Source organism: Catharus ustulatus, chromosome 14 (genome assembly GCF_009819885.2).
Source record: "Catharus ustulatus isolate bCatUst1 chromosome 14, bCatUst1.pri.v2, whole genome shotgun sequence".
Lineage (NCBI taxonomy): Eukaryota > Metazoa > Chordata > Aves > Passeriformes > Turdidae > Catharus > Catharus ustulatus.
In genome coordinates, this window is record NC_046234.1 from 9,565,476 (window position 1) to 9,637,383 (window position 71,908).

Sequence of the window (71,908 nt, forward strand, 5' to 3'; positions counted from 1 at the left end):
ATAACAGAACTGCAGAGGGCATAATTCATCCTTCATTCCACTTAGCAATGCTGCTGTTGTAGGTAAAAACTGGGCAGTTTGCTGGGCATATGTAACACTGCCCTGGAAAGGAAAGGCTGTAGGTTACTCTTCTCCCAGCTGCAGACTTCTGTGGAGAAAATGCCTGGTAAAATCTTATTCACTCCAAAGAGAGATTAATCATAGTAATTGCACTTAAGGGTTTGAGATAAATGCAATCTCTGGCAAGGGAAAAGGATTTGACAGAGTCCAAATGAGGGTTTGAACTCCACAGGAGACAAGAAAGCCTCTAACACCCTCTCCTTCAGTGTGAGGCTGAATAATGGCTGATAGAAAACAACCAATTGCAGCAGCTAACTTGTGATGAAAGTAAATAAACAAGCCAGATGAGTCCTAAACTACTTGTTGGCCTTCTGACACAGAAAGTCAGACACACTCCAAGGTCTAAGGCACTAGGGGTTGGCTTGGGGCTGAAAATTAGGAAAGCATCTTATTAAACCAGCTATTCACATCCATCATATCAGGAAATGCTCTTCATCATTCAAGTTCTATCCCTTCATTCAAGAAGGGTTAACAAAGAAAATTTTAAACCTTGTGCAATTTAGGATCAAGACTTGCTGCATTTTTGGCTGTCTTTGTACGTCTAATTTAATCCTCTTCTATAAATTTTATGCTAAATGTGGGATTTTCAGGAACGCTTCAAAGGTCTCTTGCATAGGGAGAACTTGTCTGTTTGCAGAAAAGTAACAGATTTGTGGAACTACAAAAATAACACCAAGAAATCTCTAATAGGATTGCATGCACTGAACTGGTTAAGGTTGCTGCTGTGGGCTTCTTCCCTAACACACAAAGAAATTAGAGACCTCATATGTCACACTCATGAATTTGTTTATAAGCAAACATATATTTTTAAAGAGAAGATCTTCCAGATTAATTACAAATCTGCTAAATTAACTCATGGCATTCCATGTCCCACCTCCTGCTAGGGGAAGGTCTGGCAGCTTCCAGCTGCTCTGCTGTGGGCTCGGAGCTCCTGATGCTCCCGGGAGCCCTGGAGCCAAGGCAAGGCAAGGACCATCAGGTCAGACTGCCTGTCCACGGTGGTGCTGGGAGGGTGAGGAGTTTGGTGCTCAAGGAACACAGCCCTGAGCTGCTAGCATCTGCCATAACATCTTGGGAATAAAGCCAGAGGCCTCCCTCTGCAAGTAAGGAGCTTGCTGGGCTCATTCCTGGGACAAGGGTGCTTCTGCCTTAGCTCACGTGCGTGGAGAGAGGGCTGGGCTCTACTTCTCACCTAAGTGATCTGCAGTACCCCTCATTTACTGAATCAGCCCCTGGAGCTCGAACAAGAGCTCGTGGTGCCAAGGTACAGCAGGAGCAGAGGCAGCAGAGGAGGATGAAGAAATGACCCTACTCTTGAGCAGGTTCACAGAGATGTCAGGCAGCTGAAAGTCCAGGCAGGTACCTGGGGCTACTCACAAAGAGCTTCAGCACATTTTTGTATATGTAGTCTTTGGGAACCTGCCAGACTACCCCAAAAAAGACAATGGACTCAAATTTCCTGTTTTTTTTCCCCTCAAAGCTTGCTCTCTCTGACAGATTTTCCCGTCTGTGCGCGCCTTTGCAGAGTGAACTTTCAGCAGTCCCTGTGTCCTGTGATACCTCCAAGTACCTGCTCAGTTCACTGGAGTGTGAGGTGCCACTGTTCTACTGTGTGAATTTGATCTTGCCAAGAACAAAGCCACAAGACTTAGAACTCTCAAGGTGTCACGTTTTTATACTCTGGCATGCTCAGAAATTCTGTTGTAATTTCCTTCTAAGTAGTCGAGGGTTAATGAGACCAAGGAGAATAATAGGAAGAAAACAAATAACTACATAGCCTCCTTTTTTTTTTTTTTCCCAACATGTCCCAAATGTCACCTTTGACCTGGTTTTCTATTTCTGGCATGGACTAAACTCCTCTATTTATTTAGCAGCCCACACACCATTACAGTAACATAGCAACAGTACTTTCAGTTGTGAATTTGAAAAAAAAGCACAGCAAAAAAAAGAACATATGAACATATTAAAACTCTTAAAGCATTGCAGTCTAGTAACATTTCAATAAATGCTTCTCTCTTATCCCCCTTAAATAACAGAATTATTAAGCTTCCAGGAGAGGGATGCACAAGAGAACCAAAGCAGAGTTACCACCTCGAAGCCTGCTTTTCCTATGGCACTCTGATTGTCCCCTAATCTTTCTGTTTGTTGTCTTAATGATGTTTCAGCTTGACTATTTAGCAGGAGTTTGGGGAGGATTCTGAAATAATGATGGGGTTTAGCTGGTGGTTTTCCATCACTTTTCAAAAACAGTTCACCATTATTTTATAATCTATAGCTCAAGGCTGATGTGACACCCAGTTATCTGTTCAAAAGGAATATGTGAAAAGTATGAAGTGTAACTGTAACAGGAGTAATGGGAGAAACAGTCCCATTTTCAGTTGACAGTCTAAATCTCACTGTTTTACTGGGAAAAGTGAAGAAAACTGGCCAAGACCTGTAGAAGTAACTCTGGATTCAGGGAAGGACCTAGAGGGAACATGCTGCAAACCCTTTTTCAGTGGGAGCAAAGCACTTGAAAATCTCAAAAAACCCAATTCCCTCAGCTACTTGAGTGCTTCTTATTTTTAAACCTAAGGCCTCAGTGAGAATGCAATTATTTTCTTAGAATGGGTTCAGAATGTTGAACTTATCAAAAATAAAACTTCTTAAGTTTGCAAAGCTTCCACTGTAAATATCAGTAAACAGTGCAGATGCTGTAGCTGGAACAGCAGGAACACTCGGTGAAGGAGTGTATCACTTCTCCTGAAACTGCTTCCCCACAGTTACTGTAAACCCAGCTGGCATCTCTTCACATGTTCCTTCTCTTGCCACAGCGATGTGACCAGCTCAGTCACCTCTGAGTGCTGGGGCTCTCCTGGAGCCAGCCCCAGCCCCTGGAGGTGCAGCTTTCCAGCAGGACACAGAGCTGCCTTTCCCGGGGCTCACAAACCAGCGCTTTGGGAGGTTCGTAAAGCCTGCGAGTAAAACACAGCTCATGCTTCTTCTGAGCTATTGGCTTCTCCTTGGCACCACCAGTGGGTGTCAGCTTGAAAAAATGGCTTCACAACTGTAAAAACCTTGAACTTCTACAAACGGTTTGCAAGTCTGGTATGTAAGAATAGATTGTTCACTAACTACGTGCTCTGCTGACATTACAACAGTTCAAAGTCGGAAAGGGTCGCCTTATGCCCATTATTCTGTCCAACAGAAATAGGAATACATAACCCAGGACTTGGGGGGCACAGGATGGGTATTTATCACTAACAGGCCTTACAGAAAGTATGGTCTTTAAAAAAAGCATTGTCAAAAATGAGCCAAAACCTTTAAAGTGACATTCTAAGCTCGGTTTAAATCAACACTCTCATTTAAGTAATTTCAAGTTCATACTAATAACAACATTTTACTGCCTTTTTGTAAAATGTTCTGTGAAAAGGGATCCTGGATACCTGAAATGTGCTGTTCAGGGCTTTTGTGGAAAGCTACAATGCAGTTTTGACTGCAGGGGTCAGGTGGGGTTTTTGGCATCAGGAGGGAAGGGAATAACAAAATCTCTAAGAACAGTTGTCTCATTCTAACAATTACAAAGCTATGAATGAAGTAGCCTCAGAAAGGAAGCATTTTTCTGGCACAAAGACTAGGCAGCAGTTTTGGTTTATTTTGAACAAATGCTAAGCTGCAGCAGATTTTAAAACTGAGTTTTGCATGGCTGTGTGTTTGTTAGCTTGTTTATTTGTTTATTTTCCTGCTGCAACACAAACTGAAACAAGTCAAGGAACTTATTGTAAAGCAGAAAAAAAAACTAAAAGTGTTAAGTATTGCATTTTATTTAACAATTAAATGAGAGAGAAGAAAATGTATTTTATCTGGCTGGAAGTAATGTTTTGACATGCAAATTTTATTTGGCATTTTTTCCTTATCTGATCACATTACTAATTCATTTCCAAATCAAATAAAAAAGACAAAAAACCCAAATAAAATTACTGTTTTTCTAACAAGTAACATTTTAGGCATAAACTTTTCCCTTTCCCTGAAAACCTACCAAATTTCATAACAAATATTCATAGCACTTCGGTGCATCATTGGTAGATGTATTTATCCATATTTCCATAGATTTCATGCTACAACAAAGACTTCACCAAAGTATGACTTGTAATGCATTTTCCTCTGAACCATGTTTGACTTCATCACTTGTTTAATTACCACTTGAGTTAACATTTCCTTCTCTATTTCAAACTAAAATTTTTTTTAAGGCTCTATTTTTGAATGCAAAGACCTGATAACTTGAGGGTTTCTGTGTTGAATAGAAACCAATAGCTGGACATTCCTGTGCACTGAAAACATGCAGTCAAAGATTAAGCTGGGGCTTCAGGACTATTATGGCTCCACCCAAATAAATAGTTCAAGGGAAATTATTCTGATACACAGGTTGCCAAGAACAGCAGTGTTTTTTAGAAATTATTTCTTTCTTAGAAGTCAACCTATCTCTTTAAACATTGCATTTAAACTATCAAAACATTGTTAAAATGGAAGAAAACGCTCTAGAATAAACATCACATTTAACCTACCAAAACAAGGTCTTATTTGCACATAGCTAATAACAAATGCTTACTTCCAGTGATGGAAACTCCTGCCTTGAGTTCAATTGTATTAATTTGGACATGATTTCACAGAGAAGGGAACATGTAGACTGCCACACAGGAACTTCTGTTTAAAAGCCTTAATTTTCTCAAAATTCAGCTATTTTTTAATATAAAAACCAGATAGACAGGATATACACTGAATTTTAAAATGAAGAAACAACAGAAAAAAATATAGGGACAAAACTTACAACTGGAATGAGCTAAAAGGCTCTGACAACTTTCTGCACCCCACATGACTCCTACTTCCACCCAGCCTACAAACCACAGTTACAAAACCTGTGCAAATTGGTTAAATAAACTCAGGGGGCTCGGGATATTTATCCCAGGAAAGTATAAATGGTGGTCAGAATTCTCTGTTCAAAAGGGACAGGACTCAAGAGGTGAGGCTTTCTAAGAAGCATTTGGAAATAAAAAGACTTAAGGATAAAAATTAAATTTGGGTTTCTTCTGGATAATTTTTTCAGAAACTTCCCCCAAGCCCCAAACCAGCAGAAGTACTTGATCTCACAAAGCACTTGGGTGTTTCTTTCAGGGGAGGATGGCAGGGTGCTCTGGTGATAGCAGCCCAGCACGGGATCAGAGCAGATGCTATCCATCCCACATGCCCCTCGCAGTGCTCTGTGACTCCTGTTCCTATTACTTGAGCAAACTCTTCCATAATTCTACTTTACTTTTTCTTCTTAGTAACTTCCTGTTTGTTCTCCTGATAAATACCAGAACTTCAGCTAAAAATGGAGAAGTCGCCTAGATTCTCTTATCTTCTAAACCCCCAGCCTTGGTGTGCTGCGGTTGGGTCCTGGCAGATCCTCCAACGGTCAGAGATGCTGGGCTGGGCTTTGCTGTGCCCTTCTGGCAGCACTTACTGCCCCCCACACAGACACAGCAGCAAAGAGCACTGCTCCACCAGCTTTTGCCATGGGATACATTAATTTACACCTCTGTTTGTCTTCACAGACCAGACATTCCAGGAAGAAGTGCGGGAGGAAGCACAAAGCTTTATTTTCTAATATGGAGTCCATTTGGGACTCTTGTTCTAGATATGCTGACAAGGAATTTTGATTTTCAACAATGTCTGAAGAAATCAGTCACTCAAATGAAGTGGGAAACTTGCCCTTTTTTGAGCAAGTGGTCTTCCCTCATCAATTTGTATAGTACTGAAGATTAAAAATAGCTCTTCAGCTGGGGTACAGCTGCATAATGTTGATTTATGTGGAGCTGCAGTGACTCACTGCAAGCAAGCATCTGTACTGCAAACCACCTAACTTAACACTAACAGCAAGTAAACATTGGCAGGGCATTCAGAGGAGCTACTGCTGCTGTTCCACACTTGTGTGACAAACAATGGGACAGGGATTCGAGGAGATTGAGTTTGCAATTAGCTGTGTGCTAAAAATCCCATCTCCTCCTCCTTGTCAGCACATGAGCAATGTGTCTTCTCAACAGCACTGATCTCTTATTTAATTAGACATTCTCTGTGCCATCTTCTATATTGTTTTTCCTTGTGACTTTTTGCACTCTGTGTTAAGTCCTTTTTTTCAAGGCCATGAAACCATTCTTTCCCTCCACCTCCCCCAATAAATAAACAATAAATAATAACAGTCAGCAATCAGGTCTATTTCCACATGAAAACTATGCAGGAGCCAGCTATTCAATGCTGACATTACAGAACTGGGATGGATGTACTCAGCACCAATATGAGGAACCCTGAAACCAATCAAATTTGAAGTACATTCCCCCATTGCATCTCATTTCCAACTCAGCCCGGTATTCACTGATCCACTAACATCAACAGCAAAAATCTTCAGTGGTTTTTCCTCATGTGGGGCTGAATGTCAAGTTATGACTGATACTTTCATGTTTTTGGTCTAGAGCAGGATGGACTTCACCTCCATCACCACCACTTCTTGGTTTTTGTTAGCAGCTTCTTCCTCTCTGTCTCCTGCCCCACAGCCAGGTTCCCGCAGCTCTGGCTGTTCCCTGGCACCCCTCAGGCCCACGCAGACCTGGCTGGTGAGAAAAGCTGGAACCAAGTGGGGAAATGAAAGCAGCACAGCTTTCGGGTCACACTTAGAGGACAAAGAACTGCAACACACACCAAATAGTCTCCTGGGAGAGTCCTTGCACAACTGCCTCTATAGATTGGCTGACATGGTGGTTTCATGGTTCAAGTATCATATTGAGAGAAAAGCATTGTCCATGCCGTTAAATCACTAGTGAAGTATTTTCCTGCTGTAGCAAAGCTCCCTGTGCTTGCTAATGAATTCTTTGTGTTTAGTATTAAGCTCTCTGTTTTTACAGAAGGTTACACTTGGGTAATTAATCTCATGTTCGTTTCCTGCACATGCATGAGAGCAGCCTTTGTTAGGGAATGATAAGACACTTCTAAGAATAGTGCTACTAAGAGCATCGGCTTTGTAAGACATTACAGGAAAAAGATAGACTCTTAACACCTGCTTTTCACTTTCAAAGTTTTGAAAATGTTCTGCTTACCTACAGGCAAATTCTGACTTGTTTATGCATAGAAAACCTAACTGCTTTCATCAGAGAACAAATATAAATGAACGTATACTTTGTTCTTTAGGCTCTAGTCTTGGAAAGATTAAATTGTTTAATTTCATAAACACTGCAAATATTCCCAGTGGCTTCAGCGGGACTGTTGCAGTTCCCAATCTCACAACCTGAATTAATTTCTTTGTCTGATTGTTTAACCACATATTCCATTGAAATTAAATGATAAGATTTAATAGATGAAGGATTAAGAATCTATCTGTGCGTAAAACCCTGGACCCTCCAGTCAGATCTTACAGAAGTCGGATGCTGAACTCAGGCAAACGTAAACTGGGAGACAAGCCCATGAGAGCAGAGGAGGCTGGGCAGTGTCCCAGAGGTCCCCAGAGCAGCAGGCCAAGCTGGCACTTGAAGCTCGCTGGAAGCTCGGCTCAGACCATGGGCTTTCCCAGCTGCACACAAAGGGTGGTGCTGAACTCGGGGATTTATGTGTGTTGTCAGTTCAGAAGCAGAGCCAACGCCATTCTCCTGTAAGCGGTTGACACTTGACACCTACTGAAGTCAGTTTGAACAGTCATTGTTTTAAAACTCTGTTGTTTTTAAGCAATCACTGTGGTTCAGCCTGAGTTATCTGCAACCCCAGTGCAAGATGCATGAGCTGCCCTGCTGATGAAATTCTACGAAAAATAGGAGAAAAGTAGTTTACAACAGGTGAGAGAAAATTTCCATTTGGTTTGTAGCATCCACTGTGTAACCAGCCATATGAGAAAGGACATTAAGCTTTGCTGTACTTGCACCAGATCTCTTTCTGCTTTATTATGGACAAAGCACTACCTTATCCTCCTAACCAGAAAACAAAGCTTAATCTGCAGAGATCTTGCTAATCTAGCGGTTGATGTTTGGAGAATAATGTAGACTACATTTCCCCTGGTTTTGTAGTGCAAAATCTGAGCAGAGCACACTGCAAGTAGCCTTGTGAGCTCATCAGAGCCCCTCTTGTGACTACTATCTTGACTGTATAATGGGGGCTTTCAAATCCCAGCTTTATTACATTCTGTTTTCTCTACTTTGCTCTTTTTCGAATATTGAGTCATCAAAAATAGCTTCCCTGGCAGAGTTACTAATGATACCAGGTGAATCAGTGGCTCTTACACTGTGCCTGCCATACAGTGCTATTAGTACATTCATTACAAAATACAGCAAAAATGAGATGCCCATAATTTATTTGCAGCTTCTGTGAGACACATCACAGTGGTTATTTTAGAATTGGAAAATGCTAACTGAACTAGGCAAATATTCAGCCACTTCAATGCAGTATTGTGGTCTACAGGAAGAAACTCTGTCTCAGAATAAGTTAAAAATAATCCCAACATCAGAAAATTATAATTTCTGCTAGTTTTCAGCCAAACAAAAAAATATACTACCAAATTATATCCACCATATTCTTCCACAAGACAGTTATGCCTCATATTACTGGGAAAAGCTAACATCAGCACTCCAGAGAAAATGCTGATAAACAGAAGTGAATATGACAAATGATGTAAGCTGTGCATGCAGCTCAGGGTGCCACAGACACGGCCAGTGGCATCCTTCGAGTACGGTGCAGAGCTCTAGGGGAAGTCAGGTTAGAAGGGCATGACTCAACGGGTATTACCGATGCCAAAAGTGTCACAGCAGAACATAACAACATGCCTAATGAAGAACCATCACAAATGAGTATGCAAAATGGCCCATGAGGGGCCTACATTTTTAGTGCTGTCCCAAGCAAATTTTTAAGGGTAATTTATTCCTACTCAGAGTGCTTTCCTCGCTCCCCTGCAATGAGACAGTTTCATACTTTTATTTTTCTTTTTTTAAATTATTTTTTAGCTTAGACAAACAGGCAAGCCAAGCAGATAGAGAATGAAACGAGGGGGCCCCATAGTGCAGTTGCAGATCTCCATGCAGGGCTCACTTCTTCTCCCCAGCCCCCTTCACCTCTCAGCTATCAGGAACCTTACAGCACAGCATCCTCCAGCACCTCTTTATCACAGAGCAAAAAGCTTTCTGAAGCTTGCTCCTATCAACTGCATCTGGCATTGGTAAATAAAACTATTGCATATGTTGTCTTTAGCAAGTGTCACAGAAATTACAGAGCACCTTAACAAAGCCAAGCCTCAGAATTTAAATTATTAGAATTTTGGCTGTTTGGATTTGGGTTTTTTCCCCCTTTCGTTTTAGTGTGGTTTTGTCCGTCCCTGCAAAAGTGACATCTGCAATTCTATTACAACAATTCTGTTAGTTACGGCAACGTTAACTGAAACCGAAATGTGGTTTTTAACCTAAAATATATTGCATAACAGCTGAAGTACTACAATCTTACGAGCCGGGAAAGGTTAATTCCAGAGGTCACAAGAATGTCGGTGGAAACTAAAATACTCCATAAGCGCATAGACTTGGAAGTCTTTTTGTTTTGGTCCAAGGTTAAGCCGAAAGGGGCGAGAGATTTCAAAGGAAGAGCCAGACAGCGACCGCATGCCGAAATCCCTTTAGCGAGAAAAAAAATACCAGAAAAGCCTTTGCACTTACGTATCTCTTGAGTTTCTTCTCGGGGGGTGATTTGATGAGCCATCCAGTGCAAACCACGTCCCCCGAGCTCATCTTCCCCCCGGGCGCGGAGCGGCGGAGCGGGAGCCAGGGTGCGGGCTGCCAGTGCGTGTGTGCTTGGTGTGTGCGGGTGTGCTTGTTATGTGTGTGTGCTTGTTATGTGCGGGTGTGCTTGTTATGTGTGTGTGTGTGTGTGTGCTTGTTATGTGTGTGTGCTTGTTATGTGCGGGTGTGCTTGTTATGTGCGGGTGTGCTTGTTATGTGTGTGTGTGTGTGTGTGTGTGTGTGTGTGTGTGTGTGTGCTTGTTATGTGCGGGTGTGTGTGTGCGGGTGTGTGTCCGTCCGTGCGGATGTGTGCGGATGCGTGTGCTGAGATGTGAGTGTGTGTGTCTGGATGAGTGTGTGCGCGCCGGTCCGCGTGTGCCTGGCTGTGCCGTGTGCGTGCCGTGTCCGCCCGTGTGTGCGCCGGTGTGTGCGGGCGTGTGCCCGCCCGTGCGGGTGCGCGTCTTTGTGTATTGTTCCCAGGCAGTTCGCACCCGCGGCAATCAGCTTCCTTCAGCTGCGTTCTGCTGCGGCTCCAGCCCGCGGAAGAAGTCATGACATTGATCAGTGACATGGCCAGCCCTCCCTCCGCCGCCAGCACAATGCAACACACCGAGCACGTGATGGGCGGCCGGGCTCGCCGGCAGCGGCACCGCGGCTCCGCGCACCGCCCGCCCGGCCAGCCCGGGATACCGGCTGTGCCCGCAGCCCGGGATACCGGCTGTCCCTGCAGCCCGGGGATACCGACTGTCCCTGCAGCCCGGGATACCGACTGTGCCCGCAGCCCGGGGATACCGGCTGTGCCCGCAGCCCGGGATACCGACTGTCCCTGCAGCTCGGGGATACCGACTGTCCCTGCCCGCAGCCCGGGATACCGGCTGTGCCCGCAGCCCGGGATACCGACTGTCCCTGCAGCCCGGGATACCGACTGTCCCTGCAGCCCGGGGATACCGACTGTCCCTGCAGCCCGGGATACCGACTGTCCCTGCAGCCCGGGGATACCGACTGTCCCTGCTGTCCCTGCAGCCTGGGGGTGCCGGCTGTCCCTGCAGCCCGGGGGTGCCAGCTGTCCGTGCTGTCCCTGCCTGCAGCCCGGGGTGCCGGCTGTCCCTGCTGTCCCTGCAGCCCGGGGATACCGGCTGTCCCTGCAGCCCGGGATACCGGCTGTCCCTGCAGCCCGGGGGTGCCGGCTGTCCCTGCTGTCCCTGCAGCCCGGGGTGCCGGCTGTCCCTGCTGTCCCTGCAGCCCGGGGTGCCGGCTGTCCCAGCCGGGAGCGCCGGGGGCAGCGGGGAGCGCGGAGGTCCCTGTGAGTCACCGCGGGGACGAGAAGGGCTCTGGCCGGAGCAAAACCAGCGCCAGTGGGGTCAGTCCCCACTGAAAACTCCGCTACAGCTTCCGACATTTAACAAACTTCGTTATTGGTTTTCCAGTAGCATTTAACTGCCTGTATTAATTTAGTAGGAATTAACTTGATTTTTCTGCTCACATCATCGCAGATTTTTTAGAAACATACTTTTTCAGAAAGTGACTTCAAAGAGACTGCCACTCCACTGTCACAACTTAAAAATATGCCCAGAGAGTGCATAATATTGCTGATATCCTTGTAATTTATGCCTCTTTCCAGGGTGGGAAACTCCTGCCTTTTCAAGGACAGGGCAGTCTGTGCTCATTTTTCAGAAGACTTTTTAAACTGTGACTTATTTAAAGTGGACACAGTGGTTCTTCACTTATTTCGGGAGTCTGTTACTCCTCTGAAGTAACCCCACGTGTCCCTGGCGAGGCACAGCACTAACAGTGCAGCCTGACTCTGCAGGTGTGATCAGCACCGGCAGGCCCATGGGAGAGTTTAATATTTTCACAGAATTTTCCAGGTCTCTGCCAGCACTCTGTGGCAGGGTAGAGATACAGTTTGCAGTTTCACTTCTGGAATCTCACAAACTAGAAATGTGTTTTTCAAGTTTTTAACAAAAATGTGATTACAATATGCATTTATGATATTTAATAAAATATGTACTACAAGTGGCATAACTGTATAAATATAGGCCCTATGGAAACTCATATAAAATATAAATAAATCTGTACAACCTCATAGATTCCTGTTGCTAGTGCTTTACATTTTCACTGGTCTCAAAAGAATCCTATGATGAATAAAAACTGTCATTAATAAACTATAAACATATTTCAAATGTGCTCTGACTTTTCTAGATACATTTTTGTTTGAGAATGGCTTTCATGCAGTCTTGCAGTATTATTTAATTCCCAACCTTCTCTTCTACTACCACCTTCACTCAGCTCCATTTATCCACAGTGGTGCTTTAACAACTTCACATGTTTAATAGCAGGTTTGTGAACAAGGTTTTGCAACACTTCTTCTTGGAGAGATATATCCATCCATGGAACTTATTTAGGGAAGGAAAGTCACACTTTCCTTCCATATGTGACTTGCATGTGTCACCCAGACAGATACAGTAGCCTTAAACTAAAGGCTTTAAAAAGTCCAAATGTCAAAATAAAATGAGTTGGAATATACTTTATGTGTTATCCCTGCACTGTCCTAACAACATCCATTTTTTACTGCATCATGCTTCAGACAGATGGCTTCCCTTGTGCAGCTGCATTACCACTTGCAGCAAGGCAGCAGAGGGAATGGGGAAGGGACAGGACAGGGGAAAAAGGAGCCTGTGCTACCAAATGAATTGAAACATTGAATAGCAGACCACAGCCTTAAGGAGAGCTCTCTCTCTGCCTTTGCAATGGTCAGTGATAACACTGCTTAAATCACCAGCAGTCTCCATCCTTTTCCCTGCACTTCTGCCATCTCCTCCACTGTGCAGACATGGTGTGTGAGGAACTGAATCACAAACCCGACTGTTTGGAAAAGAATGAGTCAAAAAAGAGAGACATTATTTTCCAGCTGTATCAGGACTAGGTTCCTGATCTGATAAATGCTGTGGCTGCAATAGCATGTACCTTATCAAGGGAGGGGGTGATGCAGGGGCAATAAGAAGAAATCAGCAGTTGCTTGAACTGGCACTTGTGCCCAAAACATGCCTGCTGAGTGGTAGCCATGGTGACAGAGAGGGGTGTAGTGATTCTGTTCCCTGCTCGATGTGTCACTCCTCTGTCAGACGGCTCCTGTCCTCTGGAACTGCTGCAATGGCTCAGCTGCCTGTGAAGCACCTGCCCAGCCACTTGCACTCAGCACACTCAGAATAAATAAAATCTGTGCCAGCTTACTTATGGTGCCAGTAGCCTGAGGAGAAATACAGGGAGCCATAATTAAGCAGAGCATGTGGGGGTTAACGTGTTTGTTATGAAAGCTGCTGTGCCTTCTTGGTATTTGTGCTCCAAACATTAAAAGAGCAAACAAAGTTATTTTCTTATACTGACAACTTTCATTGTGCTGATAATGTATCACTAACACATGTTTGACAATAACAGGCTTAAAAATTAATGGTATCTCACTTTTCTCCTGATCCATCCACAAATTTTTCAGCTGCATTTACAAAATTAAATTATTTTCTTAAATCCATCATAATGATAGTGAATAACAGCATCTTTGTTTTAAAAATCTTATATTTTTTTCAACAAAATTAGTTGAAGACAAATGTAGAGGATGAATGAAAAGTTCTCAGTCCTCTCTTCTATTGCTGGACAGGTTTTCCCCTTCCTAAGTACATTATCCCAGAGGCACTACCACTGTCAGGGATCAGCCTGGCCTTGGCCAGTGGCATGTCCATCTTGGAGCCAGCTGGTCTTGGCTCTGTTGGACATGGAGGAAGCATCTGGCAGCGTCTCACAGATGCCACCCCTGCAGCCCCGCTGCTGTCAAAACCTTGCCACACAAACCAACGCCGCTGCCACCAGACTAACCTCCTATGTGCCACCAGCAAAGAGCAACCATGATCAGTTTGACCCTGGATGTATGTGCAATTCCTATCAGCCAAAACCCTAGGAGAATTCTCTGTCTGTCATAGAGGTACTGGTGTACTCCTTTCATTTCCTAACTTAGGCTACTTATGTTTCAGAGAAAAACAACACTTGACTACTAATAATAAAGCAGAAGAGAACAAATGGCTACTTGCACTGATGGGAAACTCCTTCATGACTTGACAGACCATTGATAGAAGTTAAATCTGCTATTTAAGCTTATCCTTTTCCATGTTGCACAGTAACTGGTGGTGTTGTTATTAATATTGAGAGTAGTGAAAGTTCTTATTTCCTTGTGCACAAATGGATAATCAGGATGGAGAGGATGGAAAAAATCAGAGGGATTTATTAAACTCACAAATTTATAGGTATAAAAGGAGAAAGAGATACCACAGTCATCTCAACTGACATTTCCACAAGCAGATAGTTTTCTGAGAATCTGGCCTCACATTTAATTTACAAAACCACACAGGCATTGTGAAGGTTGAGGTGTATGCAAGAGACAGCCATAGCCCTGGGAGAACAGCCTTTTTCTCTCATCTAGCAACTGATCCCTGTTTACATATGGAACTCGCACCACACTTACTCAGCAGAATGCTAACATGCCTCTGCAGCATTCCCTCAGCAAACAGAAAAGCCCAGCTCTACAAAAAGACATGACACAGTATATATGTTCCAGCTGTTCCTGACAGTTACCACCCTGCTCTCCCCTGCAGACAAGTATTTCACTCTCTCTCTCCATTCACAAGGACAAATTTAGCAAAGTCATGGGATAATTCAGCCCCTGCTCTTCCTTTCAACAGCCTGTCCTCACCATACAAATCAGATCTAATGGAGGAATGCACTCAGATCCTCAAAGAGACATGACTTGTTGCTGTTGTTTAAACAACTAACTGTGAGAATTGGAGCCTGATCACAGACCACGGGTGATGCTGACCCATCTGCACTGTGCTGTTTGATTGATGATTATATTCTGCCTGGTTCGTGCTCTGTCACCCCAGGACCTTGGTGGCAGTGACACCCCATGGGCAGACACCTGATTTCAGAGCAGGAGCCATTGTGAAAATAAAAAAAGAAAACAGATGAACGTTGCTGTGGTTTTGCTCCAGGAAGCGTTGAACTATGTAAGCTGCATGTGAGTACGGCCTTTATTGTTGTGGACAGGGCAGAATCTAATTTTACCAAGAGCTCTCATGACACATAGGGAGAACCCTGTCAATCCCTTTCAGAAAACAGACCAACGCCCTCTGGCACTAACCTCCTCTGCAAAGCAGCAGCAGACATCTAGCATTTCATAGGAAAGTAACTGGTGGAAGACCAGAGTTCTGCTGAATAGTGCATTTATTTGCAAATGTAAAACTGTCTTTTTCTGAAGTGGGAGTGGCTACAAACAGGTTCACTTTGGTTCAAACCACTGCCCTGGCTCTTTTCCCAGATGAGAGGTTTCACTCTTCTCTGTCATCCACAAAAGCATGCATTAAAAATTGTGCATTTGCTAATTTTCAGCGTCTTTTTGCAGACTAGTAAACAGTTTTATGATGTCTACACAGGTGATGAAGTAAGTCATGACTGTTCCTTTCTAGAAGTGAATCAGTAGCAAACATTTTGTGAGGCTTTCCTCATGGGGTAATGATATTACTGGCCCTTCAATGTCAGCAAATAATCCTTGCAGTTTAGGGAGAAGATAAAAAGGTTTTTTTAAAGATCCAAAATTTATATCATAATTGTCCTAATTACTTTTATGAGTTAAGAAAAATCTACTTCATTTTTCATACAGAACAATGATCAGTACTCAGCTTACACGTGAGGTCTACTTTATATGGCAATTTGAAGTTTACCTTCTTTACTTTATTAAAGGAATCCAAAATAATCCATTTGACATCTAGATTATGTTATGCCTCTTCCAGATCAGAAATAACAAGTTATTATTTCAATTTTAATACCTTGAAAGTGAGGATTTGCTGAAACCAGTTTACTCTAGACTATCTGGAGCAGCCTGAAGTTTGGATGTGAAGCTTAAAGAAGGGTATCAGGCAGACCTGAAGGAACAGATGGAAAAAGAAGTCTGTAGTTTTATGTTTAGATGAAAAAATATCTATCTAGTTATTTTCAGACTCATAAATGTGGAAGACTTACCATGAAGTGCAGGATGGGTCTCATCTTCCCCCAAGTAATCCTGCTGAGACCAGAGAACACTCTGGAGAGATGAGAAAACGAACTCAGGAAAATTAATGGAGGACACTGCCTGCCTCTGTTTTCTAGATTGCCTCAAAATGCCTAAGAATAAACAGGAACCCCATTTGTTACTTGGGAGAAATTTTCATGCTGATGGCAGAACCTTGCCCGTCTAGGCAATTAACTACGTTTAATTATTATTGAATAGAGCAAAATACAGCAAATAGAGCATAAAGCAATACACCAAAACACAGCAAACAGACCAGATTTCTAAACTCCGTGTGTAAAAGGTTGCTCTGTGTGAAGAATGTAAATGCAGGAAAGGAGTGATTGTTTTGATGGCAGCTGTATATTTGAGGCTGTTGCAAAAAAGGAAGAATCAGAACAGGATGAGGAAGAAAGAAGGCCCAGGCAGTCAGGGAAGCAAAATAACAGAAAAAAAAAAAAAAAAAAAGGACAGCAAGGGGAAAAGCAGACACACATCCTATGTGGACTAGCATAAACTACTTTTGTCTAACAGACTCCTCAGCAGAAATGGATAGCACTCTGGAAAATATAATACCTTCAGTCTAGTTTTTCACAGTGTGGAGATGTTTACAAGTAAAAAAAAGATATAAATGACAACATTACAAATATTTTCACAGCAGAGTAAAGCCTGTGGTAACAGAAGTGATGGCTTTTGGTTTATGGAATGAATCTGCCATGTTTGCAAGGCTGAGGCAGGCAGTACTTTGCAGCATCCTTTTGTACATTTCCTGTATTTAAAGGAAATCCTGGTGCACACTAAAACCTTTAAACAAGAACTGTTGTGTTTACAAATAATCTGTGATCGGTGTGAAATCCAACCCACAGGGTTTTGGTTAAGAGAGAGATAATTTGTTTTGGGAAAGGAAGTAAGAGAATTCTTTGTGAAGAAAGAATCTCAATCATCATTTAAGAGAGTTAAAGGCTGTTCTACACCAGCCTGCTCACTGGATTCTCACAGATATTCCAAATTTTATAATAGTTGTTATAAAGAGCAGCTTGTTTATAGGTTTTCAATATTGCAAAATGACTGCAGAGTCAGGGGAGAAAAAGACACCATTGCAGGGAGTAGCAAATTATGCTTGAGCTTTATTTCAGTTAGAGGAAACTTTTGACAGCTTTTGCTTTGATCTAAAATCTTTTAAAAAGTGTTCTTTTGGTCAGGGACTGTCTTCTGGAGACAATGCTCAGATTTTGGCAAAGTAGTAACTTATTACAACAGGAAATATTTTATGACCTCCAAAGGAATCACCAATCATTGTTATATCTGGATGACATCATTGTTGGTAGGTGGGCAAAATCTGACACTCAGGACAGAATAACAGCTGTAAAACTGTGTTTATTAAAGCCTTGTTATGGTAGCTTAAATTGATACAAATTAGTGTGGCTGCAATCCCACCCTTCCTTTTGCCTTAGATCTGTTTTGCTGCTGTATTGGCCCAGGCCCTTGTGTGCATGGGCAGTTGAGTTGTTTGTCTGTGCTGATGACTCTCTTTATTAGGATCAATTTTATTTTTTAGAATCTTGAACTAACCCATTGCCCACCTGCAGAAACACCAGTAACAGTGCAAGGGGTCAGGAACACAAACTGTGAGAGTTCCTTGCTGTCCCACTGTGAAAATGAACACACAGCCATAAAGAAAAAAACAAAAAAACACCAAACCAAAATCCAAAAACAAACAAACAAACAAACAAAAAACCCTGCATGGCTGGGAAATACAGGGATATTAGAAGATTTTCCAGTACCACAATAAAGCTCTGGCTACTAAAGCCTGGATTAAAAATGTAATATTGTGATAAAGTTGTAAAAACAAAGAGTATTTGTACAGCTATCAACTCTTTGAACCAGATACAAAGGACACATTAGCTATTTTGTTATAGTTCCCAATGGTGAATGTGGTCTTGCATTTGGAAACCCTATTGGCAATGCCTGAGACTCTCTGTTGGGTGAAATGAAGACTTGATACAGAAAACTGATGTGTTGATATGAAGCCTGAACCACAAAAAAAACCCCAACAAACAAGAGGAAAAAAAAAATGGAAAAAAGAAGCAAGCAAAAAAACCCTCATAAACCCCCCAAGCAACAACAACAAAAAAAAGCAAACCCTTTTCTATAAGAATACTCAATGTCAAGTCTATTAGGGCACATGTCACTGATGCAGAATCAGGAAGCATTTGTTTGCAGCCATGAACTGGGCTGTTCTCATCTGCTCAGCTGTTGCAAAGTCCTGCAGCCATGGACATCCCTGGAAATGGCATCTTCAGCTAAACCTGGCTTACAAATGAGTGGCACATAAACCAAGAGCACGCTTTTGAAGTACCTTCTTTATTGTAAGCTCTAGAGGAGGACTCCTAGGCTTCCTTCTAATCCTGTGAACAAGAAAATAATATGGAACCCTGAAGTCTGTAAACTTGGAAGGGAACCTGTGAAATAAAGAACTGAATGAAACAGGGCTGCACAGGTAAGTGCAAGAATGCATAGAACTGTGGTACTGGACATAGCCAAGGCTACTTGTAGAGAAATAACCTGTTACTAAAGCAGTATTAAAATAGCAACACTACATATATGCATTGTAAGCAAGATGGTAACACTGCTGCAGTCACAGTAATGTGGTTTCTGTGGTTGATCACACCTGGAAGCTGATGTAGGCCTGGAGACAAAGGTGGTAACTATTCAAGTCAGCTTGCAAATACCCCAGAGATACCTGTGTTACTTCCAATCCTGCTGGTTTCTGAATTATAAAGCTGTTTATTGCTTACAGTTAACATGTATTGCACAGCTGTGGTTTTTCATTGCTGGTATGATTAAGCTAGAAATGATCAGTGTCCTAGAAGTGGATTTTGGACTCTGGCATTCAATGGAGAGCCTCCTGAATGTGCATGTGGGAGTGAACAGATCCCAGAGTAACAGGATATTACCTTCCCAAGGCCCTTCTTAACAAAACCCTTTTGCCGTTCTAAGAGAAAGTGCTATATGTACGTGATACAGTTACGGAGTTAATTAAACAACAGCAAGTAAAAGATGGTTTACAAAGTAATTTTTATTATTTTTTCCCTATTCTTGATAAAATCAGTTTTAAGACTGAGCAGCATTCAGATCAAACAGTCCTCAGGCTGCCGGATCCCCCAGTCAGGATTCCCGCAGACCAGTGCAGGTCGGTGTTGCCACCTGGTGGCACCAGACAGCGGCACGGCCACCTGGAGATGGCATTTTCAAGTCAGCTAAGACACGCATCACAGCTGACATCTAAGACACATTTTATTATTTAAGCTGTTGTTTTCCATAAATGCAGGTTTTACTGTTGACAGCAGATCCCCATACCCACGGTGCATTCTCATGGTTCAATTTCATCAACACTGAGTTGGTTGGTGTGGCAGCTGGGAGGCAAACCCCACCTGCTTTCTAAAGGGCTCAGGAGGTCTTTGAAGGCTCCTCTTTTTTCAGCAGGTGCCTACATAATCCTCTCACTTCATTTACAGTTAGCAGCCATAGCCACTGCTCTTCAGCTGTGGTCTGAGTTACAAACCTGTTGCTGCTGGTGGCCTTGCATGGATTTGGCAGATTCTTGGTGTGTTGAGTTTACTTGTTCGTGTGAATTTAGCAGCCTGCTTACAGGTCCAGTGCTTATCAACTCACAGAAAGGGGCTTGTATAGCAACTTGGCCAAGAAAGTAATTCTGCAGAATATTAAGATTTATTAAAGAAGTTACCCAAACCCAGTTATATCTGTGCTAGACAAATGAAGATTGCTACAATTAGTCTCCTGTTTGGAAAAGGTTGAGTAATCACTGTCCAAAATTTTAAAATCTTATGGAATTACCTGGCTAGTATATAAAAATGTCACTGGATCCATATCTCATCAGTTCTTTACATATTTCAGCAGTGTTTAAAACATACAAGTGGTTAACAGTGAGCCTGCAATTTTTCTTTTTAAATCTGACAAGAAAACGTAATTCTCATAATGCAGTTTAAGTGGCATCTTTCTAAGTGGGGCAGAGGAGGTCTGCTAAATTGGTGTGTAGGAGACCACACATTCAGTCCTGGTGATTATAACTGGCAGACTTTAAAACATGGAGTAATAAACCTCAGAAAACAAGGGCTAATAGCTAAATCTACAATGTTAACAGGAAACTAGTCCCTTGCCTCCCAACACATGAAAAAAAAAAAAAAACCAGACCATTTGGATATATTCAGTAGAATTTTTCAAATATGACTACAAAATCTAGTATACAAACTAAGCACTTCCTACTTTTCAAAAATAATTAGATTATCATATGATAATACTGTTGTGTGACTGATTTTTTCAGCCACTGCTGTAGATTCACAAGGATCCATAGCACAATTTAAGAGAAGCAGCTAAGAGCATCTCTGCAAAGTGTCAAACGCAAATGTGAAGCACACAAGCAAAAAATAGCCAAAGGAGATCTTTCATCAAAGCAGCAGCTCGATTGTTTTGTACAGCATGCAATGTTCCTGTGAATTTCAAGGAAAAAACAAGCTGTGACAAACACTTGAGAGTGTTTTGCATAAACAGAAGCTTCAAGCATTTGAAAGTGGAGAAGGAAAGTCAGATATTAAAAATGGTTAGTGTGCTATTTGCTCTAAAGGTTAAGAGCAACTACAGTAATTTCACGACCATAAGGCGCACCGGACTATAAGGCGCACCCCCCGGGAGCCGGCACATTTTGCAACTTTGTAGATCAGATAAGGCGCACCGGTCTATAAGGCGCACCGGGTTTTTTTTTTGCAGCGAGGCTCCGCCCCCAGCTCCTCCCGCACGCTTGCTGGCCGAGGCCCCGCCTCAATCCGGCAGCCATTGGCTCCCGGGCCTGCCTGTACCCAGCAGGGCCGGGCTATGCCCACCGCCGCTCCGTGCAGCATCCCCAGGGCCCCGCTGTTCCGGGAGTTCCCTGGCGCTCCGGGTGACCCAATGCCGGCAGGCTTGCCCCGTGCCGCCGCTGCCCCGATTCCAGCTGCTTGCCCCCTCCCCGCGTGGCAGCCGCTCCGATTCTGGCGGTTTTCCCCCTCTCCGCATGGCGGCCGCCGTGCTTCTGGGGGTTTTCGCCACCCCCGCGCGGCGGCCGCCGTGATTCCGGGGGCTTTCGCCCCCCCCGCGCAGCGGCCGCCGTGCTTCTGGGGGTTTTCGCCCCACCCGCGCGGCGACCGCCGTGATTCCGGGGGCTTTCACCCCCCCCCGCGCGGCGGCCGCCGTGTTTCCGGGGGCTTTCGCCCCCCCCGCGCAGCGGCCGCCGTGATTCCGGGGGCTTTCGCCCCCCCCGCGCGGCGGCCGCCGTGATTCCGGGGGCTTTCGCCCCCCCCGCGCGGCGGCCGCCGTGATTCCGGGGGCTTTCGCCCCCCCCGCGCGGCGGCCGCCGTGATTCCGGGGGCTTTCGCCCCCCCCGCGCGGCGGCCGCCGTGATTCCGGGGGCTTTCGCCCCCCCCGCGCGGCGACCGCCGTGATTCCGGGGGCTTTCGCCCCCCCCGCGCGGCGACCGCCGTGTTTCCGGGGGCTTTCGCCCCGCCCGCGCAGCAGCCGATCCGATCCCTGCGGCTTTCGCCCCCCCCGCGCAGCAGCCGATCCGATTCCTGCGGCTTTAACACCCCCCGCAAGGGAGCCGTCCCAATGTCGGCGGGCCGGCCCCGCGCGGGGGTGGCCCCGAAGCCGGCGGGTCCGCCCCGCGCGGGGGCGGCCCCGAAGCCGGCGGGGAGGCCCCGATACCGGCGGGTCCGCCCCGCGCGGGGGCGGCCCCGAAGCCGGCGGGGAGGCCCCGATACCGGCGGGTCCGCCCCGCGCGGGGGCGGCCCCGATGCCGGCGGGGGCGGCCCCGATACCGGCGGGTCCGCCCCGCGCGGGGGCGGCCCCGATGCCGGCGGGGGCGGCCCCGATACCGGCGGGTCCGCCCCGCGCGGGGGCGGCCCCGAAGCCGGCGGGGAGGCCCCGATACCGGCGGGTCCGCCCCGCGCGGGGGCGGCCCCGAAGCCGGCGGGGAGGCCCCGATACCGGCGGGTCCGCCCCGCGCGGGGGCGGCCCCGAAGCCGGCGGGGAGGCCCCGATACCGGCGGGTCCGCCCCGCGCGGGGGCGGCCCCGATGCCGGCGGGGGCGGCCCCGATACCGGCGGGTCCGCCCCGCGCGGGGGCGGCCCCGATGCCGGCGGGGGCGGCCCCGATACCGGCGGGTCCGCCCCGCGCGGGGGCGGCCCCGAAGCCGGCGGGGAGGCCCCGATACCGGCGGGTCCGCCCCGCGCGGGGGCGGCCCCGAAGCCGGCGGGGAGGCCCCGATACCGGCGGGTCCGCCCCGCGCGGGGGCGGCCCCGAAGCCGGCGGGGAGGCCCCGATACCGGCGGGTCCGCCCCGCGCGGGGGCGGCCCCGAAGCCGGCGGGGAGGCCCCGATACCGGCGGGTCCGCCCCGCGCGGGGGCGGCCCCGATGCCGGCGGGGGCGGCCCCGATACCGGCGGGTCCGCCCCGCGCGGGGGCGGCCCCGATGCCGGCGGGGGCGGCCCCGATACCGGCGGGTCCGCCCCGCGCGGGGGCGGCCCCGATGCCGGCGGGGGCGGCCCCGATACCGGCGGGTCCGCCCCGCGCGGGGGCGGCCCCGAAGCCGGCGGGGAGGCCCCGATACCGGCGGGTCCGCCCCGCGCGGGGGGCGGCCCCGAAGCCGGCGGGGAGGCCCCGATACCGGCGGGTCCGCCCCGCGCGGGGGCGGCCCCGAAGCCGGCGGGTCCGCCCCGCGCGGGGGCGGCCCCGATGCCGGCGGGCTCTCACTTCCGGGGTGGCAAATGTTGCAACTTTGTAGATCAGATAAGGCGCACCGGACTATAAGGCGCACTTCCGGTTTTGGGGGGAGATTTTAGTCAAAAGGGTGCGCCTTATAGTCGTGAAATTACTGTACGTCATGGACTGGAATTTTCCCACCTTAGAGACTTTTCATAGCTAATGGTAAAGTTCATTTTCTACAGAGTGCTGCTTGGAAAAGCTATTTGGAGTGCTCTTTCAAAACCAGCCACATCACTTTTCTCGAGTGCTCTATGAAAAATGTACTTCCCAAAGCTTTTAAAAATAAATCATGTGGAAGGGCTACTGCAGACAATTGTGGGCACAAACACAGTTCAGACACATGTTACTGGCACTTCATTGGAACCAATGTATAGATGGAAAAGAGGTCTCAGAAGTTTTTCTAAATGCAGTGTATGAGATCTGCAATAACCCATTTGCTCAGCTTAGTTGTTGAGTTATGCAGAAATATTTTGATAATAGCTACTGAGCTTTTTACTGGAGTGAAGTAGTGTTTTTTGCTCATTCTGCCCACTGGGCTAATGTTTCATTGCTGCTACTGGACAAAATGCTCATGATGCTGCCTCTGTAAGCAACCACCAGATAACATAGCTAATTTGGAGGTATGTTTTTTAAGTCTACCAGCTCAAGGATTCTTTTGGGATTTTTTAGCAGTATGAGCAAAGTTACAGTTCAGCAGCTGAAAATCTGAATGTCTTGCAGGGACAGTCTGAAATATGTACATTGCCAGTAACTAAACTGAGTGGCTTCATTATTGCAATTTTCAAATGAAATCTGTCTCAGTTGGAAAGACAGGTGTCTGCTAGGGAAGGCAGAAACCTCCCCTGGATTGGAGAATGTAAACCCCCTCCCTCTGATTATGATGATTTTGAAATTAAGGGGCTCTCAGGCCCTTATAAAGATAGGAATAGAAGTTCTTTACTAGTATGTATAACAAGGCAAACAAAACAGCAGCTATGGAATTAACACCAAACAGAACCACAAACCCAGTGACGCTCCTCTGGGCCGCAGGCGCTTTCCCCGTTGGTGCAGTTCCGCTCACAGCCAGCAGGGGCGCTGGTGGCTCCCGCGGGGCAGGGCGGGTGCGATGATTCCCCCGCGGCTGCAGGGGGCGCTGTGGCGCGAGCTCGGGGAGCACGCGGTGATGGCGGCACGGCCCAGACGGGAAGGGATGGAAAAGAGAGGCTTTGCTGCAGGAACCCCGGGGCAGTGTCGGTCCCACTGCTCCAGCAGGACGCTCGCAAACAGCACACTGAAATGGCAGGGCCTCCTAGCAGGGCCGGGGTGCGGGGCCCAGCAGCAGCAGAAGAGGCAGCTCCCGGCTGGGTTATGGCAGTGGTAGCGGCGACCTCCTCCTCTGGAGGCAAGAGCGAGCGAGAGAGCAACTGCCCCCCTCTCCTTTTACCTGCTTCCAGTCTGGGGTGTCTCTGTCCTTCCAAGTGAAACTCCCAAAAATTAGAGGAGCTCCCCTCCCCTATCTCAATGACCCAGCCATCAATATTTCTTAGCAAGTCAGTGGGAAGAATTCCACAGGTAACAAGGAAAAGAAAACGCAAGCTCCAACATACGCCTGCTCTGGGGAAGATCTTGTATGCTTTCAGTTGTTAAATGGAACTCATGAATATGGGAAAGCAACTTCTTACATGGGGAGATAGGATAAGGGGAAACCGTTTTAAACTGAGAGATTTGAATTGATTATTAATAATAAATGTTTTAATGTGAGGGTGTTGAGGCAGTGGCATAGGTTTCGCAGAGCTGTGGCTGCCCCTGGATCCCGGGAAGTGCTCAAGGCCAGTCTGGATAGAGCTCGGAGCAACCTGGGATAGTGTGAAGTGTCTCTGCACATGGCAGAGGGGTGGAACAAGATGATCTTTGAAGTCCATTCGACCCCAAGCCAGTCTATGGCATTATGCAGTCGTCCTGGCCCCTCTCTGTCTTGAGACCTGTGGTGTCACTCGGGAGGAGGGGAGCGGCAGAGCCACCCGGCCCCACTGTGCCGGACCGAGCCGGGGCCCGCTCGCCCAGCCCTCCCCGCCCGCCTCAGGCGGCGCGAGCCCGGCCCGCGGAGGTATCGCGAGATCCGCGCGGCGCGGGCCGGGCCGAGGGGCGGGGCCGCCCGGCGCGAGGGGCGGTGGGACCGCCCCCGCCCCCCGTGACTCCGGCACCCGCCGAGCTCAACATGGACCCGGGCCCCGGCCCCGCCGAGGAGCCCTGCGCCTCCACATCCTCCGCCACGGCCGCTGCGCAGAAGCCCGGCGCTGAGGAGGTACCGCTCCGCTCCGGGGGGCCCCAGCGGGTGGTGCCATCTGACCCAGTCGCCCCCTCCTGCAGCCGCTGCTCGGCCCTAGCCGCCTCGGCCCTGAGGCCGTCCGGGCTCCTCCGCCGCCCCGAGGGCCCTGCGGGCCGGCCTCCCCCGGGCCCACCCCGGCCCCGAGCCTGCCCTTCGGCATCGCCCAGGCAGCGGCCGCCGTCCGCGCGGCCCTGCGATGCCCCCGGCCCGGCCCAGCTGGGGCCGTGGAGCCGTGCGGACCCTGCCAGCCCCAGCTCCTGCAGGGCCCGTCTCCTGCAGCTCCCCGCCCTGTTCTTTCCTTCCCCGTGCCCCGGGGAAAGGTGTCCCGGAGTCGGGAGCTCCGGGGGCTCGGGGTGTCGCGGGGGCGGCCTGGAGAGTTCTGCACTGACAGGGGTCAGGGCCTGCCCCTGCCCGGCTCGGATTGTGCGGTGATGCACAATGCACCCCCGAGAGAACACGTACGGCTGCCAGCCGCCTCTCCTGCTTTTTGGGAGGAGGACAGAAGGCATGTAGAAAGTGACGTATTCAGGTAGCCTTGGAAACAGAACAAGATTTAACCCGAAGAATTAATCTTGGAAAAAACTTAGTAAGAATGAGAACCGTGCATCATATGTTTATGATACTGGAGAAGATTGCAGAACTGCTGATAACAGTGCATTCAGATTTTTTATCCCAGTTACTGACAGTCCATTTTGCTTATAAAGAATGCTTGAAGCTTTATTATGTGTACACTTATGGGACACAGTGCAGTGTAATCCTCAACTTTACTTGGTTGCTCAAAGGAAAATGTTTAAAGGCTATTTCTCTGTTGGATACAGCTCACTGCAAAATTTTGTGCATGTCGACTGTACAGTTACAGCATCTGCATAATAGTGGCAGTCATGCAACCTTGTGCTCTGCTCCCCTCTCAGTGTTTTACTTTATAAATAGTCTTTGTTTTACTACCAAAACTGTGTTAGTGACTATTTGGAAAAGTGTTTCCACCTTGTGGAAATATGTGAGTTAAACACAGAAGGAATCCTAATTATTCTTAGTGCATCTGTTCAGAGTTTTCAGTAGCACAAGTTGGTAGACTAAAGTCAACTAAAGCAGCAGCAGTTCTTGTTCCCAGTTGTTTATTTAGGTCTTCATGGGGCCTCCTCGCTTTGGGACTGTTGAACTGTCTGCACAGAAATCTGTCAGCCTGAATCTGTTTAGGGTAGTTATTAGAGATTTTAAGGGGAATATTATTTTGTGTCCTTTGAATACTCAGGATCTTTTGAAAGTGCTGCCTGGATGTTGTAAGATGTTTAAATGACACCATTTTTCAGGTGATTGTTTAATTTATAATGGAAATAGTTTCTAGAGTAGAGACAAATTGTTGCTGGTGAGTTTACCGAGTTAAAAATGAAAGTGCTTTTGTGGTGGTGAATTACGTTGAGACTTCTGCTGTCCTGATTACCTGACAAGTCAGCCCTCTAAGCGATGAAGATGCATTGTGTAAAGTTTCTAGGGAAAAACTCTCAGACTTGCTGAAGTATTTTATGTTTTTGTGTTGTATGAAGCTGCATGGTCCAGTTGTTAGGGGGAAGCATTCTTATATCAAAATGTAGTAATTGTCAGAGCATTATGCAGAAGCAGCTCTGGGTATGATGCCTGTCTCTGCCTGCCTGGCTCCACTAGGACAGAGCAGTACTTTGGCAAACCTGCAGCATATTCTCCCCGTTGGGAGTTGTGAGGAAGAGGAGGGGCACAGGGATGCATATCTTATCTCATTCACTGGCTTTTGATAATCTCCTGTTTGTTATTTCTGATACTATTAAGCCATGAATATTCAACAGAAACATTGCAATAAGAAGGGGGGGAGGGGTAGGAACAGTGTGTTTTGAAGGGTAAGGTGTAAAATGTCATTTTATTGTGCTGTGGCTGCAATAATATGTCAACTCATTTACTCTTGTAACTCAGAGTGTCTTATTCGGAAATACTTATTTCAGAATAAATTTGGTTTGTATGCCACCATAAGTTTTATCCTTCTGGGAAAATCTGAGTGACAGCAGAACTAGCATTGCAGCTCTTTACCTTGGGGTTTAGAAAGATGATATTGCATTGCAATTTACTTGGAAAACTTTCAGTTTTAAGGGATTCTCATAATGTTGAGTTGCTCTGCTTGAAGAAACATCATACTTACCTGAGATAGACAGCTTTTTCCCAGTAACACATTTATCTATCTAATTTATTTCTTGGGCAAGTGAGGAAGATGCCTGAAATGGCCTACTGTCAATCTGTTTTCATTTAAGGAATAATTTGACACTTCAGTTGAAGGAATGGACCTGATATTGGCAATGTCAGTCTCTTTTTATACACATCTGTATTACCTGCTCTTTGGCATGTTGCAGTAACTTTGCTTTCTGAGATGAGCTGATTTTCCTGTATGATTGAAAAACATTTAAGTGAACAGAATATTTCTAATGCTACCTATTTGCAACATTTGGCCTTGCAAAGGTGAGCTGGAGCATTTGTAAAATTGTTAAGCTGTCAAGCAGTTTCATTATACGCTTAGTACTGTTTACCTCTGCAGAGAATTATGGCTTTGGGCCAAACTTGAAACAGTAATCTCTGACTTCAGAAAATATTCCTCCCATTTTTATGACTGTGCTTAAAGAAGAAGCTGGCATTTCATCTGTATTTATCAGTAACAGTTCTGAAATTTAAATGTAGTGTTGCTTGACAGATTATTTCATATTTGGTACCATTTGGACCTGGTTTTGCCATTGGACCCTGAATAGTTTAGTGTAATTATTATTTTAATTTAATGTATTTAATAGTAGTCTGATACTAAAAGCACTTACAGAAGATTAATGCTTTGCACTGTTACATTTTATGCAGACATGCACTCTGGCAGCTACTTTCAGTTTATTCAGAGCTCTTAAAAGCATTTTTATAATATAATGCATTTCAAAATAGATTTATTTTTATTGGTATATTTCAAAGACCAATTAGGAAAATTCTCCTAAATTAGGGAGGGAAAAATAACAATATAATTGTGCTTTGAGCTTCACAACTGAAGGCAGATATCAATCTCATAAACTACAAAAGTCAGCCATTTTAGTTACAATTCCTTAGATTTCTTTCATATATAGTAAATGAGGTGGTTCTTCAGCTGTCTGAGAGTTACCATGGAGTTGTTGAGGCATGGATTGAATTGGTTCGTTGTGTGTCTTCCTAGGTTAATGGTTAAGTGTAGTTAAACTGTGTTTCCAATTGACTTGTGACTATTCTTCTAGAAGCAGAAACACACAAAACCCAACCAAAATGCAAGTGCCAGGAGCTTACAGTTAGGAATTTGACATTTAGAAACCAAAAAATTTAAAATTTTAAAAATATTTTTTCAAGATATTAAACTTAATTTTGCACTTACAGTGAGATCTCTGTGAAAGATTAAACTTTGTGCTCTTTCAGTTATTTCTTTCAATTTGGATCCTACTTGTGGAGATAAATATGAGGATCTTTAGTTTCATGTGGACATGAGGTTTTGCTTTGGGTGAAATGCTATGATTAATGCACTCATTTCATTTTCAAATAATTATTTTTGAAAAGTAGCATGCTTGTCTTGCTGTTTGTAGGTTTGTTCGGTTTGATACATTTTGCTAAAAAAGTAAATAAACTGGTATTTATAAAATGTTTAACTTTTGAATTCCAGAAAAATGATCCCCCATTTCAACTCAAACTTCCTCCAAAGGCAGCTAGACCTGACAAAGAAGTTGACCCAGAATATGAAGAGAAGATGGTAAGTGCTTTCATGACAAAGCATACTGCAGCTTTTTATGACACTTGGTTGTTGGAACAGGATCAGCACAGTTACAAGGAGTTAGTGCAGCCTGGATGTGTCAGAAAAGAAAAACAAATCCAGATTCATTTGGATGTCTAGGCCCATGTTGTGTTTCTCACAGTGACTAACAGGTCAGGTCGTGACACTATCCCATCCAAGTATTTTCATCTGCATGATTTTTGGAGTTGTGGCCTGTGTTTTTTATGCTCAGTAGTTGTCAGTGGATTTTTGGGTTTGTGGTTTCTTTTTTTGTTATCCCCGCCCATCTGGGGTGAGGAGTTACTATTCAATGACATTTTATATTTAGAACTCTCCCCATTTTGTTTTGAGTCTGTCTCTGCCAGTTTATTTGATGACTCCTTGAGTCATGTCAGAGGCACCCTTAAGCAACTTCTTACTTAACTGGAATACTGAAGCTGCCAGTTTCTCTGATATAAAAACATATTTTAAAAAATATTTAAATGCTCTATAATGTGTGTGCCATAACAATGCAAAAGAGGATCATGACCCCAGTGTTGGGAGCTTGTAGTGCTGGAGAGGAGATGTAACTTCTGTGTTACGAAAAGGCAAAAACCAAGAGGACATTACAAGACTCCTTGAATGACATTTGTAGGAAGTTCTTGGTTTAAAGTGGTACCTCTATCCTGTATTGTTTTTAAAAGCTTTAAAGTTAACTGTATGCCTGATAATTGCAATAGAGTCTGAAAGGACTGGATATCACAGAAGTCAGGGAAGAATATAACTGTTAGACATAGAAAAATTGATACCTATGTGTATGAATATCTGATTTTTAGCTAAAGAGAAGAGCCACAGTGAATCTGTCCTTCAAGAATGAATTGAGTAAAAGGCTAAACTTGTTTTACAGTAGTGCATGACTTTACAGCTTTCCTAAATTACAGTGTTAGTTCAGTTGTCCTAAGAGACAAAGGGATTAGATATCAAAAAATCTACCTTTTATCAATTGTGCAGTTGTGAGCTAGACCTTTATGGTTTTATCAAAACATACTGCTTGTACTAAGCCAATAATATTGCAGGTAGAAAATTGTATTGTGTCATTCAATATAGGTGCTTTCCAAGAATGATTATTTTGCCAAAATCAATGGTGTGTTTTGTTGACTATGAATCCTCTGAACGGGTTTTATACCGATGATCAGAAACATCAATGTCTCTACTTCCCCTTTCTAGAATTTCCGTTTCATAAAGGTTTTACTTGATATTTACATTTTATTTGGTTTTCAAGTTGTTTACAGAAATGGTCCAATAATAATGCAAGGGAGTGGAAAAAGTGATAGTTTTTTTTCCCCCGGGAGATCTTAGTAAAGATGTTCCTTTGTGGGATGCTGTTAAAGAAACGCAGTGCCCTCGTGTGGCGAGATCGTGCATTGCACGTCAGGATCGTTGTTGCTGCCCTGCTCTTTGGTCGGCGGCTGTGCTGTTGAGGGAGGCTTTCTTGGTGTAAGTGACCTGCAGAAAGGCTTTCTGTGGGTCGAGTATTTCTTGGAAAGGTTACAGTGCAGAACTGTAGTTTCACTTCTGTCGTTTATATCATGATATGTAAATGAGATCAGATGGAAATTGCCTTATATGGTACAGTGTTACATGATGCTTAGATTTCTCATAGAGAGACTGATAACAATTGTATTCTCTCAGAATTTGGATTTTATAATATTTTTTCTTAAAAATGTTGTAACATATTTTCTAAATATAAGGAAGACTCTGTTTTGCTGTGTGACATAGTGAAGTGCATATGCCCCATTGAGATGGCAGAGCAGAAATGCTTGAAATTTTAAATCTGACAGGAAAATTCACAAACTTGAATGAAAGCAGAAATAATACAGAACTATTGCTTCAGAAATAGTTCTAAAAGCAGAGCTACTGTATTGTTGCCTTTGATCAAATCCTGATAGCCTTGAAGCTGATAAAAGTTCTGCCACTAACGAGCAAGGTTATGATTTCATCCCTTACTGTAAGTCATTATGTTACTTTTGTCTTTATCTTTTGTCTACAGAAGATTAAAGCATCCCTTCACCACTGCTGGTGTGCCATGAAGCAGCTCCAGCTCTGTTTCACAATTGTAGCCCTCTGAATTGTCTAACAGATGGTCTTGTCAGTCTTTCCTCATAGAAGTTGTTCTCATGAGTGTCTGAATTCTGTTTCTTAACTAAACTACATTTTTTTAAGGAAGAGTCATCTATTTTTCTTATTTTTCTTTTTTTATTTTATTCTCTTCTCCACTTTGGAAACTAGAAAGCAGATCGAGCAAAAAGGTTTGAATTCCTCCTGAAGCAGACAGAACTTTTTGCACATTTTATTCAACCTGCAGCACAAAAATCACCAACATCTCCGCTAAAAGTCAAGCTGGGACGGCCACGGATGAAGAAGGATGAAAAACAGAGTTTGATTTCAGCTGGGGAGTATGTTTTATTTTTATTTCTATCTTCTTGCACATTCAAACAACTCAAGGGTTTTTAGCATAATCTGTTTAGAGATTGCACATAGAAATTGTACTTTCAGTAAATCCAGATAATTTCCTATTGGTGGTGCATCAATTTCTTTAAAAGCTGGTTGGTTTGAAAGCATCTGCTCCATCAATGTAAGTGTGACCTTGGATCAGAAATGCACTTTTAAAGCAAGTTGCCTGATTCTTGCCATGTGAAAGGCTTTGGTCTGTGTTGTGGGGTGACTTTGGAGCACACAAATGGAATTTCTTTTCCATGATGCTGAAGGGGCACTCCAGAAGCCCACCTGATGTGACCCAGCTGGTAGTGGACCAGTCAGTGGGACCAGGGTGGGGCAAGACCAGATTATGACAAGGCAGTGTCTTGTGTAGTGGGGATGTTGGATCCTCAGCACCAACTGACTCTCTCCACTGGTCTGTCTGTGTTAGTATTGCAGCAGAGCCTGCCTGTGGTGCTTCTGAGAGGTCTTGAAATAAAAAACAAATAATAAAAAAGTCCCTATTTTTTTAATGTTTTCAAAATGTCATTCTATTTTAGAAATTTAAACTTTTTAGAAATTTGAATATGTGATTTTTCTGAACTTTGTAATTACCAAATAATTTAGTCTAAGACCATCACTGATGTGTCTTGCATTTATATGTTGCTCATTAAAAAATGCCCCAGAGAACTCATGGTATTGTCAGATTATAGTTGTGGCTGTGACAGAGAGGGCTTCATATCAGCCTTTGCACTTAAACCTGGAATAATGTATTAACAGGATGAGAGTTTGGTCAGGACACCAGAACATCCCCACTGTGGGTCAGTGATTACTTCTGTTGTGATTTGTCTTTGGAGTTTGTAGCAGTGTTTTGGAGTGATTTTGTTCACACAGCAGTGTTGGGTCCTTTCTTTAGGTACCGCCACAGGCGCACAGAGCAGGAGGAGGATGAAGAGCTCTTGTCTGAGAGTCGGAAAACGTCCAATGTGTGCATTCGGTTTGAGGAGTCTCCTTCATGTAAGAATGGGTTAACAGTTCTCTCATTGGTGTCATGTAATTAAGATCTGAGCAGATTGCAATTAAAATTTCTACTTAGAAGAATCTTACATTTACAGATGTGAAAGGAGGAACACTAAGAGATTATCAGGTTAGAGGTTTGAACTGGATGATCTCACTCTATGAAAATGGAGTTAATGGCATTCTGGCAGATGAAATGGTAAGCAGTAATATTTTCATTTTTTTGGTGGTAATTATTGAGCAAAATACAATGTTGAAGTGCTTACAGTATTTCATGTATGTGCAGTAGTATGCTTCATTCTACAGCAGTCTGGTTTTCAAATCTGAAATTGTAATGAAAGAAATTCTATTGCAAACATTTTTTTTTGTGTAGTTTGCTTTAAACAGATGGCAGAATTATATAATAAGAAAAGGCTTTGAAAATATTTCTTTATGGTATTTCACTTTAGCAACTTTCTCCTCCCCTTCCCCCTTTGTCAATGCAGGGGCTCGGTAAGACTCTGCAAACAATAGCTTTATTAGGCTATCTGAAGCATTACCGAAACATTCCTGGGCCACACATGGTACTGGTTCCAAAATCAACTTTGCATAACTGGATGAATGAATTTAAGCGCTGGGTTCCATCTTTACGTGCTGTTTGCCTTATTGGAGACAAAGATGCCAGAGTAAGTGTTCTGCATTTCTGAAATGTTTGCATTATTTGGCAAAAAATAGCAGTTGGGTACATGGAATTCTCCCTAAGTTATTTCCTTAGTTACAGTATATTTTAGTGATCTTTAACTGTATTAATGAAAATGCAAAATGTTGTGCTTGTGACTATGAGGAAAAATTGAAAATCAGTAGATAAAATAATAGACTGGGATCAAAGTACAGCTCTTTGAGTTATCTGTTTTTCTGTTGTCTTTCTCTTTGATTTTTCATTTTTTAAAATCTCTTCCATATATGTAATGTGACAGTGTGTACTCAGTTTTCTTTATTGCACTCACATTTTTTACCTCTTCACCTTTTTTCAGGTGACTTTTCCCACTCTTGTATTTTATAAGCCTACCTGGCCTTGTACCTAGGATTCTGTTGTAGAGTTTTTCATCTTTCATTGTGAAGGCCTTAAAATAGATATGGAATGTTTTTCTAACCGAAGGGGGTGAAGGAGCTGGGTGTTTCTGTGAATTCTGCGGTTGCTCATAGGGATTGCATGGCTGCCTGTTATTGCTTGAGGGTAGAAATGGAATAGGAGCTGGCAGTGTGGCCAGGATGGCCAGTAGCATCCTTGACTGTCCCCCTGTACTGGGCACTGGTGACATTGGGGTGCTGGAGTGTGTTCAGAGAAGGGGACAGAGCTTAGGAGGAGCAGCTGAGGGAACTTGTTTTTGTAAGTGGTAGAACAAGAGGAAATGGTCTCAGGTAAACCAGGCGAGGCCTGTCTGCATGGCTTTTCTATGGATTGATGTTCTTTGTGTGAAATGATTTATATTCCTTGATATGTGCCTTGCAAAACAGAGATGGGACAGAAGAGAGGTATTTGGGGAAGAGAGAGGTTAGTTGGGAGTAGGCTGTGTGAGTTGTTTTGATACACTTTTGTGGATTGTATCTTTGGAGCAGTTAATTTAGAAAGTTTTTCCCCTTTTGGTTGTATGTACTCTATTTGAATTACAGAGAAATTATGCTGAAGAGCAAATAGTTAATTTTGAGTAGGAACTAATTTGTGTTTTGCTTAACTTCAGTCTTCTCTGTGCTGAAAGTACAAAGTATTGGAAGCTTTTGTTACAGTAACTTTCAGTTACTGAGAAGATGTTTCAGTCTTTTGTGTACTAGTTTAGTGCATCAGTTAAGGTGGTGGAGATAGCTTTCCCTGCCATAAAAATTGTCCATATTTATAAATATTTATTAATCCATTTCTTCTGCTTTAGGCTGCATTTATCCGTGATGTTATGATGCCTGGTGAATGGGATGTTTGTGTTACATCATATGAAATGGTAATCAAAGAGAAATCAGTCTTCAAGAAATTTAACTGGAGATACCTGGTAATCGATGAAGCCCACAGAATAAAGAATGAGAAGTCTAAGGTAAATTCGAAATTGTTTGATACATTGAAGTTAGTTCAATACAAAAAGATGCATCTGATTTGAGCAGATTTTAAGTTTTAGATGTGGTGGTTTTGAAATAGAAGCAATAAGCTATTGGGTGCTTATGAATTTCATAGGTAGCTCACTGTCTCGTGAGTTTAATTGACATTGTTTTAGGTTTCAAAAACTGATTCACTGTGCTTTAGGGTAGATGGAATTGATAACTCTGTTGTGTTTGCAGCTGTCAGAGATCGTACGTGAGTTCAAGACAACAAATCGATTGCTGCTTACAGGAACTCCTTTACAGAATAATCTCCATGAGCTGTGGGCATTACTCAATTTCCTTTTACCCGATGTCTTCAATTCTGCAGATGTAAGTTGATGGTTGGAAGTACAGTGTTGTTATTTTGGTCCCAGGCTGCTGTCAGTAGAGGAGAAGAATGACCAGCCTAGCAGGAGATGGACGTTGTGCATGATCAGGTTCAGGAAAAGCTCTGTGGCTCACTGTAGACTACTTCTTTTACTCTACCTAGTTAGAACTGTGCATTCTGCTGGTGTGGATGAAGCCTCAGACCATTAATAGCAAATGTAATACTTTAAACAGTTCAAGAATTATGCAAGATTTGAATAAGTAATGAAGTATGAAGAATATGGAGCATCCAAATAGCCTTTTTTTTTTTTTTAAATTTAGAACTTGAGTAATCTTTCTTCTCTTTTACTGTTAACATTTCTTTGTGCTTGTATTATGTGCTTATGTTACTTTTGCTCTACTGTCCATCTAATTTTCCTCAAGGATTCAGGCTGTGTTTTTTTTTAACTTCTTGCCCTATCATCACATAAGAACTGAAGGGAAGCACTTGGACACTGCAGTGATGAGCATGGAAAGTTGTTTTATATTAAGCAGAGTATAATAGTATTTTGTCTGCAGAGTGATGCAGTTGACTCAAATGTTACAACATACCAGGGGAGATGGCACAGAATTGCAGACTGATTTTGCTTTCACAGAAGTAATTTGTATCAAGATTTATGCCACTCTCAGCTGGAATGAAAGAGTCAATATGTGTCTGTTAAAAGTACAGGAGATAAACTCTTCATACCAATTGTGCTGTTTCTCACCACAGGATTTTGACTCATGGTTTGACACTAAAAATTGTCTCGGTGATCAGAAACTTGTGGAAAGACTTCATGCTGTAAGTAATGAAAACTGTAATCACATGTCACCATTAGCATGCATGCTGTAAAGAAGAAAACCACATTATTTTCGCCTTCATCCCTAAGCTGAAAAGATGAACTTGAAGGTGTTTAGTTACAGGAGTGCCTAGCAGAGTTTTCATGAATTAAGCTTCCTACCATAGGTACTACTTTTTGTGTGTTACTGTTTGAAGCAGACAAAATCTGAACCTAAAATACAAAAATGAAGAATTTTGACATCTTTTTGAAACCATTTATTATTGTGAATAGTACTCTGATACACATCATACTAGTCTGAATACAGGCATACCTTTACCTTTGTTTTACTGTGCATGAGATAAGGCATTTTTTTGCAGTAGCAGAGGAGGTCAGAGAAACTATAACATGCATGGCTTATACTTGAAATGTTGGTATTTTGTCCCTGCTGGTGGAAATGAAACAGGGCTTATGCTAAAGAGGATTAGATTTTATAAACTTATGGGTTTGGTCCCTTCTTAAGATAACAACTGGGATGATTATGGCAATCCTTACATACGGATACACATATTTATGTGTGAGTCTAGTCAATGCTGGATAACTTCAGTTTGCAGAATTTAGCAGAATTATTCTCATGGAGTCACCATGACAGCAATAGATACAGATCAGTTCTGAATAAATATCAGATAATTGAATCTGTTAATTTTCTATTTGTGGCAGACAATTTTATACATTTATCTGTGTAAAACATCTTAATTTGTGTAGGTTTTAAAGCCATTTCTCTTACGTCGCATAAAAGGTGAAGTAGAAAAGAGTTTGCCTCCAAAGAAAGAAGTAAAAATTTATCTTGGGCTCAGCAAAATGCAGAGAGAATGGTGAGTTATTTACATCAAAGTAAGATTCATTTTTGATAAACACTGTATCTCTTCACACTGATACTTTTTCACCTTACAGTTTCATGTTGAGACAGTCAGATATAGAAACTTAATTCTAACTCTCTTAGGGCTTTTGTAAAAAATGCACAAGTTTCAGGGAGCTCAGGAAGTGTAATGAAAAGAGCTGGGAGGAAGAAAGCACAAACTTTTTTCGTTCCTTAAATTTATTTGAAAGAACAAATGCCTCCTCCTTTGATCCAAATATGTACGCACCAAAAAACCTTACCTGAAATTAGAGTAAAACCTTGAGGAGCTACATACCCAGAAGAGGCATGAGTCTAGGTGCCAGGTTGGTGTAGCAGTTTCTGTGAAATAAGTGATATTTTTAATCCACTTTGTACTACCAAAATGGAAGTGTAAAGTAATCCAGTGAATGAAGGATGGTTGTCACTTGCAGAGAGATTTCCTTTCATATTTAGGTACAGATTTATAAATCCTTATTATCAATCAGTTTTTGCCAAGTTTCATAATAATATAGCTCATTGTTATATAAACAAAGCCAACTCCCACATCCAGAAATAAGAATTGGGGTATTGCAGGGTTTCATTCATTCAAGTAAAAAACAGAAAGTTGTTCAAAACTGCCCTTAAAACCTCAGGTATACCAGGATCCTGATGAAAGATATTGATATCCTGAATTCAGCTGGCAAAATGGATAAGATGCGTCTGCTGAATATTCTGATGCAGCTGCGGAAGTGCTGTAACCATCCTTACCTGTTTGATGGTGCTGAGCCAGGCCCTCCTTACACCACTGATACTCATCTCATCACCAACAGTGGTAAAATGCTAGTTTTGGATAAACTGCTGGCAAAACTCAGAGAGCAGGGTGAGTACTGTGGACAGCAGTGATGTGAATGCTCTTTGTAAGTTAAAGTAGCTTTCCAAAATAGCACAGGTTTAACCTTTCCTGCAGCAAATGTATTCATCACTTTCTGTAACATTCTTCTTGAAAATTAATCTTCTGTAGATCTTAACACTTGAAGGGAAAGAAATCTTATGGGAATGATGAGTAAAACTAAAACTTTGGAGAAGCAGAAGGAAAGGCAGGGTAGAGCCTCCCTTCTCCTTCCTGTAAGAAAATTTCTAGTGTTAGTGTTACTTCATCTATGCAGGTCAGTCAGCACCAGATTTCCTTGCAATGGCTTGAAGTGTTCTGTTTCTTTGATTATCTGCTTCTCCTGTATAATTTATTAAATAATGTTCTTGAGTGGTTGAATCACTACCAGAAAAGTAACTTCAGAAGACAGACTTATTTAAGTTAGACATAGTAAAGAGTATTTAACATAAATTTTCTGTAGTAGCTCTGTGATAAAATCAATGTGAAAACATAGCATGAATGTCAAAACCTTTTGTGTTCTGTCAGGTTCCAGAGTTCTGCTGTTCAGTCAGATGACTCGCTTGCTGGATATTTTGGAAGACTATTGCATGTGGCGTGGTTATGAGTACTGCAGACTTGATGGGCAGACACCACATGAGGAAAGAGAGGTGGGGAAGATGTATGCAAATGAGAAAAGACTTTGGTTTAAGTTAGTGGGTTATTATTTACATACATGTACGAAGCCAGATCACTATTTAAAGCAGTTTTTAATAGGCTGCTAAGGGTGTGTTTTTCCTAACCAAAGTTCACAGCATGTTGTATTTGATCCTCAGCTAAATTAAAACTACAGTATATTGTGGAGTTGGTACAGATTTTCTCACCTGTCCAAACATAAAGTTTCTTACTTTGATAAAATTATTTTTTATATGAAAATTGTATAAATTTTAAAGAAAAGTTAAGAAATTGAATTGGAAACCCACCAACATACTGGAACCTTGTTTGAATGATCTGATACTTTAGTGACACCTTTTTTTTTTTTTTTTTTCCTTTCAGGAAGCAATTGACACATTTAATGCTCCCAACAGCAGTAAATTCATTTTCATGCTGAGTACCAGAGCTGGAGGTCTTGGAATTAATTTGGCAACTGCTGATGTGGTTATTCTCTATGATTCAGATTGGAACCCTCAAGTAGACCTGCAAGCCATGGTGAGTTAACTCCCTAATACACATTTGTTTGTTTAAGTTGTCAGTGTTCTATTTTGTATAATTGTTTTTGGAACTTGCATTTTTGTTATTTTTCTTCATTTTTTATATACACAAGACAATACCAAGAAACAAAGGAATTGAATAAAAGAGCGTGAACAGAATTTGTGGAGGAAATTGTAGATTTTTGTCTGTAAAGATTTGTCTGAATTATTTTCATAATCAGAGATTACTTCTATCAAAATGCTGTATCAATACTGTTAATAGAAGTATATTCTTAATTCTGTCTTTTCAGAAGAGAACAGTAAATGAACAATGTAGGACTGTTTACAAAATAATAGATAATTAAAAGCATGCAGCCTTATATTCCTCTCATTTGGGAAGTTGATGCCTTTGCTTTTGTTTCTACATAAGCATAAAGGCCTTTGGTGGTGATGCCAGGGATGGGGGAAGTTACCTTTGGGTTAAACCTACTAAAATCTTCTGTTTCTGAGTACTGAATGTAAAAAAAATACACTAATTACAAATTTGTATTTTGTTTCATGTGGAATAAAACTCATGTGATCCTTCTTGCATGATTAGGAGGATGGGTATTTGTTCAGTGGTTTAATGCACTTCAACACATCAAATATTAAATATGACTAGCTCATTCTTTAGATATGCATGTTGACTGCCAATAGTTGACCAACTTCCTGGAGACTGTAAGTGTGATTTGTGAACTTGAGTAGGGTTTTCAGGAAGAAATTAATATTATGCAGGAGAGTAAAAGATTTAACAACTCATGTTTAAAGACAGTCAGAAAATTATGGTACCCACAGCTTGAAGAACACCTGTTAAACTTTGTTTTTTTAATTTAAAACGACATGTTTTCCAGAGAGGATAAGCACAAGTTTTGTTACAAGTGAATATAGTGTGTCAGTCACAAACCTCATTTGCTGGATTGGGACAAACACAGTATTGGAGCTGTGGCTGCAGAAACTGCACATGGAATTAATGTGCTTAAGCCAGGGATGCAGAATATCAATATCTGTGTCAAGTGAGAGAATTCATTTGAAAGTAATGCAAGTGTATGCATGTATGTACTGTTGTATGTCCACTTCCCAGCTGCAGTCTGGACAGACATTCAGTTATCTTCATTTACAGCGAGGGAGATGCATTTATTGCTATGGAGTGACTCAAAAGTGTAACAGCTAGATATAAGTAAATATTAGAATACTGGTTTTATAGTGATCTGTGCTCTTGAATAGGCAAGGGACCAAGAAGTACAATGCTAGTTTGAGGCTGCTATATCTGCAAGCTAACTGTCTATTGCTTGTGAGTTCTTGTTGCTGAAACTCATTGATTTATGTTTGTTAGGATCGTGCGCATCGTATTGGTCAAAAGAAACCAGTACGGGTGTTTCGACTTATCACTGATAATACTGTTGAAGAGAGGATTGTAGAAAGAGCTGAAATAAAACTGAGACTGGACTCTATAGTTATACAACAAGGTATCAACTGCTATATATGTTTGTCTGCAACAGAATTGTTCAGTCCCTTAAAGTATGGTTAAATAACTGTACAAATGTACAGTGTTAAGAGAAAGCAGGCCTTGTGTATAATAGCAGTGTACTAAATCAACCTAATGTTCAAGGTATTCACTTGTTCAGCTGAATTATTTTAAAATTGTTTTCCTGGTTAATGTAGACATAGACTTACAGTGAGTCTAAATGAGTAAACTACAGCTAAATAGATGTTACTTAGTTTTGTGATATGTTAGAAAGGAAAAAAAGAAAATCAGGTATGTTCCATGGCAGTTGAAATAATTATATACATATGCTTCTTACCACATAAGAGTTAACTGAACAATAAAACACCTCTATTTTTGTTTAGAAGCACTTAGAGGAATAGTTTGTCAAAACTAAGGTACTCAGGCTAAGTTTTAGGGTTGGTTGTATTTACTAAAGGGTGGGCTGCTGAAGGGATGATGGTCAAAATTTTGATAGCGTGAGAAGAGATAGGGTAAGTGAAATTCTGGGACAGAAATTCAAATTTTGAGAAAAATAATTAGAAAATTGGGCTAAAACCAGTGATGTGAATGTTGAAAATGTCAAGCACTTCCTAGTGGTTATTATAGAATACTTTGTAATTTTTCGTCTTGAGACAAGATTGTGATCCTGAAAGTTCAGCTAACTTTGTAAGAATTAGATCTTAAACGTAAAATTCAGATTATCTGAATGTGAAATGTTTTTTGTTATGGCTTGAGTCAAAGTTGTTTTTTTAATTTTCCCCAAAGTTCCTGACTTCCATTTATTCTCATCTCAAATGAAATGTATTTTTTTGTATAGTTGTTCTGTTTTTCCTTTCTTGTTCTGTCAGTGAAGTAAAAAAAATCCACTGCTTGAATTGGCCTACTAGAACTCCCATATTATAACTTCCACCACATTCCTTGTGATTGTAGGAAGGCTTATAGACCAACAGTCCAACAAACTGGCAAAAGATGAAATGCTGCAGATGATCCGGCATGGAGCCACGCACGTGTTTGCTTCCAAAGACAGTGAGCTGACAGAGGAAGATATAACTACTATTTTAGAAAGAGGGGAAAAGAAGGTAAGAGAACTGTTTAATATGGAATTCAAAATACATATGCACAAAATGGAATGAGATCTGATTGTGTAAATCTATTAGTACTCTACTATTTGTGCAGATTTTAAGTATTATGAAAGTTTTGAAGAAGTGGAATTAGTGATTGTAATTATTTTCAAGGTTCATGCATCATATCTTAAGCACTGCTTATTTTTTGGTGTTTTAGAAAATGTAAGTTGAATGCCAACAATTCTGATAGACACAAAGTCTTTATGGAGCTTCATTAGGTAATAAATAGCTCTATGAAAAAATGAACTGCCATTTCAGCTCCAAGGAGATGGGCATAAATTTTATTTAAATTTTAAAGTTAAATTCTACAGTTGTAGGATTACATCCCTGCATAATAAATTTACTTTAATGGAGAGTCTTGAAGTCAAATTGCTCTAAATTGAAAAGGAAAATGGGTACCTCTCTTTAGAGGAAAATGTAAGTAAAAGTTAAAATTGGAAAAAGATGTTGAGAATGTTGTAGTAGTGATGAAAGCTGTTTTTGCAGAAAAGATAAAATAGCTTGAGTGAGCCTAAAAATATCTTCCTCTCTTTTTAGACAGCTGAAATGAATGAACGATTGCAGAAAATGGGAGAGAGCTCCCTACGAAATTTCACTATGGACACAGAGATGAGCTTATACAACTTTGAGGGTGAAGATTACAGAGAAAAACAAAAGGTAATTTTTCATAGCATTTAAGACTTCAGTTCAGAGGTGCAAGCATAAAAGCCAGACTATAAATGTTATGATTGAGGGCTTCTAGGTTCTAGAGAAGTAAGGACCTATTGAGAAATTCACTTGGCTCTGCCCAAGCATTAATATTCTGAATTTTTGTTAAACTACTTTCAGCCCCACTGTTTTTTTTCATAACCCTACTCAGGTGTCTAAAATACTTAAAATACTGTAAAAGAATCTGTTCTTGCCACTGCATTGCCTTACTTGTGTATTATCTTTTAAGCACTTAAATACTTGTTATAATCAGCTGTAATTTCTAGCTTATTTTTGAGCTCTATTGTAGTATCCAAATTATTAAGCACAATCATTAGATTTGCTGTGCAAAAATACATTCCTGTTTTGCAGTGCCATATTAGCCACTATTCTTGTGACTTTAGGGAAGCAAACAGTTGCTTTAAGTAGCTTTTTATTCTGTTCTGTGTTTAGCTGAGCATGATGGAATGGATTGAGCCTCCAAAAAGAGAACGCAAAGCCAATTATGCAGTGGATGCTTATTTCAGAGAAGCCCTACGTGTCAGTGAACCAAAAGTCCCAAAGGTAAGAAGTTGGCAAATATGGAAGGGTTTTATGTTGTTGATTTGCTCCTCTACTCCCATGCCACATCTCCTGCTCTACCCCTGTATATTTACAAAGTCAAAGATTGCCACTGTTGCTGAATTATGGTAGTTTACGTGCAGAAAAGTTAAGCTTCTATAATGTTGATTTATCTGTATATTTTTGAAGGCTCCACGACCTCCAAAACAACCAAATATTCAGGATTTTCAGTTTTTCCCACCACGGTTATTTGAACTTCTGGAAAAAGAAATTCTGTATTACCGTAAAACTATAGGATATAAGGTAATGCATTTTTTTCTTTTCAAGTCAGTGTAATATATTTGTATTCCTATTAGTAAATTTGTTGCAACCTGCAACCTTGACTTTTTAAGTTTTTGTGAAAGAAATGGCTTAAAGCCTCTGTTCTTCTGTTTCTGTTCCACTGAGAAGAAAAAATCTGTCATTCTTTCCTTCACTAGAAATTCTGTATCTGTGTAGCTTTGTGTTTTGTGGTGGATTCATAACAATAAAATAGAGTAGAAAAAAGACAGTTCTGATGCTTCATATACTCAAAACCAAATGTGTGACATGTGGCCTAAGGTGAGGAAAATTCAGTTAATATTAAGTCACCTTCAAGAGTATGACTTTTTTAATAAAAACTTTCATATGTCGTATTTAGAAAATAACTTAAAATAATAGTGACTTTGTGTTCATATGAAGGTGAGTAAAATGACATCAATTTTCCTTGGATTTGTGTGGGATTTGAAAAGGTGTTTAAAGGCATGGAGAAGTCTGAATGCATTACTACTACAAAAAGGAAACCAGAAAACAGACTTCTCTCTTTTCCTTTTATTTTTTCTTCATGTGCCTTAACTGAATTTCTCCCTTTTCCCTGCTGACATTACTGGACAAGCAGTGAACAGATTCTGTTTTAATGTTGGTTATCCTTACTTGGATCAGTATTGACTGAGTAAACCAAATGGATTCTCTACTTCCAGCCAGACGTGTCTGTAACTTGCTTTAAAAACCCTTGGGTTTCATGGCAGGTTGCAGCAAGAAAAATACCTCACCTATAAAATGTGTTGGAGGACATAAAATTGTCATACAAAGCAACAGATAGAAAATTGGTGCTGCCAGAGAGGAGAACTAATATCAGCAAAATATATTTTCAAGGAAAAACAAAAGGTTTTTTGGAATCTTATTTGCAGCCAAAGGAATTTAATGGGATGTCAGGATAGAATTAAGAAAAGTATATAATTAGTTAGGAAAAGAACTTATTTAATTAATACTCCAACAAAAAAGGATGAGAGAATTGCTAATGTTGACAATATGCATGTCAAAAGAGGTGTTTCAGAGCTGTTATGGAAACCTGTCAGCCTGGAAAGGTTGGACATGAATAGTTGTTATCTTAAAAGGTTAATATGACTGTTTGCTGGTGGTGAAAGTGATAAATATAATTAAATTTGTTTACCTTTGAAATGGAAGTATAACTTCCTATCTGAAGAGAGTTTATTATTAAAACTGAAAACTGCCACAAACAATATCAGAAGGTAACCAATAGGCAGAGACCAAGCTTTATGTGTCAGTCTTTATTTAAACCAGTAAAGTCAAGAAGATTTCTTACATATTAAAACTGGCTTAACAGTTTGTATTTTCCACTGCCTTTTGCTGCAGGAATAAGTAAGGTCTACTAAACTTTTACTAGATACTGGTTTCTGACTTGTTTGCTATTGTGTGCAGTGGAATTGGAGTACAATTTAAAGGTCACAAATACTAAAAATGGTCAGTGTGGAGAGGGACAGATAAAATGTTCCTTGTTTTTGTCCACATGGTGTGGTGTGTCTGGTACTTACTTGGGCAGTGTGCGTGGCTTTACAGTAAACCTGGCAGAATTTATTGTCTCACTGTAGTTATAAAACATTCTAACCAATGGATGTAGGAAAGCAGGTTCTTTGCTCGTGAGAAGTACCAAGGAAATCAGTGACCTGTGACAGCTCTGCTTCTCACAATATCCCAAAGTCATTGTGTGCAGGAGAGGTGGGTTCAGGGCATAATGAACTTAAAAGTTAAATCCAGTCCTATTTTTGGGAGGAGGGATTTAAACAATAAGGTCTGAATCTAGGTAGAACACATTTGGTAACTTGTGCAGATTAGTGCTTTTAAAATGCAGTCTTTGAAATAGCATTGCTGCACTACTGCTTTTTGATACCCCTGATTTTAGGTCCCCAGGAATCCTGACCTTCCAAATGCAGCTCAGGTACAAAAGGAGGAACAGAAGAAGATAGATGAGTCTATGCCTCTGAATACTGAGGAAAGTGAGGAGAAAGAAAAGCTTCTAACACAGGTAAAATAAAATCAGCTGAAGTATTTAATCGTATGTTTTTGCTAGTATGGAATATAAATAATGGTAAGTACACACAGGAAAGGTATGCTGGTGTTATTGAAAGAAAAAAGCACAGAACATGTCATGATTTTGATTGGTTTTGCTTTGAGGGACCTTTCCTGCCCTTGAACAAGTTTACATCTTGGTCATCTACTGTTTCCTTGAAAGTCCTTGAAATATCTGAGGCAACAGCTTGTGTAGTAGATGTACTACCCAGCAGTACTGCAGAAATCCAATGAGTGGGTTTCTTGTACATGCATAAAGTTTGTGTGGTTTTTTTAAATCAAAAAGGGTTTGAATCAGGACAAACCTGTGTCAACATACATGGTGTCTATGCAGGTGTCTAAGGCATGTCACATTCATTAATTTTGTCCCAGTTGAGTTGTGAGGTATATTCTTTCTATACTGGGACTGAATTTCTGTCACTTACTAGTTTCTTGAGCTTTTGGCTGATTATCCTGCTGAGTGGGCTTATTAAAAGGTGATTGTTGAGGAGAAAGTTTTCAGTGAAGGAATTGGGGACAAAAAGGTCACAATTGTTGTGTATATTAGTCTCACTCTGAATATGCTCATTGAGGAGTGAGCTTATTCAGCTGGAGAACTGACAGAGTTCCTTGTAAATACATTTCTGTGATGAAGGAAACTCAATGCAATCCAGATTATTGTGCAGACTCGTGATCTGTTTGTTCTTGGCATTTTCTGCTTTCCCTCTCTTTAAATTGTAACATCTCTTTCTTGGATGATTTTTTTGTGCATTGCATCTCACTTATTCAGTTTTGGATTGATTTCTTTGGTACATAACAAATTCTCTGTTTGACAGTGCTTTGGAGTTTCCATTTGATTGCATCTTTTTGGACTAGAGATCTTTTCTTGACATACTTATGCTTTCATCCAGCTGTTTGTCTGGTTCCAGGTTTGTAAATGTCTGAAGTAGGAGCTCTTGCTTTAGATCCTTGCACTGCTCTAAGAACTTGTGATGACACTTGCATTGCTGTACCTTGTAGTCCTCTGAAGTGTGGTGCTTGTGTCTGCAGAAGTGCGACTGTCACTGAGCTTGTTTCTTTGGAGAAATACCACAAAAACTTGTAAAAGAAAGGATAAAAAGCTCTTACTAATGCACGTGGAGTCATGCCCAAAAATAACTCTTTAGACTTTTAATGATTCAGTAATAAGCCCTGGATAATGCAAGTTCATGGAAATCCTGAAAGACCATTAGCCACTGTAATTGTGAGGTGTTGCAGAGGGGCAAATGGTACATACATAAATCAAAATTTTGGAAAATTCTTCCTGACCTGATAATGCCTTTTTGATCTCATGCTACTTACAGGGTTTTACAAACTGGAATAAAAGAGATTTTAACCAATTTATTAAAGCCAATGAGAAATATGGTCGTGATGATATAGACAATATTGCCCGTGAGGTGGAAGGAAAGTCACCTGAGGAGGTCATTGAGTACTCAGGTTTGTGATATTTTGAAATGTTCTCATTTTCTAGTACCAGAGTATTGCCATGATTTTTGCTTCATGTTCTTATAAAATTACGAGGTAGAGAATTTGGATGCATTTAAGATTTTTTTTGTTGTTAAAGTATGCAATTTTCTTTTTTTTTAACAGACTTAATTCTATTAAAAAGGTTGATTTTGCAGCATGTTACTAATACTTCCAGCTGCCTTTAGCCCTCCTTAGTCAAGATTTAGAATTTGACATAGTTAATTCTCACTGAAAACATGGACATGTGAAATTGTGAATCTGCCTTATAGTGCCAACTATATATTACCTTATAATGATTCTTTATGCTGTATCTCTGCTATCTTACCTAGAACACTGTGTCTTTGTCTTTTGTATTTACACAGTGCTTTTGAGATTTCTTCCTCTTTCACCCTTGAATGTAACTTTACTAAACACCTTCATAAAATCAAATTTGCGATGTTCTAGCTGTGGTTAAAAAGGAAGAGCTCCACAAGAGTTCCCTTCAAAGTGTTGATTTTATTTTGCAATTAATTATGTTGCATGTAAATTTAGAATTTTTACTAAGCCTTTACTTGCAGTTAACTTTTAAAGATACCAAATAAAGAGTCAGTGCAAGCTTATTTTTTGGCTGTCATAGTAAGCTGGAGAGCATTAGCTCACTGTTGGAAATTTAATGGAACCACAAGCTAAATCCCTTTTTTTTTTACCAGAGTATCTTGACAGTAAAGTTGTAAGAGCAGATGAAAAGATTGTATTAAACAATATTATATTAAATTTTGTGTTTTTAGCTGTTTTCTGGGAACGTTGTAATGAACTGCAGGACATTGAGAGGATTATGGCTCAGATTGAACGAGGAGAGGCAAGAATTCAGCGGAGGATCAGTATCAAGAAAGCCCTTGATGCCAAAGTAATTATTCAAGTTTTTTTGTTTTCTGCAGCTGACTTCTTCCAAAAATTCCTTCAGAGAAGGAATAATTGGAGATGAGAGTTCTGTCTTTTTATGCAGCATAGGTAGTATACCATCTAGCAGTGATTTACAGTATCATGTAGTAATTCCTTGATGTAGCATTGTACGTTTATTATTCCGTATCTTTGTTTTGCATTCAGATTGCAAGGTACAAAGCACCTTTTCATCAACTGCGTATTCAGTATGGAACAAACAAAGGGAAAAATTACACAGAAGAAGAAGACAGATTTTTGATCTGTATGTTGCACAAAATGGGCTTTGACAAGGAGAATGTGTACGAGGAGCTGAGGCAGTGCGTGCGCAACGCTCCTCAGTTCAGGTTCGACTGGTTTATCAAATCCAGAACTGCGATGGTAGGTACCACTCACAGGGACTGGGGCATGACATGAGCTATCCTGTTCTTTTTTTTAGGCACCACCACATAAAATTTGTTTAGGAAACAAATGCTGTTAGAATAACTTTGGGTTTTATTTTCGTATTTTTTTAAGTAACTTTTTGCCTTAGTACAGAAAAACCACAATACAACTGAAACAAACAGGTTAGAAAAGCTGCCAAACTGAAGTCCCATGTTACCCAAAGGGATTAATGCAGAGGTAGACTAGACTTACAAATATCCTTGTTACTTTTATTGCAAACTGAGGTTTTTACCAAACAATGTCTCTTAAAATATGACTTTTTTTAGAGTTGTTGGATAATATTAACAACTGAAAACATCTGATAGTATACTTGGAGAAGGGAGCAGCTTTTCTAATACAGTATATAATTTCTAACAACATGGGGAAAATTGATGATTCACAGAGAAATTAATTATTGAAGCAATAGGTTTAAAATGTGCTTTGTAGTTGTCAATGTGGATTATCCCAGGCAAGTGCTTAAATTTCTTTAGGTATACATTACTGAAAATTTTGTTCCTATGTAGAGAATATAATACAAGGTTAATAGCAAGTAGGCTACTATTCAGAAATTTAGAGCAGAGCCATTAATTTTTAATTTAGTCATTAAGCAGGAATTGATAGCATTAAAAGAAGCTTTGGTGGTTGTAAATGTTAAGGTGTGTAGATACCAACATCAGAACACAGAACTCTTTCAGTGATAAAAAGCTGTTGGATCTGCCCCAAAAGTTTTGTTCAGTTCTTTCTACTTGTTGTTTGTCTTCATTTTCTGGCTTTAGGATTCATTTATCTGAAAGAATGTTCCTTCTGAGTACTGTACTAAGAATAAATAAAGCATAAGATAAAATATTTAAAATGTGTATTTGAACAGGTAGGTATATTTGCTTTTCCCAGTACTATGTATAATTATGCAATACACTTCTTACTTGATATTTCAGCAATTGAAGTGTTTCTGGATAGTGCAGCAGTTAGCTCTTAATTTAAAAGAATTACAAGTGTTTCTTACTAAAATGTCTGCTTGAAGAAATACTGGATTTTAAAATTATGTCCATAAAGAGAGAAGCCTGCAAAATTTAGTACATTAAGAAGTTTCTTTTAAGTTGTCTATGCAGGTATCCATTTAAATAAATCATAGAAATGGGTACTAGAAATTAAAAATGTAGCTCAGCGTTTAATACTAGTTAATATATAGTTGTCAGGGGTAGAGTTAAATACTCAGTTTAAGTCTTGCTGATACTTATGTTCAGAATACTTCCTTTAAAGGGGATAGAAATCATTTGCTCAAGTGTGGAAATATGTTCTGTGGTGTCTTAATGAAACTGAGACTCTGGGAATATAGTGAATCTTTTGGCTTAGGTTTTCTTTTAAAATTCTATTCATTAATAATTTTAGTTTTCCTGCTACTGCATTGTGAGAAAGAATATTATGGAAATACAAACTTAATCTTTAACTTTCAGTGTGCATTTAATTTTCTGAAATGTTCTAAATTATCATGCTCTGTATGGTTTAGTAATGTAGCTGATATATTCTAATATCCTGACATTTGTGGAGGTATTAATTTCTGTGGGTCCATTTTGCTCTACTTCAGTGATTTTATTTTTTTTTTTTTGGTAAAGAAATGTGCTGGAAAATCACGTGATAATAATAATAATGAATGAAATATAAATACAAATATTTATAGAGGAATAAATAAGTTCAGTGAAAGGGGAGAAAGCTTCCTAAAATGCTGAAATTCAATGTGTTCATTTAAACTCATATGAAACAAGATAAAAAAGGCAGCATAATTCTGAACAGGGCTTAGCAGGCTCTTTGAGAAAGCTTTGTGTTCTAACCACTAGATGTCTCTTGAATTCCATATAAATAGCTAATTTATCTTCCATTATTTCCATTTGTTCTCCTGAAGATTTTCTCATTTGAAAAACAAATTATTCTGCTTCCTTTAATTATTTCAAAATCAAATGGTTTACCCAAAATGTAAGTTCTTAAAGATTTTTGCCTAAGACTAATTTTTCTTTTTTGCTTTTTAAATTGAGTGCAGGTTTGGTTTTTTCCCAATTTCTGTCCATGTGGGAAGAATGTAAAATATCATGGCAGTAGTGAAGCATGTATGTGTTCTCTGAAGTCATAAATTACACATATTCTCTTTTAGCTTTCTGCAAACACTCCCCAGCATAAGACAAATTACTCCTTGTAAATGCAGGAATACCCAGGCCTGTGGACAGAGCTGAGGGCTGCCTTTGCTCCCAAGTCAGCATCTCTGCCTCCAGCCATGCGGAAGGCAATGGTTCAGTGCTCCCATCTTATTTATTGCAATCCAGGTCTTTATAGCTGTGAGGGGGTGAACAAAGTACATCTTCTCTCTTTCCATCCTAAAGAGAAAAGTATCAGACCTCACGAAATAAAAACTCATCTCTGAAAGTGCAAGGCATTTTAAGTAAATGTATTTTTGTAATTCTAAAATGGAAGGCAGTAGTCCATATTGAGATTTCAGTAGCTTAGTCCAGGATTTATCCCTCAGGTTCTTTTTCATGGTGGGTGTACAAGAAACCTGTGCATGTCACATCTTACTGTCACCTGATTCTGTGATTGTCCAGAGAAAATTTTTGAATCCATCCTCTGTCCACAGCAGATGCTTTGGAGCAGTAGTACATCTGGAAAGTTTAACCATGAACCTGAACACTTTATAAATGTATGTATTTATGCAAACATTTGTCCCCAGAAAAGAGGAGGATCTTTCTGAGTGCCTTAGGCAAATGGCTCAAGGTTATTTCTTAGTCCTTTCTGATTAGTTGCTTATTTTGAGTTCAACACTGTTCCATTTCTCAAATGCTAGAAAAAAATCCAGATTATGATGGTCATGATGAAGCAGCTTGTCGTCACTCTTTGCCTCAGCTCCTAAGTCTGAGTGCAATATATACAAATTTAAATTATGTACAATACTTCTGTCACATTGACAATCCTCATTCTGTTTTGGGTTTTTTTTCATCTCTGTTCATCTGTAGAATGTAGGTTTTTAGGACAGAAGCTCTTTATTGTTCTATGTTTGGGGTTGCAATATATGTTGGGATGGTTTGAACTCAACTTTGTTCAGAGTTGATGCTTTTTTATCTAAAAGTTGTTGTTTGGGTGGAAATTGAGGGAGTTTATTGATTGAAGTGAGAGCATTTTAGCTCCAGAAGGACTGTCACATACCAGGGCACAAGCATGGCACCCTAATTCGTGGTTTAACCTTTACTGGAGGGAGTTACTGCTACAGGGGTGTGATAAAAGTGACTTACTACAGTACTCTGTTGGTGAAGCTACAGGCATGACACTGGAACATTTCTGGAAGGTGGTTATAAAGAAAAATGTCCTGAAGGTTTTTTTGTGTGTGTGCCTGATTAAAAGAATTCAAGTGGTGGTAGGATTCTCTGTGTCCATTCTGAACTACACAGTTTTTGCCCAAGGCCATGGAGCGTCCTTTGTAGAGTGATCTGTAGAACCTGTAGAATTTGAAGAATGTGAATTAAAGAATGTGGTTAAGCTTGAGGAGAATGTGGTTAAGCTTGAGGGTTTAAATGTCTCAAAGATGAGTCCTGTGCCTGCTGGTTTGAGAAGGTTCAGGGTCAGGAGAGCACAGAGACCATCTTACCCATTGTCATGATGGACCATGATAGCTGAGGCAATATCCAGTTTACAGATGCTGAGAAAATAGAGACTAATTTCTGGGCAGAAAGGTCACCTGTTCACTTCATTGCAAATGGACTCATTGTCAAGATACATGCTGCTAGGTAATTCCAGGATAGCATATGTTTCAAAAATGGCTTCACTGAGTTTAGCAGAGATGAGACATATTTTTTGGACTTTTTTTTTCCTCAGAAGAAAGCTTCCTGCTTTGTGTTGGAAAGAAAAGCCCATGGAATCATATTTTCAACAGTACATAGAATATACTGAATAATTATAATAAAAATAGGCACTGTCAGGTGTTTTGTGAGAGATCTTTTTCTTTTAAATGGGGTACAAGAAACTGTTCAAGTCAAGGGAGTTCTATTAAGCAAGCCAGCCATTAGTTACTGCAATGCAGATGTTTTGAGTTGTATTGGAAATATTTTTTAATGTGTAAACAGCCTTATGGAGTTTAGTCCTGATGGCTTTCAGATGGCTTGCAAGTCTTGATGCTAAGAGCATTTAGGACCTACTGTCTCTTGGGTCCTGTTTGAATAACAATAAGGCAATGAGTTCACGATTTAGGACTGAATAGATTTTTGGGCAATTTTGCAACTGTGTCTTTTCACAAAAAAACCCACCCTAGTCTGCTTGCCACAGAAAAGTATTGCTTGAGATAGCTTTGCTTCCTTTTCTCTCTGCTTTAAAGATCTACTTAAGACCTCTTTCCTAAAATCTGGCATACTATGCTGGCAGGCTGTAATTTGCCTCATTAACCAAGATGAAGGCTCACATCAGTCTTTGGGATATCAGTTTAGAAGACAATCCTGAAAACTCCTTGTCAGGAGGACAATAAATCCTTTTCTGTTTCTAAAGGTTACACTGAGGGGAAAGACAGATAATAGTAACTAAGCTAATGATTAGTGTTATTGAATATTTTAGGAAAATGTAAGTGCTTTGAAATGAAAGAATTTTGAACATACTTATGTAAGCAAGAGCAGTTGTATAATTTACTTAAGAATTTGATGTGTTCTCTTTCTTTAGGAGTTTCAGAGACGCTGCAATACTCTCATATCATTAATAGAAAAAGAAAATATGGAAATTGAAGAAAAAGAAAGAGCTGAAAAGAAGAAAAGAGGAGCAAAAGTTACAGCAGTATGTTTAGCACTTACTTTACTTCCAGTGGGGTAGAACTCAAGTATATATTTTTTTAGAAAATGTTAAAGATAATTGTAGGCACTGATTGCATTAGTGTAAACCATGAGGTGAGAGATTAAACTGAAATATTTGTCAATTCAAAGCTCTCCTAGATTTGCTCAGGTAGATATTCCTAGATATTCCCAATGCACAGTGTTTGGAGGCCTTTCTTTTTTCTTTAAGTAGCAGAGGAAGACTCATTTTAGAAAGTTGCACTGCCTACTTTCTGCCTACTTATGTACATTGCACGTTGCTTCAATTTCTTCTCAGAGATTTTTTTCCTCCCCTAATAGTAGTTGCTGGAAGAAGAAATGAAAGTGCTTCTTTTATTTTGAAGGGTTGTCATCTTTAGAACAGAATTGTCTCTAAGTCAAGGTCCTGGCCTTTTCACCCAGTTGATGGTGTGTGTGGTGCCTGCATCACTGTGACCATGTAATGATTTTAAGGATATAAAAATAGTCGGAGAATTATGTGTGTGCATCAGGAATTAATGTTTGCCTTTCCATTATGTCCTACGAAGGTGAACTGAAATCCAGAATGCATTAGTGTCATACATTTCCCTTTTGAATAGTTATGTAATTTTTTTTTTAATAATGCCACCATCTTGCTAAATTTATACTTTTTTTCATTTTAGTCACAGAAGAGAAAAGCAGACTTGGCTGCTGAGAACTCTGGAAAAAAAGATGCTAAGAAAGCGAAGTCGTGAACCTGAAGACTGAACGCTCAGTGTTAAACTGCCACTTTGTTCACTCCATCTATGTGTATTAATTGCCAACTTCTTTGTATTCATGGTACTCTTCCCCAAGTCCCATGCTTTAATTTTGCAAATTTTGTATCCTTTACAATGCCTTTCTTTACCTAAAATGTGTAGCTTTATATCTTACGCATTCCAGTATTTTTGGGTACTGTATTTTGTGAGTTTCATGTCTTTGGCAAAGTTCACTCAGTCCTTGGTTTTATATGTTTTATATGCTGCTGCTTTGAAAGAAAACCTAGATTCTATAGCTGTATTATTGTTGTTTCATATTTTAAATTTATATGGCTGTTGGAAAATAAACTGACTTAATTATTTGATGAGAAGTATACTTCACCTTTGTTTTCCCTACCCTCTCCCTGCTTTTTGCATAGCTACATTTAGAGAGAATGTTAAGGTTTGTCTAATTGTGCCTTCATCATCAATCAGATTTTTTTTGGAGGAGTACTTAGGATCAGGAGCATGACAGAACAAAATCAAATTAGACTGACATTCTTGTTTGCTCTCTGCATTAAATGGACACATTCTCTGAAATGTTCAGAAGGAAACCCAGCAAAGACACACATTTTGTTTTTCTTAATCAGTGATTTCTGCTGGGCTACATGCTTAAATACAGGGTGAGGTGTTTTTCAGAATGGCCTCTAGATGAAAACTTTTCTATGCCTCATAAAAGGAAGTAGTCAGCTCACAGTGTCTGGTTGTTTAAGTAGCAAACTTACTCTCTTTCTGGTTGGTAGACTCCTCAGCTCTGCTGCCTTATGCTGAAAGATCTTCGTTGCTCTAATTATCTCTGCTAAAGTTCTTTTACCTTTTTATTCAACATGTCAGTCAGAAGCAATGGGGATATGTTATGGAGTGCTCCTTTTTTGTATTTCTATTTTAATGAAGGGATGAAAGTGTTGGATGTATGATTTTTTGACTTTGCAAGAATGGCCTTTATTAAGCAGGTTCACAGTTCCTGCTCACTTTGGAGTCTCTGCCTTTCCTAGATCAGTAGAACAGTGACTGTGACATCTGATGTTTTGCTTTAATGTTCTGTCTCTGATCTGGTGTTTAGTACAGACCTTGCTACAGTGAGACATGCCCTCATAATGTCTAGATTAATGCAGTGTGCTTTACATGGTACTTCCCTTGAAGACTACTTGTCAACTTCTTCTAGTGCAGTTTGCTTCCTTCAGTGGTTTGAGGTGTTTTGAGATAAAGAAACCTCTTTACTCTTTGTATTCTGTGCTTTGCATTGGCTACCTTCTTCTGTGTTTGTAAAATATAGGACTTTATAAAATAAAGTTCTTGGGCTCTGCCCATATTCTTTTATGTCATTTAAAATATATTGATATGTCTTTGAAGTTTTCTGGGATTAGAATCTCTAAGTTTCATGAGGAATTCCCAGGTTTTTTTGTAGTGTCTGTTAAAGGTTTGGAGCAAAACAGGTATTATGATTGAGCATTTCAGACATTAGATTCTGTATTTTGGAATGTAGCTTTTGTCCAGGGACCATGTTTATTATTTAACTGGGCTTATATTTGTAAGACTTGGTATTTGTCTGTGAAACTTAATCAGATGAGTTGACAGGTACATCTCATAATGATGGGGCACAGCTTGCAGGCAGGAGATTGGTAATAGGAGCCAGTGCATGATTTTAAATGAGTGTGCAACCCAGGTGGGGTATGTGTGCTGAGGAAAGAAGCATGTCTCCTCAGAATGCAGTTCCGGTGTTGGAGCAGTTAACATCCTGCGTTATCCTTGGGAGGACATCCCATGCAATTGTGGACAAAGGCTGTGCAGCTACATGCATATATAACCAAAATCCCTGGAGCACTGCTGTTAACAGAGAGGAAGATGCCTTATTTGCATTTGCATTTTGGCTCTTGTGCCGCTCACTAAGTTTATGGCCTGAAATGGTAAGAACGAGTTAAAAGAGATGGGAAATAAAGGCTGAAAGAGCCAGTTCAAATGCTTATGGAATTACATGGTTAGGTCTAGAGCTTATTCTATTGCTCCTATTTAGCATTGGATGAATATTTTAATGTTTTAAGTCTTGAAATAAGTGTATTCTGGTTTTGTTTATTGTAGATTAGCTTTGTTTGACTTGCATGTTTTTGTGTATCCAGTTTCTCTGTCTTGCAAAGTGTATGGAAAGTCTTAAAATGGTAATATCTCAACATGTTGTTTTATGCAGATTTCTTGAGTTAACCACTTGAGGTAATGTTCATTCTTCTCAATGACATGATACACAAACCATATAGCAAAAGATCGTGCAATTGTTCTTTCAGATATTGTCCTTTGATCAGACAGCTTCTCTGAAGAATGATAGATTCTCCCAGGAGCTGTCTGTTACCTCTTGCAGTCCCTAGTTAAGCTGAATGTGCTGTTGAACAGTCCTTGAGAGCATTTGGACACTATAAACCAGTTCCTAGTGAATTGAGCCTTCCCATCTATCATGTCCTACAGTGACAACTAAGGAAAATTGCTGACAGCTGCTGGTCAGGATTAAAGGAAAACAGATCTTTCTTTTCCCTTTTTCATTCTTCCAGTTGCATATACCCACACAGTGTGTGCCTAGCAGTATCTTAAATTATATGCTGCTGTGACTCAGAATTAGGTAACAGAAATGAAAGAATCTTCCTACTTTTAACTCCTATTTTCTTAGGTGAAGAAACCAATTTGTAGGAAATTAGTAAGCTCTGAATGTTATGTGTTAGAAAACTTCTGAAAAGTTTGGGCCTTTAGGCTATTTTTGAGTTGTTAAAAATGCTGCAAGATAAAACATTTTGAAAATTAATTTAATTCTGTTCCAATGGACAAGTAAAATTTGCTTATGTGAACATCAGGCTTGAAGAAAGTCACCCAGCACCTTTGACTAACCAGGCAGTGCACATAACATCCTGGGAGAGGTCACAGCAGTTGTGGTGGTTTCCTTTTCACATATTCATCATTTCCAACTATTAGTCCTTTTATTTCTAAGTTATGTTAGTGATGACACCAAAAAAGTAGTGCTGCTAACCACCTTCATTGTATTTAATTTCAGTTTGTTACAATGACACAGAGAAGAAATGAACTTTGTTCTTGCTGGTAATACCAGGCCATCTTTAAATGCTGGTTTGCACAAGTGGTGTTACTATACTGAAACATTAAGTAAGATTTTTTTTTTCTTGTAGATTCGCATTGCTTGTTTGATTTTGTGCTAATGTTTATTAGGGTTTAAAAAAAAGCAGCTATCACTCTTTGAGATGATGAGCAAGGAGTGCAGTATACATAAGTTAATCAGACTCTAAGTGCCTGATGGTGATGCCGAACTGATTTTTGTTTTTATATATTCTTCATATAAATTTGTAGCTATATGAAGGATCTATAACAGCAAAAATTAGTTTGGCATCAATGGAAGTAACTTTGTTGTGCAGTGCCTAGTTCCTGCTGTGTGCTGCTGTGTTACAGGCACTCTTTGTACATGCCTCCTGCCCACGTTCAGTAGGGGGATTAAGTACTTTCAGTGATGAAAAATAAATGCCAAAGCTTTACAGGCAGAAAAAAGATGGCATTTTGCAGTCAATACCAGTTTATGTAAATGCAAAATGATGAGGTTGGTGCACACATTGGCACTTGTGATGCTAGAAGGGATTGATCACCAACTGTAGTTCTGATTGACTAAAGAGAGGTTGACAGTTGTTACATTTTACTTAATTTTGTCTGGTCCATGCATTTAGCTTCAAGCATGTATGTAAATGCGTTCGTGGCTCATAGTTCTAATGTTTGATATGTTCTTTTTCTGAAAGACTTAAAGTTGAACTTAGTTTGCATATTTTGAAATGTAATGTACTCTTTAATTGCATTTGCATGGCATCCATCCTTTCATAAGAAAAGGAGTAATATTTGCTGCCTCAAAGGTATGTCAGTGTTGTGTTGCTCAAGATAACTTCTGAACTTTTTCAATCTGGGATTTGTTTCTTAAGTTATACATATAGGAGAATAAAAGTTAATATGAACCTGATGTCTTCTGGTCATTCTGGTATACAGGAGTCTGTTACTTGGATACTTTCAAGATAGTTTGGTTTTGTTGCTCTTGTGCCTCCCATAACCTTCAGGCCATGGTGGCTGAATGTAAGGGGGGGTGTGTGGCTGTTCCACATCTGCTTTAAAATTATAGTTTCTTGTAATCTGAAATTATACTAGTAGTGTCTATGTTTTTGTGACAGCCTTGCCTGTTTTGTCTCATGGTACAGTGTTACACAATGTATGTTGATTCTACATTAAAGTGTATTGCTCGTTCCCTTTTATTTCATACCTTCATTTCATTCCTAGAGTGAAATACTTTGGAGCTTAAGTCCGGCTGACACAGTGGTAGGAGCCGTGAATTTTGTTGTTGTAGTTGATCACTAGTAGCCTTGCTAGATACTGTGCTTGGAGAGGTGCATGCCCTAAAGGAATGCTTAGTTTTCTACCTTTTTTTTCCTCAGGATAACATGAAAAAAAAAAAAAAGGCAGGATGGAGGACCAGTTTCTCTGGTGTTGGTTGGTAGCAATTCTGTCTGCTCCACTTTTGATAGATCTCACTTTTTTTCAGGTGAAGCACCTAGACCAGGATGGAGGAGCTGGGAAAAGACATGTACTATCTTACCTGGTCCTCAGTAGCAGCCAAAACAATTTTTGGGTTCACTAAAAGAGCTGTAGTTCTTCCAGATAACTTTGCTTCCTGTCAGACTGAATGGGATTCCATAACCAGTTTCTACTTCTTGCATATTCTCATGGACAGTTTATGAGAACAAAGTCTACTGTTTCCAGGATTTTCTTGGAAGCAGTACCTGCCAACCCTCCTGGAGAAGGTGGTCCGTTCATACAACAGAACATTTGGATGGGAATAGTGATCCTGTCTGCAGGGCTGCTCAGTGGCTGTGAGGTTTGGTGTTGACACGGGATGATTGTTCTCATGCACTCCGTTCTGGGGAAGGTCAGGCTGTAGACAGATTCCTGGCAGTTTCTTGCTATAAGAAGACAGACAGAAGTCATCTTTATTTATATTGTTAATTACATAGACAGTGCTGAGGGCCACAAAATATTCAATACCAACCATCAGTTTGGTGAATGGCATTTGTTACATGTTTTCTTTTTTTAGCTTAACAGGTGGATATTAGTCGAGAGATGACTTTACATTGAGGGTTTGGAGTCCAGTAAGGCTTTTGTTATTTCTGTTTCCTTACAACTGTAGCGCTTGCATTTTCTTGAAATGACCTGATTTTCTACATGCCTCGATTTTCATGTCTTTGTTCATGGAGGGCTGTTGGTCAGGATTTTTTGTTGTTGTTTTAGTTGACTTAGAAGAGTGTTTTTGCTGGGAGTGTAACCTGGGTGAAGGTGTGGGATGATGTCCTCTTCAGGAGCCCTGATGCTACAGGGCCCTTTTAGCCTAGGTGTTGGTGCAAGCGCTTGTGTGTTCCCTGCCTAGTCTGCCCCACCTTCCCTTGCCTTCAGTCAGTTCCTCTCAAAAAACCTCAACCTGACGTGGCTTTGTGCTTGCCTAATTTCTGCTCTGGCAGGAAAAGTCGTCTGTCCCTCTCTTGGGAGGTGACACTTTTGTCTGGTCCCTAAGCTGAACAAACCATTTATTAGCTTGGAAGCCTTTTGTGCCCTTTTTTTTTCACTCAGTGTCCTGTACCCTGGCACAAAGGGAGGTGTGGCTTGTCTGATGTTCCCTTCTGTGTGAGAAGCCTTTGGGTTACCATGTCCTGGCTGGGGGCTGCAAACCCAGGCTGTGGAAAGTCTGCTTGTGCTCTGGACACAGTAACTGGACCATCCTGGAACCTGATGCTGAGCTGTGCTGCTAAACAGTGCTCATGAGGCTGGAAAATGGAGGAGGGACAAGAAGTTGCCTGTTATTATTATGACCTGCTTTAAATTCTGACTGGTGTTGGGATGGGAGGATGGTGAAGTCAGGAGCAGGAAGATGCACAGGTATGTGATGTGCTCTTTGTTGGGACTAAGCCTTTCTTCTAGGCCTTATTTCAAATCCTGCTGGGTCAGTTGACATCATGGATATTTTCACATGGAGGGTCCTTGGAAAGCTGTCCAAACTAACAGACGGGGTGTCTTGGCACAGTGCCCAGTCCCTGTGCAGACTCTGCTCTCACAGCAGGCTCCCTATCCAACATATGAAATGGGTTCAGCAAAAAGGCTGAATCCTGGAAAAAGCAGTAGGCAGTGTTGAGAGCTGGGCTGGGGAAATCTGTGTGTAGTTAACTGGAGATTGATGGCTAAATGTATCTATTTTTATTGTATTAAATAGAAATTGAAAATAAAGCCACTGTAAGTTGCTGCTGAGTGAGTGGACTTAGGAAGGTGCTGGAGCTGTCCATGTGCCTTGTGTGTGGAGTGCAGCTGGTGAAGGCACTCTTGGCTGGGCTTTGCTCCTCTCTGGCTTTCCTGCCTGCAGTGCTCCCATGTTGTTACCTGCTCAGACCCCAGTGGTGGTGTTGGATCTGAAAGGAGGAAATGTGAGGATGGGGAAGCTCCATTCACTGTGAGCAAGGCCAGTGGTGTGGCAATACTGAGGGGCTCTATGCAATTCCTTTGTTTCTGTGTTGACAGGGCTGTAGTCTCAGAGTTGCCATTCCTTTCCAAACAGACATGCACACTGCCTGGCTGGCTGGTTAGTTCCCATGTACAGGTGATTTGAGGAGGTCTTCCCATCAAGAAGTTCCATTATGCTAAACTTAAAAGGCCTCTACGAAAGTTTAAACTGAGCTACAGCTAGTAAGGCACTTGATGTGATGCTCAGAGCCAGCCAGCAAGGTTGTGTTGGCTTTGTGTTAGAGCACATTCAATGACTGATTGAAGGCAGATATGTCTGCACCACAAAAAGCAGGACTTTTCTTCACTGACTTATTAAAATTCTGTTGCTGTAATTAAAAAAAAAAAACCAAAATCCCCTACCCTTTCAAAATGTATCAGCATTAATTTATGGCTTCTATACACACATATCTCTGAAATAATTTTACTTATTTATGTTACAAAGGATTGATTAATATTATGTGACTGAACATGTGGAAGAGGTACAAGCCATTTCTTTTTCTTAAGTGTCAGCTCTGGAGAATGCCAGCATTTTCTTTCAGTATTCAAAAAGAAATTTAATTTTAGCTTTTTGTGATACTCACTGGTAATTAACTGCTCCATGTACTGCATCTTATTATGCTATAGACCTGAAGATTTTCTGTTGGAAACGAAAATTGATTTCAACAAATTCAGTTGTTGCTGTCTTATTAGGTTATGGCACTCAATGTAAATTAAAGTTTTGAATTTGTCATTGATCAATAGATGTAATTATTGATTTGGGATATATGAGATAAAAAGTGAATAAATAAGTTTTTGTCTTTGTTTGTATAACATGAAAACGTGTCAAAGTTTATTGAGCTGCAATTTACTTTGTAGTGAACCTGAGGCAGAATCAAAAACACAGGAGTAAAGTTAGTCTATTTATTTCTTGGGTGCTGCAGGAGTTTCTTAAAATGCTGGCTGTCAGGCATCCTGGTTTAAAAGTTTGTTTAGAAGCCGAGGGTGCAAGGATGGTTGGCTGTCTGGTGGCAGGTCCCAGTGCCCATCCATGAGTATTGTACGCTGCAGACCCATCACCCTTCGGAAATGGTCTCTGCACAGAAGGCTCCTAGCAGTGTTCAGTGTATCTGCTGAGGAAAACTAAAAGTAGTGCAGGGCTGATAACACCCTATTGATACACCCCATGCAAATCAGTGCTATTTTCTGGATTGAAATGAAACCGTTGTTTGCACTGAGTTTGGAGAGGATGTGCCATTCCTGTCTCAGTACCAGATGTTCTGGTAAGGGCCAGATGCAGCAGTGTGGGAAGGTTGTAACCCCAAGGCTGCCTCTGTGTGTGGGAGAGCTGAGAGGGGGCTCCTTGGAAATTAGTGCAGCAGGACGGGTGTGTTCAACACAGCCTTGCTCACACTCTGGTAGTGGATTATGTAACTTGGTCTTCTGAGCTGCTCTTGGTTAAACAAAGGTCCCTAAAATCTGAGATCAGCAACATTGCCAGTTTCTCTGCATTAATAAATTATTTTTAATTTAAAGGGCTTTGAAGGCTTTAAGGGTTGCTATAGAAATGTTTTTCTCATCAGAGATTAGTAACAAAAGTTAGTAATCGGTAATAAAAGTTGAGAAAAAGCAATATTTTTTACTGCTTTCATGATCTTGGGCTGTTGCTTTTAAAAAGAGAGAGGAAAAACATCAAGAAGAGTTGATTGAGGACATAGCTCACTTGATCAAATGGACACAGACCCCAGCTGGCAAGAAACCGATTACAATAAAAGACAAAAGAGATAGTTTTGTCAGATGGAGACCATATTCTTGTGGGACATGAGAGGATTTATATCAATCACAGCATCAAAAACTGCAGGTTCTATGTAGCAGGGCTTGTACAAACACTACAGTTTGTGTCTATCTTATATAGGTGGAAATAGATACAGCTATCGTGACAGAGTAAGTGACATCAGAAAGAAAAGTGTATATGAACTGATGCTCGATGTTTTAGATGTTTTAGCTGTTGAGACAGATTTGAAAGAGGTATCTCTAAGTTTTGCTGTATTTTCCAAATAGAAAAACGAATCTGACACTCTCTTCCAGTTTCCTAGTCACCTAGTAGCTATTAATTTCATTAGAATGAAATAAAAAATCAGTGTTTTGGAATTGAAGTGACTCTTAAAACCTGAGACCCGCTGGGAAAGTCCTTGGCTGCTGTGTCAGGTCTTTATTATCCTGCTGCTGTCAGGGATGGTTATGTGCAGTTTCCTGATGCTGGAGAGACTTTACTGGTGTGAGTGTTGAGTAGAAAGAACTTCACAGAGAACTCACGATTTTACTTCTACATGTGGTGACACAGTCCAGCCCACTTTGTCTGTGCTCACTGCTGGTGGACTAGTACCTAGTACCTAGGTTTTCTGAAGCTGTGGATACAGATACCCAGACTGGCTTGGATTTCCTGCTCTTTCCAGCAGTTTATTTGTTCAAATTCAGCAGGATTTCTCTGGTGTGGCTGTAGAGAATTGAGCTTATGATGTCTAGGTATTATATCAAGATTGATGGAGAACTGACAGTTCTTTTTCCAAGTGCCAGGTCTCATGTTCACCTGAGTAAAACCACTGAGAAGCATCAGAGTACATATGTGCTCATACACTATGGACCTCAATGGCAAGGAACTGGGTAAGAATGAAATGGTGTAACTGCAGCTTGTCAGCATTCCTGGTTGTGTCTGCAGGATTTGTGCCAGGCAGTGCAGGAGAGCAGCAGCCTGGGACTCTGAGCTGGGACACTGCCATGCTGTTGTGTGTCTGCTCTGGGACTGCAGCAAGATCCTTTCTCTGCAGACTCTCTATTGTATCCACTGCTGAGGATTACTTTAGGGTGTGTATTCACTTTAGGATGGATATTTATCTCTGGGTTATGGTAGCACTAAGTGATTTGAGCTATGATCTTGGGTAGGGTCTCGAGGTGCTGCTGTGATATTAATAAGAGCCTTGTAATAAGATTCAATGTCTACAGTTCTTTCCAATTCATGGCTGTTCTGAGTAGTTCACAGTATCAGGGCCTTAGCTATAAAAAAAAAAATTAATTTATTTGCTTTCTACTGAATAAATGATGCCAGTGGAATGATTAATGAGTAAGAAATCATGAGTGTCACTGGCACACAAATGGAAATCATCATTCCCTTAACAAATTTTTTTCTAGTTGGTTTTAAGTTTCCGTTGGGAATTACAGTTTCACTAATTCAACAAAACCACCTGATAAATAACTCATCATTTTTTATAGATGTCCATTAAATAAATCTATATTGAAGTACCAAGAAATGACACTTGTAGAAGAAACATTGCTGCAAATAATAAGAAAATTGCAGACGTATTTTATGCCTCTTCCAAAAATCAAAAGGTCTCATAAATACAGTCTGTAAAAATGTCTGTGGAAGAGTTAACATAACTGTACAAGCAATAAGCCTGACCTTTCAGTGTAATTTATTTTAGATTTGCTCAATCCTTTTTTATTAAAACTAGCACATCTGAAGCAGAATTAAATCCTATTATACCAGCTCTGTGATTGTATCAATTTTTCTCTGCCATGGCACACTTTATTAAAAATTACTTTGTTTCATATTGGTTAACGCAATCAGGGGAGTAAATGAAGTTTTGTGGTCTTTGAAAAGAAGGAAGCGTGTGGTTTCTATCTTTGAGAGCAGTGTAAATTGCTGTGAGGATCAGCTGAGTTCCAGCCCTGCAAAAATCAGTTCAGGTATTTCCTCTGTGCTGGTAAGACCCAGGTCCCCATCCAGTCCAGTCTGCACTGATTCAGGGACCAGGTTACACAGGACTAGCTGCATTAGATGTTTTTGTCTTAGCAAAAATATTCCTGTAAACTAAATACCACATCTTGTTTCTGCCTCCTCCACAGTTCTGTGTTCTGGTGCAAAATCACCAGTCACCACCAGTGCACAGCCTGTTCTTTTTTCTGTTGCCTGAGATGCCTCAGATGCACCTTTGATCTGATCAAGGATGTGTGCTCATAGGCATCCCCTGCCTCTGTTTCATCCCTGTCTTTGAGAGAAGTGTTTGTCATGCTGGTGCTGGTGTTCTAGCAGGCAGCAGCTATGGAATGCTCCTGTATTTTCTGTCCTCGTGTGGGTTTTACCTGCTTGCTTTTTTCTCCTCAATTTCCTGCAGTGCAGCATTGGATTGGATTGCAAGAAAGGGATTTAGATGGAGCCAAGTTTTTTTTTTTCTGGTTTAAAGTCTGTCTAGTGCTTTTTAACTGACCAAGATCTACAGCACTTTGGAGTATTTACTGCTCCTATTTAATGGGCTGTTTACAATTTCAGGACCAACCTCAGTAGCCTTGTGGAGTGTATTTCCATGCTGATGACATGTTTACAGTGAATAATAAGAACTGACACGTTTTGTGTGCACAGGTTAATGCCCCCAAATCAGGTGCTATAAATTGTTGTGGGTGGGTAGCTGGTGCTAGAACCTGTTTTTATTTTATAGAGCATCATAGCGAGATCTGGAAAACACATCAGTTAATCTCTTGCTTTCTCTACTCATTGCAGGCAATGTGCACGGTTGCCTAGTTCTTCCCCTCTCCTATCTCATGTGCATGGAGTGGGGGAAGAGGTATGGCTAGAACTATCCTGAAAGGATGCACTTTGTGGGAGAAGGTGACCAGAACAGCCTCAGAGCAGCTCTTGATCCTCTGAGGATCACACTGGTATCTGCTGCATGGGTTTAGGAGCCCTGAGGCTGGGGAATGCAGCAGCCTCTCTGCATTCCCTCTCCAGGGTGTCCCCTTCTCCCAGAGCACCGTGCAGTTCTCAGTGACTGTCTGCAGTGCTTTTATTGCTGCTGTGGCTCGGCTGAGCAGCCTTCCAGGGAGCAGTCCTCCCTAAAACAAAGTGTCTCAAGTTCTGGCCTTCAAAACAGTCTTTCAATGTGGGAAATCTCAAGTAGCCTTTTGCTTTTAAAATAAGATAAGTGTGTTATAATAAATAAATAAGTGTGTTATGTCACAGGAGTGAAAGTAACTCATTATGCATATCAGGTAGGGAATGAGGCCTCTGGGCAGTATTGTGGTGGTGTGGGATCACATAAAGGAAAAACGGTTTATTGTTTATTTGTCCACAGCAGACCTCTCCAGGTGCAATGTGTTTCATCTGGTGCTTCTGGAAATGCTCCAAAACTGCAGTCTCCTAGGCTTTGGGACTGTATATATTTCTTTTAGAGAAAGCAACATATCTGCAAAAAGGAAGAAAAGGAGAAACTTCTAGAGGAGAGCAGCCTATTGATCTCTGAATCAGATCTGAGTTTTCACTGGTTGTTTTGGATTATAAATGCTGCCCTCAGCATTCACTTGGAACAATTTTAATTCTGGTGACAAGCAATGAGTTAATAAGCCCCAATGTCAAGAAATCCCTTGTTTTATTACTGAACAACTGCATTACAGCCAGCTCAAGAACTGACTTTGCTTTATGGAAAGGAAACTCAGGAGGGTTCACTGCTCACTGCGCTGGCCCAGTCCTTGGCCTCACCACTAAGACAGTCAGTGGTGTTAACTTGCAGTGAAGGCACAACAGCAACAAAACTCATTTCACATAGACCAATGAACATCATACATTAAAAAAATCTTCTGTCTCTATCTCCAGATGGAACCTGAACCAGTGACTTGGAGGTGGAATGCTCTCCTGCAATCTTCTGGAGCCTGCAGTATTTGTACTCATCCCTCAGAGCACTGGTTCTGGATTGAAAAGCAAATTAATCTGTCACTGAGACTAATCCTACCTGTCTCAGAAGTAAACACAATTTTCAAATGTAGATGGGCTATTTGAGATTATTTTTACATTCTGAGTCAGAATGTCAGAAAAAATGTCAATTAATCTGATCCTGTACTGATGACACTCCACAAATGACCTGCTTGGACACCTGGTCTGGTCTGGAGTCTGTGACTGAGGAAGAGTTTGTGAACACAGCTGAGTTTCAGTGCAGTTTCTGAGCAGACTATTACACAGTGTCTCACTGCTGAGGGAGCCCATCTTCCCAGGTCTCTGGACAGCACAGGAAGAGGAAGCTGTTTATATTCCTGTAGTTTATATCAAATGCCAGTGATGTGCATTAAAAATAATTAGTGAAATAAATACTCAGGTGTCAGTGCTCTGGCAGGAGGTAGCCAAGGGAATTATCTGTATGCAAAAAGATGATTTGAGAGCATCTACAGGGATAATTGATGCCAAATCTATCATTACCATTGATTTGGGCATAATTAGTTTGGATGAAAACAAAATACTGTCATCAAAAATAATAAATTGAAGCATAGCAGGTAATTCAAGAGTCAGAAGCCTTCATCAAAGGTGTCTGAGGAAGGTGTTTGATCATTCTATGCTGATTATGTGCCTTGATGCACTGGCTCTGGCTGGTTTGCACTATGTTTGCACACAGACTCTACTAAAAGAAAATTATCCTGACGCTCTCAGCATTAGCAAGCTTGTTTCTTGCATTGCATTTAGAGAGCTCTACAGTGAAACAGCCTTTCTGACCTGTTACTATGTTGGGGATTTCATGTGTCTCCTTTACAACTCACTTTAAGATTGGCTTTTATTTCTGGATCTGCTCCTGGTTTATGAAGGCTCATGTAATCACTCTTTGTTCTGAGCGTTTGTAACTTGCTCTGAACTAACCTCAATTTCTTGGTATTGCCCTTTCATTGGTACATATTTCGAACCTCCTTCCCTTTACCCAATGGACCAGGCTTTTCTTTGACTTTGTTCCCTTCTTGCCCTGCAGGTTTTTTGTCTTCTATAAAGGGAAGCCCAGCACAGTCATGTGGTCCCCTAATCCCCTGAAGAATATGTGGTTCACAGAGAGTGTGTGTTATAGACTCAGCTACAGTGAAATCACAGACTTTGTTCTTTTTCATTTAGTAACAGAGATCTCCAGTTCATGGCTCCTGCACCAGCCAGAGTGCTGGCTGTCCCACCAAGGTTTTGATTGTCTGGTGAGCATCCACTGAAGGTACCCCATGGCAGATGGCTCTGTAGGATGTAAAGCAACCTTACAGCTGCTAAATTAATACCTACTCTTTTGGTTTTGCAGGGTGGAGGGGGATAAAATGACTGTGGTTAAAGTGTAGGAGATTTGACACTGGACTGATGTGGTGAGGGTGCAGCCTTCCCCTCTCAGTGCAGAAAGGGCTGAGGTGAATTGCTGCCAGCAGCACAGCATCCTCATCCATCTCCTGATGGACACTGACACAAACTGAGCCGTCCAAGGAAGCCATGGAAAGGAGCTGCACCTGCATGAAACTTGTGTGCAAGATGTTTGCTCACAGGGGAGTAAGAAACAACAATATACTAGAAAACTGGATGGGACAAAAAAGAATATGAGAATTGGAAGGAAGAAGCAACTGAAAACAAATCTGTTCCAAGGTGTGATCTTCACCATAACCATCTTTGCTCTGCTTGAGGCTGTGTTTTCACCTCAGTTTACCAGCATTTCCTATGTTTTTCTGCAATGAGTTACTGACCTTTCCCTTGATAGCAAACACACTGAGCCAATGTCCCAGTGCCTTCTGCTGGGCTGTGCCAGCTTGTCCTGGTCCAAGACCTGCCCGTGTGCTGGTTCAGGGGACAGGCTGACTCCCTGCCTGGGTGACTTGAGAGGCTCAAGAACCCTGTTCTAGGGGCAGATCCAGCATTTCAGCAACAGTATGGGAATCAGATGCACTGATCACCATCAGCCTATAAATATGTCAGATGAGTAACAGTGTGTTGTAGAAGTGTCCTTGAATACACTGGCAGGATGACTTTCTGTGAGAGTCCCCCAGGAACAGGCTGAAAACACCACAGGCACTTTGGGAAATGGTAAATGGGGATGGAAAGGGCCAAAGGAGGGAGAGTACCATCCAAGTGGAGCCTCAGCTCTGCAAACATTTCAGCTTTGCACATGAATGGGAGCAAGTTGTTTCCACCCCTTCTACTGAGGTTTCTTCTCATATTAGAAGGTCACCAATTATTTTTGACTGATCAGCAGAATTTCTTCTAGGCTGTATAAATTTAATGTGGCCTTTTATTCCATTGTGTAGCTACTTCTTCCAAGGGACATCTCTCTATTGTTGGAGTAGTTCATGGAGACAGCACTGCTCCAAGGAAAGGGGAGGAGGACTTGCACAGATAGTCTGCCTGGGGTTTAGATAGCAAGAGGCCAAAAGGGATTGTTTACAGTCTGGCCTAGTAAATGAATTTAATCTATATAAACTCTTGATAAGAGCTGGTTCCTCAGACACTAAGTGTCAGAGTAATTCACTGGCACCAGGTTTATGTTGATAGAGGAGCTGGTTCATATATATTTCCTTTTTAATTTACATTTTACTGTTTTCTGTTTCTGGGAAATGAACTAAGCAGAACTAACACCACTTAGGGAAAGTGTCTGTGTGAGGCTGGAGGAAAATCTGGCTGGACAAATCTGCTCGTTCAAATTTGTTGCTGTACTGAATTTGAATTAGGCCTTTCAAATATCTTGGTTTAAACAAGCTGAAAAGGTAGGCTGGAGGAGCAGGACGGGGGAAACTGTTTTTATCCTCTCTGCTGACATCACCTTTAGTCCTGTGCACATGGTCAGGCACTGGGTGACAGACCTGGATTTACTAGGAAGTCATTGATCCCAAGGGAAAAGAAAATTAGGGGTCAATGCTGTCCTCACTCACATGTGGGTCAAGGCTTTTTACATCACTATTAAAAGACCACTGGTGGCTGTGAGGGGAAGAGACAACACATAAGTGAATTTGCTTCCCAAGGCCTGGAAGGTGTTTTTGTTCCTGTTGAGAAAGAACTTAGAGGAGGGCTGTGCATAGGGTCCTTATGTACTGCAGGGGCTCACAGTCCCACAGAGCCATTGCTTCTGAGGGGCTCTGGAGGCAAAGATTTAAAATGAAAAGATTCTCTGAAATACAATGTGATTCATAATAAGAAAGTACAAATTAAGTAAGGAGAAGAAAATAGCATCTGTTGAAAACAGATTAGTAAGTAGTGTGCCTGTGGATGCCTGGGTAGCTTTACCAAGTAGTCAATTAGAGTCAATTATCACCCTCAAACTCCTCATCCTGTGTTTAGTATGCTTGCAGTGTGTCCAATTTAGCTTGTGCTGTTTCATAGGTTCACAATTTTCTCTCTGTGTCTGAAATGATCTAGCTGGAGACACCAGGAAAGTGCCAAGCTTTAAATATATGACAATTGTAATCCTTTTGACTGAAACCTGATTTGATTCAGTTGAAAATGACTTTAGTGTATTGGATTTACGGTTCATTTAACAAGTGCTGTAGATGTCAATACATTAGTGTAAACCTGATGCAGGTAGTAATTTGGTTTCTAATGAGGTTCCCCAGCAGTATCCAACTATGAAAAATGGGACATTCTTCCTTGGAGCACAAAGTGCACCTGCCTGATGGCAGATGTTTTCTAGGGCTCTGCTACTTCACTTTCTGGGAAGAGAATGGTGTTAAATCTTGCTGTGGGCTTTAAAAGTGCCTTAAACTGATCAAATGTTAAAAGAACAGATTGGAAAGAATAAAAGATTGTTCTTTAGAAGTTTTGTTTTAATTATTGGTTTAAATTACATCTTTATCTCTTGCAGTCTTAACTGTGCAATTGCTGCAGGTGCAAAATTTCAGCCACATTTAATGGAACTTTAAAGAGAAACCTTTTATTTTTATGTGACTGTGTGATCAGGTGTTCTCCTTACCTCTCTATTGCCTTCAAAGCCTTTTGCTGAGTGATCCTCCTGGTGTAGTATGGAAATAGATGTAGTACAGAGAGGCCAGGACAGAGAAGGCAGTGATGTCTCTCGTTCCCTGACCCTCCTCTTCCCTCTCTGGACATTAGTTTCAGAAAAGCAGCTGTAAAAAATATTGCCCCCCTTTCAAGGCAAAGTGTGTGGCCAAAAGCCTGTCAGGTATCACAGTAGTTCTAAGTAACCTTTTCCCTTTGGGAGAGACCCTTCTATGCTGGGCAGCCCTCAGGCACACCTTCATTCAGCACTTGTGCTCAAAAAATGCTCTTAAATTTTTTATGTGCTGCCAGGTAGCTTTTGTTTCAGCATCAAGCTGATTTCCACAGGTTGAGACATTGCTGATCAATATGAGGGTATTGGAGAGCCTGACCCCAGCAGATTGTGCTGGTGTGAGTAAGGGTACAGAAGATATGCTCAGTCTTACACAAAGGGGCCTTTCACCATCTCTCAATTCTCTCCACGTCTCAGCTGGAAATACAACTCCTTTTGCTCCTCTGTACTTCTTAATTTCCTTCCTTTGCTGTTATTTATCTGCTAAGTGCTATGCTGCACTAGATAATGGAAGAAGCTGTTCAGAATGAAATGGCATGGCATTTTCTGCCCTTTTGTAAACTATATAAAATAAAGATGAACTTTTCTGCCCGTTTCAGCCAAGGCACAGCTTGCTGTAGGGTGTTGGCTCTTTATTTTCCCCTGGATCATGGCAGACTCCAGCCAGCTGGGTGTCAGGAGCTCTGTTCACAGCCTCTGTGTAAAGATCAGTGTCTGGGGGACTGCTTGCCCATGGGCACAACTAAAAGTGTCTCTTTGGGGTATGTCATCTCCAGAAGAAGGAAAAACAGTAAACTGAATTCACTGGCTGCAGAGAGGTGGCTCAGGGGTTATGTAGTGCTCAGTGCTGCAGTGTCTGTAAAGTGTCTGAACAGACCCTGCAGTCTACAAATGCTGCTTTAGATAGGAGCCCCTAGGAAAACTATTCCAAAGTACTTTTTACCTGTTACTTCAGAATTAAAGTGTTGAAAAATCACAATAAGCTTTGTTTTCCCTTTGGGAATTAATAACCCTCTTTTGAATCAGGGGTACTTTTTAATTCTGAGTGAGAGTGTCCATACAAAGACTTAATGCAGTTCAACTGAGCCTTTCAATCTGTGTTTTTTAGATCTGCTTAGTTTTCTTAACAGTGCACTGGTCTAGGCAAATCTCAAGTTTTGTGTTCCTCTGCTTCAGAGAGAATTTCTCTTCTGAGTTACTGACTTGGAGGGTGGCAGACCACAGCTGCCAAGCAGAATTTACAGGATTTACAGGCAGGTTGCATGCGTTAGTTTTATTGTCTCATTGTGTATATTCATGTTTAATGAATCCAGATATAATTAATAGTATAGGCATACCCAACTGCTAGTCTGAAATCAGAAAAACTTACCTGTTGGAGTCTCAAAGGTGGAGTTCACAGCTCAGACCCTTCCTCAGCTCCCCTTTCCTGCCTGGGATGAAAGAGCAGCAACCCTGTGGCAGAAGAACACACTGCCTGCCTGGGTCATATTTCCTGCAGGATTTGCAGCAAAACAGCATCTTTCTACCACCACTGTGAGATATTTGTGTGGCCACCAGATAGCAGTAACACCTGCACAATGTTTTTCAGCAGCCAAGGCTTCAGCCTTTGGCGATTTTGTGTCTTCATGTGTTTGTTCCTAGTTCTGCTCTTGTAGCACTGTGAAGGTATGAGAGGGCAGAAGTACCTGCACCACCATCTCCTGATGGTCTAAAACCAAAATCAAGGTCAAAACAGTCACAGAATTACAATACATAAATTCATGTGAAGTTATTTTTCTTGTCATCCTCTTTCTGTTCTTACAATTCCTGTTTTCTAGGCTCTTAGGAAGCCACAAATGAGTTGGTGGGTTTCTGCTCAGGCTGCTTTAATAATGGTGTGAGTCTGAGACAACCTCAGGTTTCCAAGCTCTGGAAATTTAGAATAAAGAGCCTTGTTGTTCATGTCTGAGATCTGGAAATGCTGCTTATTCCCTTCAGGTCCCTTTTATCATGCAGCTTGACAGAAATATTTTGTTCGTTATTTTAAAAAAATGTGTTTGTTAAAAGTTAATATTTTTTTCTTGTAAAGGCTCATCCAGCCTGGTATTACATTAGCAATTCTACTTTGTTCTTCTGTGAAGCAAGTTTCAGTTTACAGGTACATCTACTTTCCATTCCACAGCTTAAAGAAAGTCGTCAAAAAAAATCTTAAAACCTACTTAATGAAGCCTTTAAAATGCTCATCCTGCACTTTTGAGTGAAGAGCAATTTATATTTCATAAAAGTAGAAGCAGAGCTGCAAGCTGTAAGTAATTATCATATAATTAAATGTCTACT

The 71,908-nt window shown here is 41.3% G+C and overlaps 1 protein-coding gene across 1 annotated transcript; it reads left to right on the top strand.

Annotated features, from left to right (window-relative positions):
* Positions 1-24,920: 24,920 nt before the first annotated feature.
* LOC117002771 (probable global transcription activator SNF2L1) lies at positions 24,921-57,210 on the top strand. Its single transcript, XM_033072175.2, has 24 exons — positions 24,921-25,065; positions 28,769-28,855; positions 31,145-31,311; positions 32,250-32,350; positions 32,449-32,549; positions 32,836-33,015; positions 34,258-34,413; positions 34,655-34,786; positions 35,535-35,603; positions 36,346-36,455; positions 37,114-37,340; positions 37,878-37,999; positions 38,385-38,537; positions 39,891-40,023; positions 40,974-41,122; positions 41,705-41,824; positions 42,308-42,418; positions 42,605-42,718; positions 44,637-44,759; positions 46,126-46,258; positions 47,056-47,174; positions 47,375-47,587; positions 52,316-52,426; positions 53,103-57,210. Exons 1-24 carry the CDS (start codon positions 24,979-24,981, stop codon positions 53,172-53,174), a joined length of 3,090 nt encoding a protein of 1,029 aa, XP_032928066.1. The 5' UTR covers positions 24,921-24,978; the 3' UTR covers positions 53,175-57,210.
* The last annotated feature ends 14,698 nt before the right edge of the window (positions 57,211-71,908 follow it).

Coding starts and splice junctions, on each gene's coding strand:
- LOC117002771 (XM_033072175.2), top strand. CDS start 24,979: ATGGACCCGGGCCCCGGCCCCGCCGAGGAGCCCTGCGCCTCCACATCC. Junction 32,550..32,835: donor GCATTCTGGCAGATGAAATG/GTAAGCAGTAAT, acceptor TTGTCAATGCAG/GGGCTCGGTAAGACTCTGCA. Junction 47,588..52,315: donor TCAAATCCAGAACTGCGATG/GTAGGTACCACT, acceptor CTCTTTCTTTAG/GAGTTTCAGAGACGCTGCAA.